Raw genomic sequence first — 72,089 nt, 5'->3', positions numbered from 1 at the left:
TTACTGCCCTGCCATTACTGCATGGCCAGCTACTCATTGAGAAATTGCTCATTATTAGCCACTAAGAAGACATGCATCGCAACAGAGCATTTTAAGAAAAATGAAACTGGCGTCTTAAAACACTGTTCTGCAAACTGCAGCGGTACAGGATTGACAGATAACTGTCACACAGTACAAGCATGGCAAAAGTTCTTCAGTTTCTCATCAGAGATCCTAAGACACTACTAAAAAATTGTCTAAGGTCTGCTAGTTTATACGACTGAAAAAAAAAAAATCTTTAAAACACCTTTTAAAAAGGCTGTTTTTTTAACAATTACACTTCAAAGACACACTGAATTAAGTTTCCTAAAAGCAATGATTAATTTTGCTTTTACAGCCAAGCAAGTCAACATTTTCCTTACTTTTTGAGCCACTGGATGACTAGCAACCTTCAAAGTTTCTCAGAAGCTGCTCTGCAACTTTAGGAAACAGTTAAGAGCACTATGAAGATAGCATGAGTGGTATACTATGTGAAACAGCGCCATTAAACAGTATTCATCTTGTTCTGACAGGCTGCAAAAGCAAGCAAGGAGAATTACAATTTAGAATGCTTTACTTCTAGAAAGATCAGAAATGTCTTCTGCATACCTAAAAAGACATAATTAACATATATTATGTACCTATAAAATACAAGAAGCAAAAGAGAAGGGCTATTTCCTTCAAATAAAGATAGCATTTCTGGCACTAATGTGTTTATCATCAATACCTGTTTGCAACAGAAACATAGAATTCATGCCATATCGTATCAGAGCCTCGCCTCACTACTGAAAAAGGGTGAATCTACCACAGGGAGGTTTAGCTTCCGAGAATCAATAGAAACTAATATATACCACAGAATACCCTCATAAATATAAACTCTACTAACTATAACTATAAATATTCTCCTATTAAAAAATACAAGATGCTTTTTAGTGTATTAATAACTTGTCTGATATCATGTGCCTCCTAGCTGTATAAGTAATTTTTTAATCAATTTTAAATGGTTTTGCTTTTCATTTAACACGATGCCCCCATTGTCCTCCTCATAAAACACACAAGACTCCAGTCTGTTCTTGTGTGTCATGCTCTGTTATTCAGCTTCTGAAAACCTCAAGCATTTATTCTCTCTCAAAATGTTCTCCTCTGCCTCGTATAGCAAGCGTAAGCAAGCTTCATATTGATCTTAATTTTCTTCATTTTCAACGTTAGGATATTTCAAAATAAGGTTTCTCTGACTGAAATCCTCAATTCTAATCTTGTCACAACAACATGTGAGCAATGTTGACACAGGACTCAGGAGGACAACATTATATAGGTGGTAGAGAATCAAGGTGAAAAAACAAAAGAAATCTAAACCAGAGAGACAGAACTGCTTTTCCTACTTCAACTGTATTGTGGAGAAAAGAAGGGGAATGACAGCTTCTGAAATAACAAATCACCTAATGAATATTCTATACAAGAAGCTGGAAAAGAGAAAAAGAAGCATAATTAGTTATCAATATATTCAATATACATAATTTAAAAGTGATAATTTGACATTACTGAAATTATTATTATTGGAAATGTCACTATCTAGACAGGTATTTTTCTTATGAACAACAGTCATAGATCAATTCAAATGGCTACCGTGACCATCATAGAGCTTGCAATTCCCCTTCCTCCTCCATTTTCATAGCCAGGATAATTCAGTTTTGCCCCCTCAATTTATAATTACATTCAATAGGCATTGAATAAAAAGCAACATTGTTTCTCCTACTGTAAAACATAAGAAATTCTTCCCTCAAATAACACAAACTTTCTGTAATTGTCCATATTCAGTACACATGGCCCTTCTTCCTCCCTAGGACAGACAAAGCTTAGCACTCGAAAATAATTTAGATAGGCATCACTAATTTTCCTATTTCCTATCACATCACAGCCCTGAGGTTTGTTATGAAAGAATGTTTACAGTTGTCTGTTCTAGTGCTGGAAATGATAATATGTGTAAGTAGAAACATCCAAAATGAAAAACACTCATCTTCTATTTTCACAGTGTCATTGCCAGTAGACTACAATAGCATGTGGAGCCAGTAAGACAAGAGACACCGTTTTTGCTGGCAAATAATTTTTGCTTTGAATCTATTTATATTTGTCAGATCCTTGATTTATCAGGACATTCCCTATTTGGACCTTGAGAACTAAAACTGTCTACTGTAAAATTACAGTATTATTATTATTATAAGGATTATTGTATTGTGGTTTTAATTTACTTATCTTGAAGAAAACTATGCGTTTCTACTGCCATCTGATTGGAGAGAGTGAACAATGGGCAGTATACATCATGAAGGATTTTTGATACCACAAAGTGTAGTGTTGACCCTTTTTGTTGTCTTAGCTTTCCAGATCTAGACTTCAGTAGATTATTATAAGGACAACTACATACCACAAATGAGCGAATGCAACAGTTATGGAGCACTTCAGCCAATCTTGTTTTTCTTCCTCCATCTGTTCAAGGATGTGGTCTCTCTACTATTTTAAATTCATGTACTGTTTTAAGAAATACCCAGATAGGTTATAATGATTATCATCCTGAAGGACAAGTACTATATGTTCAATAAACACCAGAAGGAAAGTTTAGAGAAATCGGAGCTAATGACAAAATAGGATAGATAAGAAGAGCTTTCCAGAACACACAAAAAATCTGAATGTGAATGGCAGAGAGGGTTCTACATTAGCATGTAGAATTTCTTTAGGCAATCCTGTCCTACCCCACCCCAAGACCCCTACCCAACAATCTAAAACCAGTTTTAAACTGTACTGGAAATAAAGCAGACTCTTCTAAAAAGACTGCTGAGTAAATATCTGGGTCTGCTGCTTCAGTAGAAATCCCTAAGGAAAGCTACCGTTTACTGTCCCCGTGGCCTGAGAAGAATTCAGCTTACAAGAGAAGCTAGGAACAACCTAGAACAACCCAGAAACATTTATGAGCAACAGCTGCGTGGATAATGCAACCTACAGAGATTACAAATGCATGAAGTCCTTTCAGCTATAGAAGGCAATCTCTGTATTTACCGCATTTTCAAGAAAGTGCGGGAGGTGAAACACAACTCAGCAGGAGGTCTGCCTCACTGAGATCATGCCACTTTGTTCTATCTGAAAAACACCATGCTTTCTACATAGTTTTGTATGTTAAAAGGGAAAAAAAAGAAAAAAAGAAAAAAAAAAGATTTCTTAGCCACTGATTCCTGAACTCTAGCGCCAGAGAAACAAGACTCTGTGTGTGTACACATATGCTTAAGGGAATCAACATGTCTGCAGCTTACAATTTTTTGCATCTATTCATCTTGCTACATCCTGATGGCATGTAAGAGAACTTACAAAAATTATGATACTGGCAGGGAAGATGAGAGAATGAATACATTGATTTTTTTTTTTTTTTACTGTCTTTTAAGAAGTTGCTGCTATAAACCAGCTCGAAGGCTAGAGCAAAACTGGACCTGAAAATTGGTTGAAAGTGTTTTGAGGACACCTAGATCTGATCAATGTATTTTCTAAGAAAAGTTATGTTTCCATATCTAACACAGCTCTTCAAAGAGGGATTTACATTCCAGAAACCCAACCCACTAGAGGACCAAGAGTTCACTCATCACTGGAGATCTGCAACAAGGATGCAGACAGGACAGCTTTGAGGTGAACCTATTGAGGAAGAAGCAGAGAAAAGGCTGCTTATTTCATCCCTTGATGAAACACTTGGACTGCAAATAGTAAGTTTCATCACCAACTGAAATAGAAATAAAAGCAGAGAAGATAGAGATACAATAGTAATGTTTTAAAAACAAAAATGTAAGTTCCAACTACTACAAGTCTACTCTTTTTCAGCATCATTTGTGCCAACATGAGTTAGATGATTTAGGAGGAAGTGGCGAGCTTTAACACTAGATGCCAGAGTCCAGCTCACCATACAACTCCATGATCAAAGCCAGTAGACTGAGGGGAAATAAGCCAGCAGAAATTTGAAGCACACAATAGACGTACTGATGAGTTTTGGAATATAAAGTAATTTTCCAAATTGAGAGGTTGTGCTCTAGAATTTTCTCTAAATCATCTTTCCCTCCTTCAGTAAAACATGACAAGAGGAACTGCTTACTCTAGACAACAGATAGATGAACTTCACCTTGGCATGAACTTCTTTTTAAATTTCTCATTCACAGTTTGGAAATCTTGGTGGAGGGAGAAAATTCTAAAAGGGCAGCTCCAAAGCAGCAGATCACAATTCACCCCTGAGGAAACCAGGCAGATATAACCAACCTCAAAAGCTACTCTGAATAAACACACAGAATAAAACAGTATAGAACTCTATTTGTTTTCAGTTTGCGACTGCTCATTTAATGCTTTTTGGTTACAAAATGCACTGACAGTATCCCAGATATCCCTCTTTCTGGCCATTTTCATTAAAAGTAAAGGTTAAACTAGTGATTTTCTCACGATCAGCAGTTAGCTCTTTATAATAGTCTTCAATAACACTCCCTCCAAGCAGGATACTTTGAAGTCATAGGATTTACAAATCTGGTGAAGTTTGTGTTTCTTTATCTTGAGAGTCAGTGTTCATTTTTTGCCAGTTTCCCACCCTACCACTAGCACATGCAGTAATATTTTTAGAGATCACCAATTTCTAATGCTAAAAGGCACGTACACCCAATGTTACTACAACGCAATCATGCAACTGTTCAAGAGAAGCCTTTCAGATAGAGACATTTAAATGACACTTCAGATGTAGAGTTCACAAATGATTCTTAGTTTCCAGCAGTTGTTACTCATTCTTTCCTTTAGAAGAGCATTTATTCCGTTTCACTGTGATAGGCAATATGATTTGCAGCCTCAGTGCAGCTCCAACGTGAAGGCAGACGAACTGCCATGAAAGGCACAATGAGAAACAGACAGGACGCACACAGGCGCAGGGAGGACAGAACAAAGAATCACAGGGAGTGGGGAAAAATAAACTGTAGAATAGCTGCTGCTTGGGAACACTAGCTGGAACAAACAGGGAGGCCACCAACTATCATTACAAGCGCATGCTTCTTTTGCAGTTGCAAGGAGAATTGCACACAAGAGGGGGCAGGGGATCTGCTATTAATCATATTATATTCATTGTTCCCTCGATGCTGCTGGCAATGCTTTGGGAGACTCTCTCGCTTCCCAGATAAAACTGCAGCGAGAACGGCAGCACTCTTGAGAGCAGCCAACGCCGAACCTTCACGATCTTGTCCTACTATACTAATGCTACTGTAAACTAAATGGTTCTTAACTACCGCTCTCTTATTGAACTAAATTTTTACACAAATCCAAATCACAGCAGTTGAGGGTTCCTCCCCACCCTAATCTCTCATTAGGAAAATGAATACGCTGTAAAAATCTGATTAAACTATTTGCAAGAGCGAGCCACTGGAGAGGTGAAAACATCAGGTTGAAGTAGTCAGGAATCAAGTTTCTTTGTTGAGGAAGAGTTTTGAATGTTATCTCTAAGGTGCTGAGTGACTCCTTGATTAAGTGGCACTTAACATTCAGTAAGTTTAATGTTCCAGCAAGAACAGCAGGCCGATACCTGTGCCTGGGAGTGGGGGAGGGAGAAAATGGCAGCTGATGCATTAAAGTAACCAAGTCAGCTATTCTTTTGTCAGGGAAAAGACAGAGAGGTTTAAGGGGAAAGAAACGTGGATTAACTAAATCTCGTATTCATACTTCATTGAAAACGTAATGCTGCTTTAATTTGTCTGGTTTGGCAAAGCTACAGAGGGAAGGTGAATTTTCTCGACCACAGATATTTTCGATTTTTTTTGTGACAAACTCCGCATAGCATGTAAGTGACACACACACTCTAATTAGGTCCAGAATTTGTTAGTCACCCTACCCAAATGAAAATTCATAACATCGGCTACCATGGGCCCCTGACACTTGGCAAGTTGGCAATGAAGTTCAGCTGGCAGTACTTGTCTCCCACGCCAAACATTATATATTCTTTTGTTTAAAGAAGATACAGAAGAATAGAGAAACAGTTACAGTTAGGTAAATATGTATTTAATACACCAACATACGAAGTAGTAATAATGAGACATTTCTACCTCGGATTTCAGTACGGAGAAACCACTTCAATCTTTACAAAACCACCACGTTTATTAAGCAGCAGAGCTCACTGCAGCCAGCGTGCCTGATGACTCATCCTCCCTTCCCCACTTTCTAATTAGCCATGATAGTCAGCATCAATTTGGCGGTTGCTTTTTGTTGGTTTGTTGTTTTTTTTTTTAACCACACAAAAGCCATCTTGGAAGTTGAAAAATGGACTCATACTTGTTTACTGATCAGAGTTTTAGAAGATAGCTGGCACTAGCAGTTAAGACATATTCCAGCTTTACCGTTAGCTGGACACGCAAACTACTTGCTTGTGCTTGTCCTCCCCCTCCCTTGGAGGGGCTGCATGCGGCACGGCACGATCACAGAGAATAAATACAGGAAAAGGGGGGGAAAAAGCCCTCTGCTCTTGGCAAGGGGAAGGCGTTCCACAAGAACTGCTACAGGGTCAAAAGTTTACCGTGGTTTCAATTTCACCTTTTCGCAACCAATGAGAACGCGGCGGCTCCAGACAGAACCGCGGGCGGCAGCACGGTCCTTAACTCCTTGCGGCCCGGCCAGGCCGGCAGCGGGGCAGCCGGGCAGCCAGCGCGGCTCCCACCGCACCCACCGGAGGAGCCGGCTGAGGCAGAAAAGGCCCTCTCCCCGCCTTCCCTTCGAGCAACGTACATAACAGAGCCACCCCCAGCAGCCTCCCGCGAGTTGAGCGTTTCTTTTAGCATGGATGTAAGAAGGAGCAGGAGCTGTGCAGAAGCAGTATGTCAGTGAGTCAGAAGAGCTGCAGAAGTGGGTGCCCTTAACCCCCATTTCAGTTGAAAACCAGTTCAGTAATCTAAGGGGTAAGGCTGATACTAGGCAGTATCAAAGCAGCACTGAACTATGGAGCCGTGACAGCAGCGAGATCGTGCTGGCAAACAGGAAAGACTGACCTTGCGAAAAGAGAGGGAGGGAGAACACCAGCACAGAATTGTCGGAAAGGATTCCGAATGCGCACTCCAGAGCTGCAGTGATTTGATTTGCTTCTTGTCAAACACGGAATGGCATTGCTCTGGTATAAGGCTGGGCAGCCCAAGGAGTACTGCTGCACACTGTCCCCACAGTACCATTAATAATACTCTGCTTCAAGATGTTGACTTCAAAACAAGTCATTCTCCATCTACCCCAAGACGGATGGGCACTGAATTTTTGGTACAAATTAGGTACAAAAATGCTCAGCTCTTCACAGGCTTGCACAGGAAAACAAATAATACCTAGCCACAGAAGTAGAAAATGGTCTGGACATGAGACATTCATAAATTGTCTTGCTTTGGCATGGAAAAAGACAAGACGCATCTTAGTCTTCACTCATTTTAAGATTACAGAACTAGGGGAAGAACATAGAACAGACTTCTTGTTCTACTGTATGCCTCAGTTCTCCATCAGTGGTTCCAGGTTCTGTTGTTTCCTAATCGTTAGTTCTGGTTTAAAATTTTAATGGCGAGAATTACTACAAGTTCTCCAGACTCAAAATATCATCCCTAGCAATATAGTTTCATCTTGTGGACTACTGACTCAGTGAATCAGTCCATGGTGGGGTATCCCAAAATCTGTGCTGAGACCAGTTTTATTTTCTGGGAGATTAATGAAAATGCTGATGACAGCAAATACTGAATGACACAATCTATGATTGTCATTTGGTATCCACTTGATCTTGGAAAGTCAGTGTCAACTACACTTAAGCACAGAGAGCAACAGATTTATCACCTCTCCATTGGCCCTGCAGACTACAAGGAAAGAGGACCAAAGCACTCTAAGTGAAGATGTGGATGAACAGTTCTCAGTTTGGTGCAATAACATACAATCTAATATGAGGCAGCATGAAGAAAAGTGTATAAAACATGTATGCAGTTAAGGCAAATTCATTAGCAAAGTAACCTAAGAGTATGTTCAACACAGCAGAAAGGGGTAGGGTTACACTGGGATCTTGAAGTGAATGATTAACAACTCTGACTTGATACCAAGTAGAATGGCAAGTCATTGCATACATTTGCAAGGTAAACAACATAGAATTAAATCATTCCAAAACAGACAGCAGCCAAGTCAGGAAACACTGGAGAACATGTATGTTAGCATACTCAGATCTCCCACACATGGCAGAAAGAATGACAAGAGTCTGAATATAATTGTGAAGAGGTAAAATGACTAAAATATGCCATCGACACGCAGAAGAAATTTATGCTGAAGATGCCAGTTAAAGTACAACTCAGTTTTCCAAACTCTGAAATCAACCAGATGGTAGATTGTTCAAGATAATGCACATGATGACAACCTAAGGGGAAAAAACAGTCAGGTGGCAGCTATTACTAATTCTCCAGAAAGATGCAGTTTGAAAATTGGCAAGTTATCTTACACAGAACCTTAAAGGCTTTCACAGCACTTTGTAATGATAAAAGACATTCTGGTCTCAGCTCTCTCTGTAGGTCCCAAGGAAGGAGAAAGACAGATACTCTTACAAACAGCTATGCCAGCTGAAAGTACTGCCAACAATCTTTTTGTTAACTCAATTCACAAAATAGTTTGGGCAAGAAGATAGTCATGCAAAACTCTTAAAACCTGCTTTAGGAATAGTCAACTACTCAATTTAAGAGAAGCCAATGAAAAACAATTTCCAGCTGGTGGGCAAGGTCAAACAGATTTCTTGAACAAGCACAGGTAGATTCCTTTCTCAATCTACGCAAATAGGCATAGCAGCTCAGTACAGCTACTATGAGGTTAAGTTTAATGCCCTGAGAGCTGCTAACAAAAGATGCAGTAAGAGATTAAAATACATCAAGTCAGAAGGTTAAAGACATCATGAGAATCTTTGCTGATTGAAATTACGCCCTACTACCAAGCTTTTCTACTCTAGTTCAAACATGGTAAGACACCAGTGAAAATGCTATCAAGTAACACTGTATTTTCATAGTTTAGCTAGGCTAAAATAGTTTTGCCAGTAGTAACTTAAGATTTAATTACATATATAAAAAGCTATTTTCCTCTCAGTAAAAAGAGAGTTTGGTTTTGTTGTTTTACCTTTTCTAAATACCATATCATTTTAGAGAAATTCCTTTAAATTGAGATATCATAAATAAATTCCCTTTTTATAAGATGGCCTCATTTTAAAAGAAAATGGATGCTATAAAATTTTACATCAAGTCAGCATGTTACCAAGAAGCTTTTCTGTGTGTTCTGAATTTGATTAATACAAGCCAAGGTCACTTCCTGAAAGATGCCTACCACTGCAGCTGCAAGCAAACTAGACTCCTCTGAGCTCAAAAGCTGGGGGATGGGAAGACGACATTAGCAATTTCTAACACTGTCTCCAAAAATACACTAATTACAAAACTTGAGTAATATTTAGAAGTGTTTACTAGATCACCACATAAGTAACCATTAACTAAAGCCTGAATTTGTATAATCATGTTTTCAAGCAAAAGAGATTCACAATGATGCACCAGCATGTCTGTAAAAAATTAATAATTTTGAGGACCCTTTACTAAACTTTATGCAATTTGCTGAAAATGTACTTTTTTTTTTTTTACTATATTTTATTATGCAGCTCATGAAGCTAATAAGAGACTGCCCTTGAATTAACAGCATGTCTCAGTCCTACTGAGACTCTGAGGCTCCACCCAATCTACACTGTGTCCTATTCTGCAGCCCTTTAGGAAAAAACCTATTTCAGGAAAGTATGCAAGCTCTTTCTGCATGCAAGTCTACAGCATGCATTTTTCCAGTTTCTGGAGACTATATTGTTTACAAAACCAATTAGAAATTAGCTGTGTTCACCTGTAATTCTAAGGATATTTTAAAAGTTATTTTTAAAACCTGCCACATTTGCATTATGCATGAGGCCAAACAGATGTAGTTTCTTCCATTCCCAGGCACAGTTAAAGCTTACAGATCATGAAAATAAGACCCATACCAAATAAGAGAGCGCATTATTTTTTGTGGTTTGGGTGTACAAATAAAGATTCTACAATTTGGAGTACCTAACTGGGGGGGTAAGGGGAGCAGGAATGGATTGCTGAAAAACATTTAAAACCGCACACCAACAGACATTTCCACAAGGGCATCTATTAGTCTAGGAAAGGGGCCCCAGTGACTTTATTTGTGAACACACACACACACACACACAATTTAGTATACTTCATCTTTAAAACAGCCTTGACACACCCAACATTGCAACTAAAGTTTCATACTAGGCTAAAATTAGGAGGATCTACTGAATGAAAGTTAATTTTGACAAACCGGTGCACTAAAAAGAGCATTGCTGGTTTCAGGTGGGCATCTTTGCCTGAAATAGAAAAATACACTAAAGTATATCATTACCTATGCAGGCACAGCTACATCTGTGGTTAAGGATGCCTAACATTTTCCATCACAGAAGCCTGTTCTAATTCTTTAATGACTGTCTCTCACACCCCTCAGAACTACTTTTGGTGGAAGACTTGCATAAAATTGGTTCAGACATTTAAAAACAGAGTGGAGAATTCAGTTGAACAACATATAACCTTTTATTCAGTCTGAGAAGTTACAGCTTTAGAAGAGAAATGGATCAAATCTCTGACCAAGCTAAACTTCATCTTGCTGCTCCAATGAAGATTATGTGTACAGACAGTAAGTGCCTTTGAAGTCTTTGAACATGCTCAGTTTTGTTTTAAACCACTTGCCAAGACCCTCAAGTATTTTATCTAACCAAGTAAGCTTTGTCGCTGCACAGCTTCTCCATACTGACAGGATAGCACATGCTTTATCACTGTATCATAAAGACCAAGAGCAGCTTCTCTATAAACCTGACAGCTACGAAGCAGTTAAAGTGCCTGGCAATACAGTAGGTGAAGAGGGACGTTTTTCTAGGTTATACTGCCCCACCCATACACAGCATCCACAAAACATGAGGCAGCAGTAGGATCAAGGACTTAGCAAATGCCTCCCTTCCCGCCCCCCCAGTTCAAGATCCTGGTTGAAACCGCAGATGGAGTTCTGGGCTAGTGGTGCTAAAAGACAATGAACGCTTCTGCCCCTCTAGTGGCTAGCCCGTGTAGGAAGCATACTCAGTCCAGTGACCAAAGTGGTGTCGATTTGCTTTGTGGGATTCCAGATGACAACCTTGCTGGCAAATAGAGCAGAAATTTCCTTATGGCAAATTGCACTCTTTTTCCATATGCTTTTTAAAGGCATGCAAAAAGTTACACTGAAAATACTAAGGTTGTGAGGTCATTCAAAAAATCTTAAAATAGTATTGTCAACTCCAACTCTCAGCACTTCTTTAACCCTTGTTGCACATAATGAAGAACATCGCTGTGTAACTGCTTATTAGACTATGTGGGACTGGCACCCATCAGTTCACAGAAAAGACTGCTATAGACTTACTCTTGTCTGTTGTATCAACTCCAAAGTGCATTATTATTTCAGCAACCATGTTTGCTTTACATACTGTAATAGATAACAGTCTCATAAATGGAGAACTGAACCCTCAAGGACTGTATCCTAACTTGGCCTTTGCCCAATGTGAGTATGTAGGGAGTTTCAGTGACATTCAAATTAGGACACAGGGGCTTTTTCCTAGGAAGGGTAAATACCACCAATACATACTGTCTTGATTATGACAGATAGCAGCTTCCCATTAAGAGTATTCATTTAGAGCAGACTTTAAACTGGCATTTAAATCACTGATTTAACTGCTGGAAATATTTACACCTATCAATAAGGAGGAACACATGAGCGGGAAAGAAATCTAATCCATAAATCCCGTCGACTTGCCTTAGGCACATTTTGCTAGTCAGCAGATGCTGTACTTACAGACATTTATTCATGTGTTTGCACAAGAACTAAGCTATAGGATTAATGTCAATAAATATATTATTTTAGACTGTAAAACAACTAATTTTAATCAAAGCTTTAGATACATTACCATTTTAAAAACGTAGATTCATATTCTGAAAAAGTGTTTGAGTGCTATGGGGAGAGGGCAGAGGGGAAGGCAGCTACCCATTAGGGGCTTCCATATTACATGTGCACAGACTCACACACATTGGCTTCAATGGGAGTTAAGTGCCTGGTGTGTCAGGGTGCTTTTGAGAATTCTATTTGGTGTCTCTTTATCAGGCTACTAAAATAGATTATTTTTTTAAATTTATTGACAAGCACACATCCTCTTTGCTTTTAAAATTAGACCTTGTTATCCTCTGATCTAATAATCATTAACAGGCCTTTTATTAAGTTTCTTGAGGTTTTGACATAACTAGACTCTCAAATTTGAGCGTACAAGATCAGAGACTAAAACCAAAGGAAGTTACTGAAGAAAGGAAATCAAAATAGTTTGTTTTCCACGCATAGTATCACTGCTTATATACAATTTACTTCATTGTAAGGAATAAGGTATAGCTACTTAACACAAAAGTGACATTGCTAAAACACAGTTTGACCTTGAAATACAGAAAGGTTCCTAGCTCAATGCTGTAATTAAAATCTGATTAAGTTTGAGAGTGTACACAGGTACACTTAAGTATGGCTGCAAGAGGTGTTCAACACAAATGCTTACCATTCAAAATTTGAAGTGACAGTTGTCTATCTATAGTATACCAATAAATCTGACCATTTCATTAGTTAAAAATCCCCCTTCCTCTATTTTTTTCATATACCTTACTATATTCCATATTCATAGCGACCAGAGCTTAGTAGAGTACCTTCAGTTAAACTGCAAAATAAAGGCAGAATAGAATCACTCCCAAATCAGGTTAATTTGTCTCTCCACAGTACAGTCAGGTTATCTTGTTATATTTCAGATGTTGTCCATTCACTGTGTACCAATGGTTATAACGCAGAGCATCTGCTAAAATTTACTGCAGAAAACTGAAAGCTATAATGTTATTTTGTACATCACTGGTAGACTCAAATCTTAGATTTCAAGGGTCAATTATTTAAAAATTAAGCTAAAATGGAGGAGGAAAAAACCCAAAGATTTGTGTATTTGTTCAACGCTACACCAAAAACCAAAAGAACCTAGAGAGATATTATAGACTGGAGAGTCACAGAATTTCCTCTGAGGCCTACAACAAAAGGGCAAGAGGCAAGCTTTACTACCTGCAACAAGTTAAACTTCAGTTTTCAGGTAGTGGTTGAACACAGGAACTAGTTCCAGACAGCCTGTGGAATCTCTTATCCTGAGACCTTCAAGACTTGACTGAATAAAACCCGCTCTAACTTTATTTGCAGTGTTTGGATTGATGCTAGCATCACTTCTCTGTGATTTTCAGTAAAACACTGTCATCAGAGAACTATGTACTGCAGCCCAATGATAAACTGGTACCATTATAACAATGGGCTGAGACAAGAGAGTACTTTACAATTGATCCTACTTTGTCTTAATTTTAAGATGTATTACCACATTCTTTTTGGTACTGATTTAAGCAGGTATGTTTTATTAATCTCACATACTCTTTACATTTTGCATACATCCATTAATACTCCCATGTTTACTGGTCACAAAGGACGTTTTCCTGACCACAACATTAATTCCTGTCATCAAGGATGATTCTTCCCCTGCCCCTAATGTATGAGAAAAAGCAGTGTGCTTTTGAATAATGCCCTCTAGATTTTTTTTTTGTCCAAACTTTTCTGTTCTTTACAAAGAATTTCCATTGCATAGAAACCTTATGCTTTTAGTTTTTCTAATGTTCTATTAAAGAAGCATTACCTTCGCTTTCATTAAAAAGACATTTTTCAACAAGTCTCACACTAAGCTCCCTAAGATTTCTGCAACAGGCAGAAAAATCAGTTTTGCTCATGAAAGTTTTTATACAAATGGCTTCTCAAACACTGATGTTTATCTGCAGAAGTCTCCAAAATGACACTATCATCATTAGCATAGAAATTCCAAGTAATTTTAGGAAGATTTGCAGCCATTCTGGAAGTTAGTACAAGAGGTCAGTGACTGCCAAAAACAGAAGAAGGGATCACATCCTTCCCCTTCAAGTGCCAAAACCATTTGTAATGTTTTGTTTCAGATCCAGTTGCTTCCTTGTTTGCAGATAAATGGCTAAGTACTTGTGTAGTTTCACAACATTAGGAAGCAATTTTATGTATTTTTATATAGTGCACTGGAAGAAATGCCAGGATAGAGCTGTTGAATTTTTTATTATTATTTATTTTTTCTTACATGCATTGTATTTTTAGTTCCCATACAAGGAGACCAACTGAATTGTATCTTACATTCAATAAAACCCTGAGCTGGGGAACCATTGTTTGAGCATTTGTTGTCAATGCAACATCCAAGATGCATCCACCATGATTTAAACAACTCACATTCTCTTACCAGACTCTCAGGTCATTCTGTGGTTTAATTCAAAGTTTAACTTGATGCTAAGCTTTAAAGTTAGTATCCAGCCACACCTCTGCACTGGGAGGTTTTTCTATTAGCATCTGGTAAGCATATCAAACATGGTAACTAACTGATTAGCACCAGTCATGCATTTCTGTATATATATATTTCTGGAGTATATGAGCTATACAGCATATTTGATTCAATGTGTTTTCTTGTCAGTAAACACCACACTGCATTTGTCCAGTTAAGTGACCTTCTATTACAGTACATCACACTTACACAGAACTTTTAGAAGAAAGGGAAGTTATGTTTAGGTACACCGCAGTCAGAATCTTATATTCTTGGGCCTTGTCAAAATTATTAGGAGAAAAGTTACTAATACTGTCTCTAGGCATGGCATAGCTTTAATATTTTCTTTTCGAAGCCTGCTAAGCATTTCTAGTGTACCTAACAGTACATTAGAAGTTCTGAAAGCTACAAAACCTTACCTGCACTTGAGCTTTCACCAGTAGGAATCTTACTTTATTAGATTCTCATATAGATGAGGCCTATAAATAACAGTGTATGCACAATAACAGGATAAACACAGCATAGCATGGAGGGAGCACAAGGAAAGAGCATACAAAACAAGTCTGATGTCATTAATTCTGTCTTACAGAATAAAAATGCTGTGATTTAGCTTTTTTTTTTCATTGCAAGTAGATTTATGACAGAAAATATGCTTAGATGACTGTCTCCATCCAGTCAAGAGCAAAAGTTATTTCTCCCACATATTATTTATCTCAGCATATCATCTGTCTGCAAATCACTGCTTAGGAATTGTAACATTTTAATGAACACAGCTATCTGAAACAAAATACAATCTCTTCTGTGCTTTGAAGAGATCATTCTCCAAAGGTTTTCCTTCCACACTCTCATTTTCTTCATTTTCCTTTAACCTTACCTTATTCTAACCAAGCCAGCTCACTTGAATTTTGTTTCAGGGCACCTGCTAAACTGCAAAGCAAAGAGGTTGATCTTATCACAAGAGATTATTCTGAAGAAGGTGCTTCCTTTCTTGAGACCAAAATCCCACTGAATGGAACATCGAGACAAGTTATCGGTTTCACTACTCTGCAGCAACAGGTAGAGAGCTTAACACATTAATCTGAGTATTGAAGACTAAATTGGTTACCCCAGAAGTTATGAAAAAAACCCTAACAAAACAAAACCCCACCAGTGCTTAACATCATATCCACTTTGGGCCCAAAACAGCTTTAGCTAAGAAATCTCATTTCATCACCAGTGTTTCAAAAGAACCGTTCTAAGCAAAGTATTCACATCATCTGTTATTGCAGAAAGAAGAAACCTCTAAAGGCAGACAGGCAGCAGGATGCTACCACTCCATCCCACAACTTAAGAGCTCCATCCTTTAATGGCCTAATGATCCGCCAAAAGCCTATTATCATTAGAAACTATCATAAATACCAAGGCCAGGTTACACCATGTATTTCCTCAAGCTTAAGGGAGTTGGAGGAGAGCAAACTATATACAATATTAATAGAGAACGTACAAAAATACCTTTATTTTTCTAAGGGAATTGAAATTATTTTTGCCCTTTTCCTAATCCCCTAAATATCAATGTTTTCTCTGGATAAGTTCTCATAAATCAAAGTAGTCCTGGACAGTTATATGAAACAGAAGACTTACCTAGCACAGTGTTCTTTCTCCAACAGAAGCCAGTAGAATGCCTAGAAAGAAAAAAGTAAGCATATGAATGTGTTTCAGCATACTCTCAAACTTCACAGCTCAGGAATTTCCTGGTTCAAAAGGACTGGTTTTCCCAGCTGCTGGATTTCTCTTCTCTACAAGTTTCTTTTTGAACCCATGAAAGTTAATACAGCTAAAATATTCTGTGGCAGTCAGGTCTGTAGTTAAGTTCTACATTATGTGAAAGTATCAGTTTTTTATTTTTAACTCTGCCACCTGATAATAAGGAGGAGGAGAATAAATGAAATGACTGAAGAGGAAAACACTTTCTTCCTGTTGATTTTCCATGACACTTGTGGTTATTTTGTGTAGATCTGCCTTGTACTCTCAAGCCAAAGAAAGAAAAGAAAAAGATAGCAGAGAAGTGCTGGCAAATTCTGCTCTCAAAAAAAAAAATTAGCTTTGACCTTTAAAAAAAAATACAGAGAAAGATAAAGCCCACCATACTCTTTTTGATCCAGCATAGACCAGAACTACTTACATTCGAGAGGAAGGTATAACATGGCTGTATAATGATACAGTATTTTCAATTTTGTCATCGTTTTCTTCAGTGACAACTCACTACACTCAACTTTTTGAACACTGCTTAGCACCAGTCTATCATCTTGACAGAATAATTAATTCAGATTTATTTATTTTTTGAAGGAGTAGAAGAAAATTGGGGAAAAAAATCTATTGGTTATAACAGACCTACTTCTCCCTTAAGTATATCACTAGGTATAAAAACAAAAGCATCACCTGGATCAAGGACAAGTCTCCTAAATCAAATGCTAGGGATACATATGGCCGCTCATCACCCTGACAGTGACTGTAAGTATAACCTGTACTTACAAAGTCTACTTTCTTAGAGGACAAGAATAAAAGATCAGAGGTAATCAAGCCACTATTAGGACCTACTTCCAGAACAAGAAGCATTAAAAAGAAGCATTTTCTTTAAGAGTTTACTAAATCTTCATGCAATAAGCTTTGCAGAATTGTTTTAGTCAAGATCTGTCTTATATCTATAAAGTAATTAGCAAACTTACCAGCTAAGTCAATAAATTAATTTACAATAAGCAGAGTAAAGAAAGATCAATGTAAAACCAAGCTCAAAGAACACTGGAAAGTTCTGTAAGGCTGTAGTAACAAACTCCATATAATGAAATATTTGATCTGCCACACTGGCTTTATCCACAGCCCAAGTAAGCAAAACAAATTTGTTTTAGGCATTGACAAGAAACACATTTCAGTTATCTTATGTCTTCAGCAATATATTTTGCCTTTACTGAAAAAAAAAATCTTAGTAAGACTTAGGAATCTCATCTCCAAGATTGAACTTTGCATCAAATTTGTAAAGTAACATTTAGATAAGATATCCAAATGTAAACAAAGCAATGACAGCAGCTTTATTTCACAATACTTAGTTTATTTCAATACTTTTAATCAGTGAGAAACTAACTAAACAATACACAATTCACAATACAATCCTTGTAAAAGCTGGAAAAGATATTAAGGTTCATGTCAAGTTCAATGTGCTCTATTTTTAACTTCAGTCAAGTCCCTTCTCATTAGTAGTAACTTAATATTTGAGAAAGGATTAGGAGCAGCTAGGAAGTTAGTTTGATATAGAAATTTATGTGTTTAAGAAATAAATATTTAGCCCAACAGATGATTCAGTTAAAGTTACTTAGACCTAGCCAACTAACATAATCTCCCATTGTCACAATATATCAAATCAAGGCTTACAGATTGCTTTAGAAAGTAGTAACTAATTGCTTGCTATTATATTTTTCATAATCATTGTGTGCTTCATAACCGTAAGTTTAATTCCAAAATTAAAAAAAAAAAAAAAAACACCAAAAAACCCACACCACACAAACTCTGGACTCCCCCTTTGCCCTAGCTCGCAGAGAAATGTAGTCTTTGCATCGATATAGTTTGACACTAATGGAACAATTTCTTTATCATACCTTTTGAACAGTGAAATTTAGGACACTGCTGTTAAGACCTGCTGAAGATACTTTTTAACCATTTGACAAGATCAAACTAACCCCAACAATCTCATGATTGATATACTAGGAAAAAGCAGAGAATTTACATAATAGTGAAGTGAAAGAAAAACAACACCTACCTTTGAAAACAAGCCCAATGCTTCTGTATTTCAAGGATGCTAACAAGTAGGGAAGAGGCACAAGCATCCGCTTGTCTTTAAGAGATAACAAACTGGTTTTGAGCACTCCTGTATGTGCGAGCACCCGTATCACATGACAGATAGCCTTGTTTGGAGACCAGAACTCTTTCAAGCAGTCTAGGGCATAAGAACTACCTGTTTTTCCCAGAGATAGTGTTAGCACTAGCAGAGACCGTGACACATTTATATGGATGTGGCAGATATTGAAATCTTTCAGATGACTGCTAGCAAAACAGCTAATTACTGGCCATCTCTGTTATTTTATTGCACATAAACAATAACTTACTCTCTCCGAGAGGATTAAACTAATTTCTGCCAATTCTGACATCAAACTTCTGCTCTGTCGTAGTAAATTGTAAATAATGTGGAACTTAACATTTCTGAGATGACAATAATATGTTTGTACCTAGACCAATAGAAAAGTGTTGTTGTAAACTTTTGCCTGGAGACAGTTCAGTCACATCTGGATATATGGCAGCAAAACCAAGATAAACAAATTGCCCCAAATGGAAAACAACCAAAACATCTTAATTCTAGAAGCTCTATTTTCTGCTTATCTAAAATTATTAAAGCACTTAAGTATTCTTTGTTTTATCTGACTCTTGATCTGTGCTATGTCCTTCTGTTTCTTTAGCTTTTTGACAGAGATAAGATCTAGGACTGCAAGCATTTAGTGCTTAGAGTGAAGCAGGTTCAAGATAATGCCAAACTGGATAACACTAGCAGACTTTGTCAAGAAATTCTTCTTGCACTTTGAGGAAAGAACTGCTAAGATAGCTGCCAATGAAGGAATTTAAGTTGATTAGAAATGCAGGTAAAGAGCTTTACACCTTAGGCTTATTCCAGACTTCCTTCAAATAAAAGTGCCAGTGGTACAATTTTTCTGGAAAACTAGCCATTTTGGCCAAGTCTACTTGGTGTATCCTTGGGGGGGGGTCAATAAAGTTTTAATATTAAAGCTGCTTCATCTGTTCTGCAAAATATGTTTACAATATTGTTCTATGTAACAAATCTTAATGGAAACTCATTCAGTTATGACATACCAGCTATAAACTAACTGATGGTGGCCAATCTTCTATTAAGAACTCAAGCAATTGCTTAATTGTGCTCCATGCCCACTCAGGTTCTTGAAAGTAATATCCTATGAAAGTACACAGAAAAAAGTCAGAGCAGTTTCCCTGGTTTGGAGGTGGGGCCTTTAATTTAGCATGAATATGCTAAAAATGCTACCTTAATATACTAGGCAAGTTAGAACAAGCCACTTTTCAGCTGTATTCTTTTGTGGTGTTTTGTGGGTGGGGTTTTGTTTGGTTTAGACTAACCAATAGCCCTAGCTGTATCCTTATTTCAACTGATATAGCTGAAGTCTCTCCAGGGCTGTTACTCCCCCCCCCCCCCCCCCCAGTTGATGCTATGGAGCCGGTGTAACTCTAGAAGAGAAACATTCCATTTCACACACAGGTTTTTTTTGTTGGCGAGGTGGGGGTTTTTGTTGTTTTTAACAATAAAAGTGAAAATCTTTTCTAAATTAATCAATCTGTGGTGAAGTGCCTTGCTAACTTTTCTTTCTCCCTAAATAAAGCCTGGAAGATTTGCAAGTTTTTTATTATTCCAGAAAAAAAACAAGTCTAGACCGGATTGGAATTACTAAATAGCAAGGCTCTGTAATAGAAGAAACTTTCAGGGGAGTGAGCACAACTGTAGGAAAGCATCCAACCTTTTGTTCAAAATATTGCATTAGAAAGTTGAAGCCGCCTTGCTACTGCAAAGACAAAAACTTTTGAAGTGGCTGATGCAATTAGTGTAGCTAAACTTGAGTCTTTTTTTGCTATAGTCAATACAAATACTTGGAATAAAACATTGCCACTGTCTAGGATCTCAGCTCACCTACTTTTGTTAAAAGATATCAATTAGCAGTATCTTCCAGAAATCTGTAACAGCTGTGGAAGATCAGACTGTTTCTATCATGAACATTTTGAGAGTTCTTAAATAGGAATAATATACTTTAAAATATGATGAAAAACACAGGGTAAGGCTGACCCACAAGTCTAGCCTGTTCACTTTCAGAAAACCCTCTTGGAGTGCACATAAAGTGAAATACAAACCTGATTTTTCTCTTAAGTGGATAATAATGATATCTGCTCTACAATGATTTCTTTTAATGAAATTTGGATGAATATGCTTTAGGTAGCTTTGAAGTTACCTTTACCATCAATGTAGCCAAGATGTTGCATTCAGCAAGAATTTAGTTTACAGCCTGGATAAACTTGCCATGGAGCTCAGCACAGGTTCAGACCAGTGCAACAAGATAGCCATCCTGTGGTGGTACAGCTAGGGCACTGCACTGACAGCTTTGGGGTGATAAGCCCTCAGACTGCAAGCATGTCTCTAGTAATTAGTGATGCAGATACCAGCCCTGTGGCTCAAATTATCTCTCAGTAAATACTTCGCCATGTGTAATTTCTTAGTTGCCTGTGTAAAACTATTTTGTAGACAAGGAAGTGCTTGTATATGGCACTACTTCATATCATGTGGAAATGACTGATGTATCATGGGAAACCTTTGTTCTGTGACACAGGTGAAAGTTGTTCTTCTCTTGCTGTGACCTCACACCGCAGCAATGGATACACTACTATTTTCATGCTACAATGTGTGTGAAAATTTGAACAGACTGCTTGCTTTGGAGAAAAAAAGATACAGATACTTAACATTAATGCCTCAAAGACCAACCTTAAAGTAGAGATTTTTCTTAATCTAGAAATAGAAGTACCAGCTCACCTATCAACTCTGTGTAGTACTAGTAGTACTCCAAGGATGGAGCTCCTTGTTCTGTGGAAACTACTACTGAGCCCACTTGTATAAAAATTCCAGTCAGTCCCAACTCTTAAAGGCCTCAAAGACAAGACTTAAATCTTGGTTATGTTTATTAAAAATAGACATCTCCAAATCCAGTTCTAAAGAATGGCACCAAATCTAGACCACGCTATAGGAAGTGACTCCTGGCGCACAGCTCCAGATATTGTAACAGAAATGATTCTGGGGACAGCTCTGTGTAGTATTTCTTAGTACAAGACATACAAATGTCAAGTTGTGGAGGCCCCATCCCTGGAAGTGTTTAAGGCCACGTTGGACAAGGCTTTAGGCAACCTGGTCTAGTGGAGGGTGTCCCTGCCCGTAGCAGGGGGGTTGGAACTAGATGGCCTTTGAGGTCCCTTCCAACCCAAACCATTCTATGATTCTAGGAAATCAGGCACTTGGGAAATAACAATATTCCCCAAACCTACAAACTAATCAGAAGTTAAAAAACAACAGGTGTGTGTGGGAGACCAGCTAATACATGTTTTTCAGAGGAAGCTAGAAGAACTTGGTCTGTTCAGCCTAAAAAGCAAAAGGAGGGATTAAATTGCTGTCTGAATACATTAAGTTCTCAAAACAAAAGCTTACCACTTTGTGAAAGGTTTAAGATGTAGTCAGCCATAATATCAATTGCTGAATCTAATGGCTCCCTCTGTTGCTATCATACTACTATTTTAATTTGTGAAATGATGCAAGAGAAAAGTGGAAAAGCAAGTTTAAATCCAAAAAGGAAGCCAACCAACCAAACGGCCATATAAACCATGATAGCTTTTTACTAGTCAGGTAACTATCCAAACCAAGGAAACAACACTGTTGTTCTCATCAAGACTTAGTCTAGTGGAGTCAATTTTATGCAGGATATAGTATAATAGAATCTCTTGTAACCTCAGACATAAGATCAACTTTATGAACAACCCCTTCTCTAGCCTTCTCTCTGAATCACTGTGCATTAGACTGAAAGCACTGCTAAGTGTATTTGACATTCTCTAACTACATCCACAAGGATTTAGATGCAAGAATGCATCTGGATGTCTCATAAAAAAGCCCTTAAGTATAAGCAGCTCTGAATTCTCAAGTCAGCACAAGTTTTCACCATCTTGTCTAAATTTTCACCAGTGTAGGCAGTCATTTTTGTACCATAAAAACCTGACTTCAGGATTAGTCACCATTTTCTATTTTCTATTCAAGTTCTTCAGCTTCTACAGGTTCTATTTTTTGTTTTGCCTTTAAATAAAACAATATTCATGTCATTGATACTAGATTAGTTATGATTTAGTTTTCAACTAAAATCTGCCCTTCAATGATTCTAAGAGTCTTTAAATATCTGACAGACAAATATACAGAGTAATTAAAAAGAACCTCCTTTCCCTCAACCCAAAAATAAAATACTGCTTTGCATCCCTATTGTTGCTTTCTCAAAGCAGAATGATCATTTCCTAAATTGTTTGGTGTAGATATTTTGCTTAAGCAGCAAGCACTCCAGGCTACAACTGAGGAGTGACCTTGAGACAGCTCTTCGAAGACAGTTGCCATAGTAACACCACCACAAATGTGGTACATCCTCAGCTGACACCACCAATCTGGTGCAACAGATCCATAATAAGTACCTCTATCCTGTATTAGCGTCTCAATATTTAAGGAGGAAGTTACTAGATTTTGGGGTTTTTTTTTAGAATTATTTCAAAAACCTCTTGTACTGTGGGAGACACTGGATACTCTGTATGAATACAAGTGACTAAGGCTATACAAGTCCACATAGTGGAAGAGTTAAATAAAGTACCCTAAAATAATGCACTACTGAAAGTTAAAGGTACTCAGTGTGTTAATCTAGAGAGCAGTCCTTGGTCCAGGAAATGAGTCTACTGAAGAAATCTTGCAATAGCACATAACTTTAAGAAAGTTTTTTTTGCTTTTCTCAAATTTTCTAATACAAATAAGCTTTATGGAGCCCTGCTGTGTCAGACAATGCAAAATGGGAGCACAATGGATTATTTTTGCATGCCAGAATATTCTCAGTCTCACCTGTGCAACCTCATCATATTGAATAAACTTTCAAACCAACTCGGCACTAATAAAGAGTGTTGCCCCAAAGGGTTTTTCTCTGCATAGCACACTACTAGCTCTGGTGAGGTCTGGAAGAGGAAGGTAAATCATTACTGAAATGTCAATAAAAATGAAACATCTAGAATTGAAGAGTGCTAGATAACAGAAGTGTTCAGCAGAACCATTTCTGTTTAAAGACAGAGGATTAATGACAGATTAAGACAGTTAATTGTAACAACCTAGCAGTCAGGCATTAAAACTTACTTTAAAACTAAACTGCAATTTCAAGACCCATCTTTTTCTTAAACTCAAACCAGCAGAAAAAGCCAATCAGGTAAGTTTCATAGTTTGTTGATGTTCCAGAGATTCTATGATAGGTAAAACATTTGTGTATTCTAATTAGAAACAAGAATTAGGACTGCTCTGCCTCTGATAAAGTCAACTCACTTCATGTGTTTGTCCTTATCATAAAGGAAAAATATTTGCTGAACCTCCATACCAGTGGAATCTGCATATCAGCTAAGAGTTAATTCCAGTTAGAAGTGAAGTCATACACTTTAAAACAGGCTTTTGGACACTCCATTCTAAAGAGTCTGGTCCATAGTTAATTCAGTTAGTTGAGTACCTGCCTTGAAACCTGGCTGAAGACCTCCTGCATCCATAACTGTAACCTGAAGGTAGACAGAAAACAGGAAAGAAAGGTCCCAGACAATACTAAGCTAACATTCAACAGGGTCCTAAATTAAAAAAAAAAAAAAACAAAACTCACAAACAAACAAAAAACCCCACCTCAATTATTTTGACAACTGTGCATATTCTGCAATTATCAAAAGAGTTCAGCTGTGTTGCTTCTGGAGGTCTGGAAACACTGCTACCTTGTCTTAAAAAAGTCTTATTTGAGATTTGTGATCCTGTCAATTACTGTTATGTGCCACTCTTTCCACTTTCATCACTTCTGTCAAGTTGCAGGTAAGATGGCTATATTCTAAACTGACCTGTATCCTATCAATCTGTGTACAGGCATTAACAGATTCCTTTTGAACAAGTGTTCATATAAGCATTGAATATGTTTCTATTTAGCAATAGCTCCCTACAGTAAATATACTTTTATCAGAGTACAATAATTTGTCTTCAGCTTTGCACGTAATTGTTTATTTTGGCCCAGCTATACAGGTTAGCTTTGGAAACAATCTAGACCTAGACATGAAAGGCACTTTTTGTATAGAGTAAGATATAGCTGTACACAAAACTTGTTCTGTATGTCCTCCCCTCCCCTTTTGTTTTTGTCTCCATAAAAAATAAAAATCTTCGGACAAGAAAAAAGTTTAACCTTGATTTTGTAGAAGTGAAAGCTAGAAGTTAAGTGACTGTTCCACTAGAGATTATTAAGCACTGATTCTATAAATGCTGCCAAGTATATCAATCTACTCTGCAAGTTCATTTAGAAACAAGTATCACCAACTAGTAAAGATCTTTATTGTTCACAGTCCTTAACTTCAACCTAGAAACCATGAAGTCCCTTACCATCTATGAACAGCCACTAATTACAATGGCATAGGAGAAAAAAAAACAATAAAAAAGTTTTTCATAACAAATATATTCTAATCCTACAGTCCTCTTAAAAATCCTTCCACTCTAGATCAAATAGCACAGGATTACTGATCTTCTGAGCCTCTACAGAAGTGATCCATTTTATAGACTCATTTACTGCAAAATAGAATTATTGCAGTACTTACCCCTTTCAGTAGGTTATTCTGCTCAGCAATATGTATATGTGCTATACTAGTAACAAATACACATTAAATGTTTGCAGGCTTCACAACAGCACTCAATATATCTACTTAATCCCTGTTGACTTAAGCGAAGTTAGTTTTCCAATGCTGATATTCATTATGTATTATTACTGGTAGTTGCTTACCTGTTGTAACACCACCAACTCTTTCTAGTTACAGCCCCAGGGTAGACAAAAGGTGAATTTCTCCTACACCCAAGTACCACCTGAGTCTCTCTTCTATAATACATTTGTTTCAGGAACAGAGTCTTACAGGAACTCCATCCAGTTTAAATTTTGATAGACTCTGACTTCTCTAGTCCCACTCCACCCATTCCCTTGCACTGCTACTGGTATTTGTGCAACTAGGGGTAAGCTAACAGACAGAAGTTATGTGGGTGCTTTTGTTTGGTTTGGGGGTTCAGGTTTTTTGTTGGGGGGAGGGAGGGAATGGACAATTTTGAATTAAATCTGTTTGCTGACTGCAAGGGCCTCAGCCCCAGAGCAAGAGGAGGAGAGGTTACAGAAAGGAAGCACAATAGCCCTGACTTGGCTTGAGCAGCTGTGGAAGTGCACCACACTGCCCTGAAACAACAGCATTCCATGGGAATGCATTTAAAGTGTTCTGGGTTTACATTTTCAATTAATACTGGAAATGAATCAGTTTGGTGTGATGTTGCTTGCTTTCTGCACAATATACCACCATAGACACCACCCCAGCATTTAAGCAAAAAATCCCTCAACCCATTATATAAAGGATTCTTTAGGTCCTAACCCAAAAGAGCATAGGTCAACAATAAATATCTGTAGTGACAGAAAGACAAGGCACATTCAAAGTACAGAGTCCTCTAGATCTTGGAGAAAGGTCAGGGAGCCTTTTGGTAAACAAGAGCAACTTAAACAGAAAAGAGCTTCAAGGTAGACAAATGAGGTTGAACCTGTAGATCCCTTTCAGTTTGATTTTCACCAATGTATCTGAAGCTACAATAATTTTATAAATAACCATCAAATAGTTTTTAAAGTTAACTGTTTCACAAAAGAATGATTAGAACAGGATATGTTTCCTAATGTCTTTCTTCCTTTAGTATATCAAAGATACGACAATTAAGATTTCTAGTTTAGAAACATACAGTCCTTATTTGAAATTAGTCTAGAATTACTATCAGAAGCAAGAAGAGATGGATTGTCACCTGGCAGTGATCATTTAGTAATAGTAACAGTTAACGCAAACTGTAAAACAAGAAATTGAAGGCAAGATTAATATAATCAATAGTTGATATCCAGCATGGGAGTCGTTTATGCATGTTCTTACAAGTGAGAACTTTTTTTCTTGACAATTCATTTTCAGGGAGCATTTGCTCACCAAGTAGCTTAAAGTTCCAGTCAGAATGAGACTTCCAACTGAAATTCCAGCAGTATAAGCATGCCTGCATGTTATTAAGGAAATAGTGGAAAATTTCACAGGCTGACATCCAGAATGTCTGCGGTTCCTTTTCATATTTCTCTCTTCTTGCGACGCAGTTATTAGACCAGAACTTCAATATTATTTTTTTAAATTTTTTTTTCTTTTTGGTGAAGCCTGGAAATTTCCACTGCTTTAAAAAGGTTTTTTTAAAGTTTTCTCAAATGTACAGCTCAACCAACCTTACAGTTCTGCCTAGATGGAATCTTTAATTTAAGCAAAAGTTTCATCAACATAAAGCAGTGCTAACATTGCGGGGGCAGGGGGAAGGAAAAAAAACTTTGCTTGTATACCAAAAGCCAATACTTGGCCAATCTGAAATATTATCTTACTACATATTAATCTCTTGATGGAGGTCATCTGAGGTCCAACTACAGACAGATGGGTAAGAGAAGATGATGCAGTTCAGGATAAAGCTACTTTGTAGCTGTACATTTGAACATAAAATACAGTAGATGACAATGCAAACTATCCTGTCCCTGTGAAGTGATGGCTCTCCTTGAATTTCCTCAAATACCCACTCATTTTACATCTCACTGGATCAACAGAAAACCCACAGGTGTAATACAAAAGTCTTCAAAAGCTACTCCAGCCAGCACAGATGTTTTCTTTTCTTAGTTTTCTGTGCACTGATCAAAAGAACTGCCTTCCTCTTAAACGGACATTACAGGTTAACAAAGGTGCTAGTTTTGTTCCATTTTAATCAAGAGAACAATTTGCAGATAAAGCACTCTCGCTTTTGTTGCCTTTAGAACTATCTATGACTAGATAACTACTTTAAATACTGATTAAGAAGGGATTCTATCAATTGCTGCCCCAAAATATTATTTCCCATTCAGAGATTTTAATGGGAAATTAAAACTTTCAAATAAGGAAACATAAGTTATTTACAAAGAACAATGCACATGCCAGCTTATGGCATTGAACTGGTATGCAACCAAGTAAGATACCTTTAAAATGTCTTTAATCTATTTGTTCTTTTATATTTTCTTGTTTAAAAGGCTACTACAAAATTACACTTAAATGAGAGGTACAGCAGAGTATGACTTAGAGCAAATATTTTTGAACTTCCTTAAGAAGTTAAGACATAAGGATTCTCTCTTATAGCACTTAATTTATATCTAAGCCAAGTATTTCATAAGTACTGGTTAAAAGGATTAAAACACCATGCATGCCTGACAACATTACCTGAAGTATGGTTCTCTAGTAGGCCATATGCTGAGGTCTGTCCATTGAGCCAGAAATCCCCACTCTGAACATCAAAAAAGCTTCCATAGAAGCTAAAACCAAGAGAGTACTACAACAAAAGATGCTGCTATTGCTGCTGCAATGAGCTAAAGCAGACAAGACGGACAGAGCACAAAAGGAAGTGCAACATGAGCCAGAATTCCCTATTTCCATCTAACCTCTTTAGCCCAGCCTTTATGAAGAAAAGCGTTACTATAGGGGAAGAGGTCTGAAAAATCTGTCCAAGTCACTGGCAAAAAAGAAGTTGCAAATTTTTGTTTTAAATCACCTCCTTAAAATTTAAGCTGCTAAGAACAGATAGCCATTTTAAAGTCATCATTGTGAATAAGAGGAAGAAATTGCTTTTTGAACCTTTACCACTTCTTCCATAAGCTTCCAAGAAACAATACAACACTTCCACATACTGAGTGATTGTGTGCACACACACACACGTATACACTCTCAACAGTTGTCTAAAAACTTTGAGAAAAAGTTTATCCAAGTAGACTATATTAGCTGCTATCCACTCACACATATAGTAGCAAAAAGCATGCAGCACAGAAGTTTCCCTTTTTCTAGGGCTCACTAACTTGGGTATTGGACAAAACCAGCAACGTTAAGTTGTTAATACACTCTATGGTGATCAGTGAGGTGTTAGAACTACAACTGGAATGCACAAGGCAAAAACAGGGGAATGCTACCTTTGCTTTAGGTTCTACTTCCACAGACTGGTACAGAAAGAACACAAAACAGTCCTCTTGATTGACTGTTCTGAGCAATAAAAAGTTTTCTCAAAATATTGGAGTAGAGAATATGCATTTAGCTGGTTGGTTGTTTTTAAAAGTAAAAACTTACTTAGGCCTTCTGCTTAACCCTTTCCACTAATAGACACAACAACAAAAGCCACCCAACCCACTCCCTGCTCCGTTACCTGTTCTATCACTTTGGGATGTTTCAGTGAGGCAGAGCATTCTGTTACAGACATAAGGTAACCATAGAGAAAATAAAGGATGTGGAGAAACAACAAAATTGTTCTATTTTGTATTCTTAGGTGTGCATGTATAACAATTTCTATTAGCATTTTATTAGAGACTTCTCAGAAGAATAATTTCCTCAGATTCATGCTAACTAAGAAAGCACTCAAAAGACAATTATGATTTCCAGGATCATTCATGTAAGAGTTAGCTAGAAGCTGATTGTTGTACTTTGAACAAGTCCGTTCATAAGTGGTTTTATAACCAAAATTTTCATGCTGAATCTGCACCAGAAGTTGGATTTTACTTCACACCATCATCTGTATGTAAATGACTCGGCTCATCAATATTTGGCCAATGGGAACTAACAACAAAACATTAAACCCATGCAGTCTAGAAAGGTTCCCTTCTAGACCTACAGCAATATTTAAAAGTCTTAAAAAGACCAATAAGAATTCTAAAAGGAAAAAGTGAACTATTGCTTATGCAAGTTAAGAAAGCAGCTCATCTATGTATCAGAGATTTTGTCCTCACAAGATTTTTAACATTACATTTCACTTATTTACATATAAATAGTAAAATAGCATCCTTAGAGCTTACTAATTTGCCAAGATAGAAATAGCTGCTTAGTCTTATTATGCTACAACACTTCCTATCTTGTGCTCTAGCTAGAGCTGAGAGCAGTAACATACCTGTTTAAGACTTAGAAAAACAAAAATTCAGAGGCTTTGAGATGAGCAAAATGGAAAAAAAAATGTATATCACTACTGTAAGCTTCCATTGCTTAGTCATTTTTTGGCATAGTGAAACATCAGAAACATTTAAACTATTTTTCACATTCCTTCTCAAGATTATGCTCTTGTTCTTTTAAGTCTTTTTAATAAAGATGAGCCTCCAAAACAGTGCCTAAGAGAACTACAACAGTAGTTTTCAAGTGGCTGGTGCTAATGAGCCAGCTTTACATTGTCCTTGCCAAACAAGTATATATATTTACCTACTCACTTTGTGCAGTTCAGAAAAGCATGGGATAAGAAACAGTCTGCTTGATTTTACCATGTAGCCCATTGCTTACAGATTTCAATACTGCACCATCTGGTAGACTGGGAACATTATCAGCAAGTTACAGCTTTTAAAATATATATATATACACACACACACACACTAATCCTCAAGTTTATCACAACAGTTATGAAAGTTCAGGTTTCTAGAAAAACAAGAGTTAAAAACCTCCACATTGGTTTTAAAAGAATCAATAACTGGGGTGGCGGTTGTTTGTTTGTTTTTAAAATCTCCACTAACTCCTCAGAGGCTTGATGTCTCATGACTTAATATTATGAAAGCCTAGAAGGGACAGCACAGTTTGCATTTTAATGCATTACCTGAAAGCATTGAGTTATGATGCAGCCAACATATTTAACACAAAGCTTTCATTGTGAAGAAAAGCCACTAACAATCACTTTTAAAAGCTTCCCATTAAGCATTATAACAGATCCTTTGACTTAAAGCTCTTATCCTTCCTCTTCATTAGGTAAAGATGACAAGCTTTTGATACTATTTAAATTGTTTCTGAAAGCATACTATATGATCTGGAATAAAGAGATATTTTTCCTTCAAATTTCAAAATCACCTGTTAATCAGAATAGAGAAGGAAGGACATTTAGCACATCTATGGTCATATAGAGGTGATCTCTTGGAGGTAAGAGTGTTGTCCCTCCAAGAAAACATTCATTTAATACAGTATCACTTGATATCATCACAACTGTACCTGACTTGGTTCAGTAACAGCAAGAGATGTTTCCCTAGACACAGCATGGTGACACTGAAGTCTTGTCTAGCTTGTGATCAACTACGTAAACGAGTGCTCTAACACACTTGGAAAGAGCGCAATATATCGGTTAACAGTTTTGCTACAGTTGCCTTAGGAAAAAAAGGGTACTGCATTACAGTTCTGTTGCACACATGACCCAGAAACACTGGCATTGAAAAGAAATGCTTAACATTAAATAAACTGGGTAAGCTTTCAAGAAAATCTTTGACAATTGTTTTGAACACACAGGCTGATCTGCTTTATTCTACACTGGTACACAGAAAGTGGCAGGCAAACACCTAATCTGCCAGTTGTTTTCTTCAGCAAAGACAACTGGCAAATAGTCTTTAGACAACAGATTTTGGCTTGCTTTTTCCTAGTCTGATTCCCTAAGAATCACTTTCTTCCATTTCCCACATTCACCAACTGCTCTTCTGCATGTATTTCTAACTACAGTAAAACTCAGATTGAAGAAGACAGTAGAAAGGATTTCCATTAGAAACAGTTTAAGAACTAACTGTATTTGTTGAAGGGAATACAGTCTATTCTTAAGTCTTTGATATTGGTAGTGTCATTCAAAAACATGTTTGTATGGCCTAATAATAAAATACTCTAGAAAATTTCATTTTTACCATTTGTGTTTGATGAGAGAAAGCTATTAGAATCACAAGAGACAATGTATTCCATCCTATTGCCTCACCTAAAAGTTTGCAAGAAAAAGCACATGTGTAGCCCTGTGGAGATTCTAGGCAAAGTAAATCCCAAAGACCAAATTTCATCCATACATTAAATAGCCTTACCATCTCTGTGGCCAAGGAGATAAAGGGTACTTCTGCCTTTTCTCTCTGCCCTATTCCACTCAGTCCCCCTCCTACCACTGCCAAGAAGGAGGGGAAAAAAAACCCCAAACAGTGCTAGGCTACAAGTATCTAAGAGAAAGGCATTATATTGATAACATTTTTAGCTATGCAACCTGTTTCAGTGTTACCTTTGAAAAAGCAGACAGCTCATTTTCTCACTTCCATGCAGCAGAGAACAGAAGGGGGGGGGGGGGGGGGGGCGGAATCTTCATAACTCAAGTCACATACAGAATATTCCATGCAACTATATATACACACCTTGAAAATGTGCCTATAAAAGGTTTTCTGGGTATACCTGTGATACTAGATTATCTTATTCCATAGCTCTGACACATTTGACATGCAGGGAAGTGTGGAAACAGTAAAGGGTTCAGGCTTTGTGACAAACTCTCAAACTCAGCCAAGGCTAGTGCAGGTGCTAGTCATTATGGCTAGCAGCATAACAGTTATATTGTTCTGCAGCCTTCCTCTTCTCCCTCCTCCCTCATTTTCAGGTGCATCTGATAAATCAGGGGAAAACTGCTATGTAGTTTAGCCACATGTGTAACAACTTTGATGAAGAATTGCTTGCCCTGACCTAACAATTACAATGCTTTCTGGAGAGATTACAGTGTTTTCAGATTTCTAGAGCAATCTTGTCCATAAAATGCAGTTATGATGGTTTTAGACTTGAAGTCATGACACTACCCATGTTCGTAATCTTAAAAAAAGAAGGTAACTTGATGGGAAGAAAGCCTTTGAAATAAAGTTTCCAACAGGGCAATGATTCATAACCTAACAAAGAACGTTTGACAAACAGTTTAACTGCACCTGACCTGGCTCACATTTAACACTGGCAGCAACAAGGCAGGGGTGGTGGTGATGACCAAAACACCCCCACCCCCCCACCCCCCCCCCACACACACAAAGCACAAACTCAGGGAATACTTAAAGTTAGGTAGATACCTGTAGAGCTGACCTTATCACCTCCACTCTTCTAGTATATAAGCTGTCACAATCTCAGAAGCAAGCAACTTACACCATATCCTGAGCTTATCAACAGCAGTAATAAGCCTGACTTTTCAGCATATAAGCAAAATAAGCAGTAAAACCAGTGGTGCTCCCCCTGTCCTCTTCTCCCTCTCATTTAAATAGCATGCTGTCTTAAGTAACTGCCTTTTTCTTACCTCTGTAGAGTGTTAGAAAGAGGGCTGGCTCTAGACAACGTAAGAAAAAATGTTTATCTACATCTAAAAGCATAAAACCTCACCAACCATAATTCCACACACTGCACACAAAAGACTAAAAATCCCTCATGAGATTGAGTTTGGAGGCAAGTTAATTTTGTTCCACTTCAGAGACAATCAGCTTATTGATAACTGTCAACTAAAAATAAAACTCACCAATTAAATTTAAAGTATTATTAAAGTAACAGGGTCCATCTGAAGTATGCCTCCTATTTACATGGGGTAAAAAAGGATTTGATGTACCTTCTCTTAACTAAATGCAGCATATAAAATCAGAGTGGAAATATATTCCATGGCAGATTTAAGTCACTAGCAGTTAAATTTTTTCACAATTTCTTCTTCCCTAATATGCTACATTTAGAAACATCAATAGATTTAGCCAGAGAAAAGAAGCACATGGGCATGCTGCCCCAGCATTCAGGTTTGGGTATTCTTCACCACCCTCTCATATCCTTGGCATAAAGAATACTATTCCTCCCTTCCCCCTGCCCCCTCCATTTCTTAGTATAAAAACAAGTCAGAAGAATATTCAAGATATTTCTAAATACTCATAATCAAAAAGCTTCCATGAACATAATGCAGAATATCCTGTATCATACAGTCATTCAAGATCACCTCTTTGAGGGAGGCTCATTTAAATGCAGGAGTTGAAGCAACCTCCAGTGTCAGACTGTAGCGTCCAATATCATTTTACATGCTACCAATGGCTTGATTTTGCAGACAAATATAACCGAGATACCCTTTCTTCCTCAGGGTTCTTAAAAAAACGCCAAAAACTGACAACCAAAAAAACCTGCCAACCCCCCTCCCAACAAAACACCCTCCTTTTCTATGCAACTGTAACATAGAAATTCATCTTGAAGGTTTTGGCTATGATTTTTTGTTCATTATTAATGGGGGGGGAAAAAAGCCCATGATCAAAAGATAACATTATATTGTAAAATAGATTTCCTTCTCCTTCTTACTCTGCATATTGTCTCAACTGTACATTAGTCTCAGTGATACTATGCAAAAAATTGATAAGTAGACAACAAAAACTTCCAGGTTAATAAATCTAAAGCCAAGATGAACAGGGGTTTCAAATGAAGAATAAAAAACAAAAAAAAGCAACACAAAACCCACCAAAACAACCCCAAATCTGGTACAACTCACATGCCAAATAAAAGCAGACTGGAAACAGCACACTGTCATCAGGAAAGCGCCTTAAAACAGGGCTAAATGTTGGATTTATCCTGTCTGCTATCACTTCCCCTATCCCCCAACCTCTAGCTTCATATCACAGTAGCAAATCCATTAGTATTAATAAAAAAATAGTAGTAGTAATAGAGTTGAATGAAATTCTGAACAACAGTCAGTTAAACAGCCCATTACAACAACAGTAAATACAACTACTGTATGTTATCATGCACAATCTAGTTAAAAAGCAAACAACAAAAACACCCAACAAACAACTCACAATTTTGTCTATTTCCTCTAAACCCAAGATCTTATGCTGGGGCTTTTACTCAGATACTACTTATTACTATGAAGCTATCCTGTATTTATACTTAAAATACACACACCTTTGTCTCATGCACAGAAGCTCGTTATAAGTCAGAAATATTTCACGAGAAAAATATTTCTTTTTACAATAGTGATGACAGATTTTTAAGCTTATTTTAAGTGTCCTTTTTAATTATATTATAGGTATTACATAGCTAGGCATTACTGTCTCTCACACTTCCAGATTTGCTTCAATTTTGTCTTGCTATTCTGGATAGAATCCAACATAATATTTTCTGTTAAGTTTTAGATAAAAGATTTAAAGGCAGAATCTGATTTTTTTTTCTTAACAGGTTAAAGAGGAAGGACATACTGCCTGAATAAAAGAGACTGATTTAAAACTGTGCTCACTGGATGAGCTGACAAAGTGGGAAGCTTCTCTTTTAAAAGAAAACCTGACTGTGCGTAAGAGTAGGAGCAGAAACCACAAACAGAACCAACTTTAGAACTAAACAAAGAGGCCTCTGGGAATTATGTCAATCTCAGACAACACCCACACCCATATTCACCCCATTTATACCCCAGAATCACTAACACCTACAGTGGTATGTGACCTCAGGGAAAAGAAAAATAAAAATTCTCATCTCCATCCCTCAACAGCCCAGTTTCGTTGCAGCTACAAGGCAGAAATGGTTGAGAGGCACAGAAATCAACCTTTTATTTGCAGTATTTCTCCTCCCTTTCCTTACTAGCAGAGACAAGGAGACAGGAGAAGTCACCTCTGAAACTTACCGAGGCTACAGGATGATCAGAAGGAGAATGCAGATAACAAGGTCTTTGGAACCGCCTCGGTATCAGATAAACCCAGATGAATGGCAGATGGGGCCATTCTAGCCCAGGTATTTCACCCACACACACCCTCTACTCAGGCTGAGAAACAGAGGGTCAGACGATTCTAAACACAAATCCATAGCGACCCCAAGTCTCTCACTGTTACATGAGGAACCTCCACCCAAACTCACCCTACTTAGATATGCATCACACAGCGGTACGGGAAGCCTTCAGCTCAACACACTAGTCCCCCATCACTGCCTCAGGAACTACGCTCAGCGCTAAAGTTACAACGGTTAGCAAGAGGTAAAGGCATTTACACGCTGCCCTAGGAATCTCCTCATGCCCAGCCCTGGGATTACTCCTGACACACAGCCCGTCTACGCTCCCCTTCCTCCTCCCAGCAGGGAAACACATCCATATTGGGGAGGGGGGCGAGAGGGAGAGAAGAGAGCCGCCCCTTAGGGCCAGCCCCAGGCTGCTTGCTTCCCCGGCAAGGGGCAGCCCGCCCTCCCTCATCCCAATCCCACCCCAGCGCTAGAAGCTGGGGAACAAGAACTAGAACTCTCCTCCCTCCACTCGTTACTCCCTCCCTCCAAACCCCACTCACCTGGGAAAGGAGCCAAAGCTCAGCTACGTCTCCTTCTCCCCGTCTCCCCCACACTCAGCCTCTCGCCGCCATTTTCCTCGCTGCCTAGATTTAAATAGGAACCAACCTCCCCGAGAGGAGCCACCAGGTGGCGCGAGGCATTGTGGGACCTGTAGTGCGGGCGCTCACAAGCCCCGCCCCCTCCGCGCGGGGCATCACGGTACTTGTAGTACCCCCTTGGGCCCGACCGTTTCTGAGCCACCGCTCCCAGCAGCCCCTGCGGCCGCCGCCCGTTTTCTCCAGCCGCGGCCCGGTCGTCGGGGCTCAGCCCGGCGCCGGCCCTTCGGTACCTCCGCTGCTTTCCAGCGCTGTCCCCGAAGGGCACTGCCGAATGGGGTGGAGGAAGCGGTCCTCCGGGAAGGTCCCTGTACCAGGCGCGCACCTTGGCAGTGCATCCAGCCCTGCCGCTCGTAGATGTCCGTGGGTTAACGTCAGGCTGGCGCTCACCCTTCCCAGTATCGAGCACTGCAGCTGTGAGTGGTCCACGGAGAGCCACAGCAATACGATGTTTAAGAAAGAGCGTTTTACACGCACGAAGGATTAAAATACAATAAGGTACCAGCCCTGCACACAGCACTCAATCACAGCAGTAAGGTAAAAGTTGCACTTAAATAGTGTTTGTGGAGCATTTACTACACCAAGCACTGTCTTTTTTTTCCATTTCAATAAAGAAAAAAGTCTATTGAAGTGAATGTTTAATAAAATGCAAATAGGTTGGGATAAAAGTTAAGAAGAACATAAATAGCTTCAGTTACTCCCTACTTCAGGTACATGTTGAAGATTGTTTTTAAAGTAACTCCCCATAGCAGCTCACTTGCCATCTGTGAAGCAGCAAGGCAAGGAGATGGAGGACTGGGGCCTCACACGGCGGAAGCTTTTTACGCCACAGTTTGCTTGCATAATACTATTTTCATAAACTTTTTTTAGAATGAGTATTTAAAACTTTGCAGACTAAAATGAGGTGTGTGGAGAACATGGTATACCTCAGTTCTTTTTTATTTTGAAAATTTATGAGGTGTGAAATAATGAAAATGCATGGACTTAAGTCCTGCCAAGCTCTTGAAACAGAGCTTATTTTAGTATAAACAAAAGTCAGAAGAATATTTAAAATATTTCTAAATACTCATAATCTAAAAGCTTCCATGAATATAATGCAGAATATCCTGTAGCATACAGTCAGTCAAGATCACCTCTTGGAGGAGGCTCATTTAAATGCAGGAGTTGAAGCAGCCTCCAGTGGCAGACCATAGGACCATAGCCACAATTAGTATTCAAGATAGACAGACAAGGAAAGCCATTAAGTACACCTTCCAGGAATTCCCAAATAAAAAAAAATATATTAAACTAGTGTTGAGCACTGATGAGCAAGTAGCTGATACAATGTGAGCCCCTAGCTAACTCTGAAACAAGCATTACAAACAAAAAAATCCAGAGATAAAGGAAATGGAATACGTCAAATTCTGGAAAAACAAGCTCCACCTTGCAGTTATACTACACAAGAACTTACCAATTATAAATGTCTGTTTGTACTTATGAACTCAAATTTAACCAACTGGTAGAGACAGATTCCCTATCATGTTATCACGACAGAAAAGAGTTCATGTTGTTAGGGTACCTGAAAAGGGATGAGCTCCTGTTGCACTTTCTGAAAGTGTGGGGTCTGCTGTTTAACAATTCTACTTCTTCCTTTCCAGGTAATCCTTTTCTGCAGGTTGTTCTCTTCTTCCACTATGAATTGTGACAGAGCATTTACTGGCAAAACCAACAGAGGTATGCAGGGAGGAATAGGTTAATAATAGGCAGTGGTAACACTGGAGTTTAGTTACATTGTGGATTTTTTTTATTTGGGCAAACTGTGTGTTATTCATAGTTCTTCCATTTAGACCATAAGGTCTTTGAATTGTACTTACATTGCATTTATGACACCTTAGACTCAAGAATGATACAGAACTTCAGATGTCAATAGAGTACAAATATTGTGTATCTTTTTTTTTCCTTTTAACCTCTGTTTTCCATTATAGCAATCATAAACAGATAACTTCAGTTGGCTCTGACTTTATATAATGAAGGATACAGTAATAAAGTGCTTTCATATTTCATTGATATGTGATGCTCTGTAAAAGTTAATAAGACCCCCCCCAAATTTTTGTACTTGTCTTAAAAGCTGATCATAGTAAACATAGCTGTAGAACCATAAGACTTAACATTCTTATCTATTTGCTCCACCTGCTGGTGCATATTTCTTTTAGAGCAATCTTTAGGAGCCTAAATGTACTAGAAATTTGGCCAAATATGTACACAAGAGACATATTTGACTTTAAGCTGTATTTATGTAACATACTAATGAAATCCAATGTGATCTCGACATTTTGTCAGTCAAAAAAGAGGCCAATGGAAGCACATACTTGGGGAAATGTGATCCATAGCTTACTTTTTGGACACTGCCATTGATATTTATTGTGACAATAACCCAGTCAGTCATCATCTTCCATCATCTATTATTCTTCTCAAAAAAAAATGTTTTCTCTTCCACATGGGCATCTCTCTACATAACTGATGCAATCTCCTGACTCTTCCAAGATCAATTTGTGTTTGGACAAGTAGTGCAAGAGAAATATCCCATTTCTTCGGCCCATGTAAATTGTTCTCTGATCAGAGACAGGAAAACACCCCACTATGATCAACAAGCATAGAGTTAAGAAGCAAAGAAAACCGACGCTGATGGGAATGGTTAAGAGTGTTGAAGAACTGGAGTATATTTTGATTTATTTTTTTAAAAAGTAAATCCAAAATACATACATACCTTCTTCCTAGACTAGCAATCCAGTTTGTGTGGCTAATCTGCCTGACCAGAATATCAAGAGTAATCGGTTTAGCATAATAATAAACCAGCTTATTTAATGGCAACACAGGAAATGAAACAAAACTATAGAGTAAAATGAGATGCATCAGAAATACATCATTAGAGAATAACTTTTTTTTTTTTTAAATGGAGAAATTTTCTTTAGCTTATTCACTTATCAAGTGAATAATCAGAACCTTATATACACTGAAAACATGGGTCTTGTGCTATGGATTATTGATTATACATTAAACAATCAACAAATCCCCACATAAAACAGTGTAAACTTGCTTAAAACTCCATCTCCCAGACAACATCCTGCATTTTTAGAACCTACTCTGAATGATTACTGATTTTAGTGGACTTGAACAGGAGCAGGCAGGAGCACCACTCCTGTCCACATCACTATGCCACCACACAACCTCCACTTTATTCCACTTCCTATGGCCAACTCAAAACCTCAGTAAGAAGAGAACATAAACTATATCAGCTAAAGAAGGTTTCTTGTAACTCTGCTTTTAAAACCAAGACAATCTGTTCATTCTTATTACACACTTCAAAAACAGAGATACAGATTTGTAACATAAGCTTTTCTGCACTGCCTAGAAGATGCCCTTCCTTTTATCTTTAAAAGAATATTTAGGAGATACACCACCTCTTACATACTCACTAGGAGGAAAGAAAGGTTAAAAGTAAGAGGACCTAATTTCAATTTCCCAAAGCAGACGCACAATAATTTTTTTATATTTTGATGTGCACATGACTACTTGCAAAGGACTTCTGACAGATGAATTAACTTTAGATGAATTGGATTGTGACAAGAAACAACATACAGTTGCTCTGACAGTCTTATGATTTACATAAATTAAAATCTTAAAATAAATGTAGAACAAGCTTAATAGGATCATTTGTTACAATATTTCATCAGTAGGGAACATGCCTCAATGTCGGTGCTGACAGATTTTATGCAACTTCAGCAAAAGCTGCATGGCTGAAACAGGAAGAAATCAGTGTCCAATTTGATTGTTACTCTACGTGACATTCATAATATTGAAAAAAGTGAATACAATCAGCTTATTTCTCAAAAAACTGACAAAGCAATATCTAAATAACAACAAAAAATTCCCAACCAACAACAGCAACAAAAAAAAAAAATCCAGAAAATAAACCCCACCAAACATAACCCTAACGTGCTGCAGTCTTTATCCTAGACCTCAAGCGTCAGCTTGCTGACTTGCCTGTTTCATGGCACTTAGGACCTGTGTTTCCAAGACTTTTGAAGATCCTTTGTGACATAAACATGACTTTGCAATACTCATTAACCCTTGGCTTAGATTTGGCTTTAATTAGGTGTCATTCAGCTGAGCACTTCTGTATGAAAATTCTACTGTGCATTTTGTGTTACTGACTTCATAACGAGATGCCTGGATTGGCCTCAGATCTTGCTATGACATGAGGGGTTTGGAATTGGTTTAAGTATTTGGTTAGAGAAAAGTTGGTTCAAAGACATTAGACGTTTTGGGCAATGAATGGTTCTGAAAGCTACAATTTAAAGAGGATTGTCAAGCACTTGGGACTTCATAGTTGATGACCTATGTCTCATACCTTCCCTATAAAATACTGTGCTTAACACATGGGAACAATTCCTGAACATGTCAGGTTTTTCTAACCATGGAAGAAACCAACAAATTTTAATTTAAACAGTGTAAAAGGAGTTTAAAAAGTAATTGCAGAGATAAGCTCAGAATCATCTTAGTCTTGTAAATTTAAAAAGCCAAAAGTTGTTGCTTAAAACACCAAGCAAGTACTCCTGTGAATTTATCATTTTCACCTGAGTTCATTCTACTTTCCTGACGACTCATTCCCACTCGGCCAGAAAGAAAAAAATATGACATTTAAAGAAAAAGAAACCATGTTCATCATCTGACTTAACGACCACTTTGCATTTCAGCTTTCACAGACTATTAGCAAGCCAATGAAAAACAAAAGTCATAAGAACTACTGCCTCAATTCAGTTTACTTCTAAAAGCATATACCTTGTTTTTTTTGTTAATGAACTACTTGTTACACCAACCTGCTAATTTTCTTTATTTGTAAATTCAATGGAACTATCTTCATATCTGTAATTACACTGTGAAATTTCTAGGAGCAGTATTTTAAATAAAACAGACTTATTGTTGCAAACAGTTTTCTGAAACATCTTCCTAATAACAAGCCTAGAATTAATTTAATGTATTTGGTGTTACTGTAAGTATGTATCCAAATATTTAATATATAGTGATTTTCGATTTAAAAAAATCATGTTGTAAGGAGGAGATTCTTACATCAAATATATGTGTACATGGAATACAACAGTAACTATACATATACTTGCTTTGTATTTCTAAAATAATAATTTAAATAAAATAAACAATCTTTAAAGAAAAGAATCAATCTTTGAAATTACCATCATGAGCGTCATGCAATAAAAATGTTTAAGAGTGTAATCAATTTATTCAAGTGGCAGTATTAGGAACATATTTTCTGATAATACTGAAACAAAAACCCCTTTAAAGTTCAAAATTATCTGCTTTTTATGTGCATAGAATTGGATACTGGCACCTAAACCGCTGTCTAGATTCACTTTGAAAGCCTGGTAACTTTAGGTGTGCACAAATTGCAATTTACAGGGACTCTAAGTTTACAGTTACGGTATATATAAAAAAAAACATTGTCTTGTGAGCAGCATACTGAGAAATACTCAAAGGCCAAGCAAATCTCATCCAAACTGCTCAAAAGATGATACTTTTATCAAGCAAGGCATTCATTATTATACAAGTTTATTAAAAATATTAGCAAGTGTATTCTGGTTCCATGGCAAATATTTTCAGTAGATATTTATCGGCTTACGTGAACTAATGTAATATTCCTACAATCCATTTGACAGTGAGAAAGTTATAGCAAGTAAGAAAGTGAGTTCATGAAGCTTATCCAACATTGAGATGCCAGCCTCAGATCTATGAGGGTTACTTACAAAAATACCATTAATCTCTTTATAATATACTCAAATTAATATTGAAATCATATCCAGATAAATTGTTCACATAAGGAGCAAATTAATACTTCCATAGACGTAAAACCCTTGAGTTAAACTAAACTAAATTATTATCTACCAGAAAGAAAAAAGCCTTTAGGATATGTTTGGTGAACATTCATTGCAATATTGTTTGAGCACCTCCCTTAACATCTTCTAGGTAGACTCAGAAGTTTAAGATGTATCAGTTATAAATTAAAGGAAAAAAACAGTTAAGGAAAAAAATCTGGCACATGTGATTGCAAGCATGAAATATTGGCTCTTTAGAAATATTTGGAAGCTTTGTCTTTTATTTCAGAAGGCCTAAGATTATACTACAAATTAGCTACTTTTCTCCCACCCCCCACTCCTGCCCCATACAAGACAGTCCAATCCATTGCAAAAATCCAACAGGTAGTCTAACATTTTTCCCAAGGCACAGAATTTGCATCTTTACTAAACATTAGTCTCACCTTTATACTGAAGGAAGATTAGTGATGTCCTGTCAGAATTTTCCCTCTCTCTAAATCTGTAATTTTTAAAGAGAAATCAGGTATAGAACATTTTTGCTTTTTTACCAGGCTACCTTACTCCATGTAAGATGAATAAAGAAAAAAATTGAGGGAGGGAAGAGGTGGGGGACAGACAGACATGGTAAGATCTTTTTGGTACAGAAATTTGATTTTGTAAAAACAAATGAGCAGACAGATAACTTAGATTTAGACAGCCTTCTGAAGTGTCTGTAATGCAAATATTACAGAAATGTAGTAACTTCTGATCACAGAACCAGAAGTTCAAACTGATTCATCTATTTTCATTGCTAAAGCTAAGTGAAATTTGGAGCTGACTACTGTGTTAAGGTAGATCAAGGGCAATCTTGTCATAAATGTAGGGTTATTAACAAAAACATTTTAAAAATATAACCTGATAGTCCATTGACATAATAAGACATACAAATAATAGCTCTGCAGTGTCAATTTTTTAAGTCACAGTCCTCTGTCAAATGTTGTCTTCTGATACTAGCTTGTATCTCATACTGGTTTTGATTTTCTTATTCTTGGAGATGTTCCACCTTCTGATTTCGCTGCTCCATTGACAAAGTTAGCTGTAATTTTAAATTAAGGTCAGTAAAGAAACACACAATTTTGCTTCACATAAAAAAAATAGAAACTAGAGCAGGAAAATTAAAAAATATCAAAAAGCTTAAGTATTTGCTGCAGTTGAAATTAGGTATGTCAAATGTTTAAGAACTTTGACTGTACAAAGTTGATATGAACAGGAATTAGACAAAAGTTGCTTCTAAATCTAGTCTCCTATCTCTCTGATGAATGACAGATGGTTCATGAGGAGTGTTAAAAATAGGGCAAATACAGCGTGATCCTACCAACATAATTTCTTTCAGGTTCCACAGGAACCTTAGTGACTTCCTGAGGTCTAACTTGTATTTAGACCATTGTTCTATTAGCCACAGAGAGACTGAGCCCCCAGGAATTAAATCTCAATCCATACTTTTGCAGAAATTACTTCTACAAGTTCTCTGTATTTCATGTCCTTCTTGTGTTCATTTTAAACATGCTACCACATGAAAATTGTCTATTCTTATGTTATGAGAAATAGCAAGCAACAAATTGCTATTTACCTGCTCAAAATCACTTAAGATTTTAGAACTTTATAGTATTCCTATCAGACATTTTTTGAGCTAGGTGGTAGTTAGCCTCTCCCCTTACTGTCATCTTTTTCTGTATCTTTCTGGTAATCTTTTCAGACAGGGTCATCGACATGGCATACAATTTTGGGGATGTAGATACACAGATTTATACAATGGATGGTACATTCTAGCTGAGGGGGGTTTGAGTGGGGTTTTTTTTTTTAATTGTAACAAGGAATTTACCTGATGTTTGCAAGAAAAACACCACCACAAAAAAACCCACCAAACCAAAAACCAAAAAAAAACCCCATACATTGATTTAAAATCTTTCCTGAGACAAATGCTAGTTTGAAGTCCATTGCTGTGTATGTACAAACTATGTTTCCTTTTCCCTCCCTCCATAATATGCGTTACTTTGAGTAGCTTAGAAATTTAGGAATTGCATTGCAAATTAGGAATTTGCCATTTTTTTTTTTACTTATTCCATGTTTGCAAGATCTTTCTACAACTCTCTGCTGTAAGAAATTCAGAATAATTTTGTTTGTAGACTTTGTTGCCTCAACAGTTTATTTATGCATATGTCAGCACAGAAACTTGTTGGGTCCTGTTGGTAAGCTCTCTTCAGCATGCCAATTGACCATTCTTATATTTTGAATAATTACTAATTAACTAAGTATTAACCAGTGTGTCTTCTTCTGTGACATCTTACTTTAACCAGGATCTTAGTTTAGTTCTCTATTATTTCTTAAATCATTTTTACTGATTCCTTAGGATTTTTTTTCCTATTATACAGCATTCTTAGTATTACATTAGTAAGGCATGTGCTATCCTAGACTGCCTGCCATTTCACGCTTACTAGCTTCGTCTGTCAATAGCTTAAGAAGCTCAGGCCACAGCCCGAGGAGAAGCTGCAACAGGACAGATGGAACAAAGCAGTGTATGAAGGATTTATGGTACACTTAACTTCTAGTCCTTCTTTTGCCAATTAAATCTGAAGTTGATTATTTTGGCTACGTAACTCTTCACACCTAACAACCTCAAATATATATTCTTTTCCTATATTGTGGAGATCCTATGCAAATCATGCCTAACCACTATACAGACACATTAACTGCAAACAAGTTTGAAGTCTCATCTTAAAAGCTGGGGGACAAAAGGAGTCTATTTACCTTCAGGTAGGCTAAAGAAATGACTTGCAGCTAATGCCCACAACTAAACTACTGGCTTCAGCCGAACCCAAGCTTTCCTTCTACAAGTGTGAATACTTCTGCAATTAGAAATAAGATAAACTGATAAACAACGCACAACATCTTTCCACACATGCAGTCAGAGAGCTATAATGCCTGTGCTATTCTTTGTTTTGCTCAATTGAAGCAAACATGAAGTCAAACTACAGTATCACTTCTGCTATTCCAAACTGTAATCGTCTTGGGAACTTCAGAATTACACTAATTTCATAAAACAACATAGAAAAGCAATTAAGTTATTCATCTGGAAAGAAGGATCTGCAAGACTGGAGACAGAAAAAAGAAAAAAGTATCTGCACCTACATTCAGAGAGGAAAGGCTGCTCTGGAATGATAAATAAAAGCAATGTTATGAGCACCATTATGGTCTAAAATCTTCCTATTGGTTTCAGCTAATGCTGACTCAGCTAGTAATCTCTGAATGTGAAGAGCTTCAACCCCTCTTAATAGAAACTAATCCATAAAGAACAACTTCAGTAAGAGAGTCAGCCTGTGGTAAAATTCCTAAGAAACTGCATTTTTCAAAGCTCTGCCCAAATTTCAGAAGTGATTCCTAATCTTTCATACATAACTCTATCCAATGTTTTAAATATATACTAACAAGAATATGAAATTTCACTCTACCAAATCTTTGTAACTCCCATTTAACTCTTTTAGCTGATACAACATTAGAATTTGGAAGTTATACAACATCACTTAATTAAAAGCTTTTCTGCATTAGTTGTCCTTTGCCAGCTACTATGTGTTCCTTTGGAGTTCTTTTTCAGTAGGTTTGATGTTCTTTGCATGATGTATCTTTATATAGAAGAACAAACAAACTTAATTTTAATGATCTGGAACATAATAAAAGCAGAATTTATGAAATATAGTCGGAATTTCGGATGATACTTTTTTTTTTCTGCTACTAAAAAAAAAAGTTAGCAGCATTGTAAAAGGCTGATTTAAAATGGAAAGAAAACCCTGGAAGCATTAAACCCAGTTTCATGAAATATTCCTTGCTTTTAGATTAACATAGAGTTCAGTGAATAATCCTGAAGATTACCCAGGGCTAACACTTAACACAGTTAGCATTCTGTGTGCTGTCCTGTTAGCAATATGGAAGTAGAAAAGAACAGCCTAATATTTAAATAAACTATAATATTATTTATATTCTCTGCATGTCAAAAGACAGATGTTTTTGCTCTTTTACAGGAAGGAAAGATATAAGATGATACATCTGGTATAAAAACATTTGGCCTAGAAACAATTTAAAAAAAAAATATTACTCCACTGACCTCTGTTTGGTTCCTTTTTTGTTCGTTTGTTCTTTGTGTTATTTTTTTCTTTGGAATCCGGTTCTTAGCATGCTCTCTCCATTTCTTCAGCTGAAAATTTGTAAATTTCCACATCATCCAGGGCTGTGTTAGACAGACAGCACACAGGCAGCCAATCCTAGCAACATTTGAGATTTTGGAGACAGTTAGTTTTAGTTAACCATTAATAGACTGCAAATCTGTACCTATTTTATTTCTTCTCCAAAAGTCTACCATCGAAACAATTAAAATCTACATACCATGGGAAACCAGATGTAACAGAAGGCTGTACCCAAGACAAGGTGTGTCACACAAGTGAATGGAAATTGTATGTAAGTATATTGCTAGAAGCAATCAGGTTTTTCAAGGAGTTATGACCATAGCTTTCAATGGCTGATAGGAAATTGTGTCATTGAGGGCCCTTTTGCTGAGCAATCAATGAATGAGAAATCGTGTAGATTCAGAATCCCTCCCACACACTTGATTACAGGCATTAAGCTATAAGGGTGAATGTTAAAGTGATGAGCTTATGCTGAAAAAGTAATAAAATTTTAAAATTAACAACCAAGAATAAAAGATATAAAAAAATACTTTAGGAAGGCACCAAACAAATAATTAGTCAAAAAAAAAAAAAAAGAGTATTAATATTGCCAAATGATACTTTTTGTCTGTTATAAAACAAAAAACCCAAACAAAAAGCAAACAACAAATTTTAATGAGATGATTATCCCACCCATTTTGGATAAGTGTTAACAAGTAATTAAAAAAAGGTTTCTTTTTTCTTTCTATTTCCCATAAATTCTGTTCTACTACTTTTGTGAAAAGAAGATAGAAAAAAGAATTTCCCTTCCCTTCAAACTCAAGAGGAAAACATCACCTGGGGAAATTCTTCAAAACACATTATCATCCTGGATTGTTTTATTAAAAGATATTCTGAAATGCGACACTATACAAACATGAATGTCTACTAGCCTTGTTATACCTCACAGGGAGTACACTGAAGTTTCCATCTGCTGTGGCAAAACCTTGACTCTCTACTCTTGCCAGACCAAATCCAAATGTGAGGACAGATACAGTTAGGGTCAAAAGATGCACCATTACAAAAAGTAAAGCCCAAATGGTAAATCTGAAAACAAAATAATGAAATTAAGTGTGCTTTCTCCTTTTAGTCCATTTCATCTCAATGAAGTCAAGCATACAAAGAACTTTTCATTAAAAATCTCTCAGCAACAATAGGGAGATGTCCATGGAGGAGATCAATAATTACAGAAAAACTTGGTCATCTGCAAACATTCAGTCCTGCCTCATTACATGATCTTTTGACTAGAAAGCATAATGAAGTAAAAAGATGCATCTCAAGTTGGCATTCATGCTGTAAGCCATTTATAAATAATGGTGATGCTATAACGCCAGAAAGGTGACCCAGAACGTATAATATACAATTATTAAACAGTTGGAAGATCAAGACAATATATGTAATTTTTAACAGCAGGACATTATACATACATATAATTATACATACTCAAGACATGTATAATTGAAGACATCTTACCAACTACACGCTTAGAGACAATACCTTCTCCGTTGTATAGTTACTTTCCTTTCTCACCAAAAGGAGAGACACCTACAAGAACTTACAGGGAATGGTGCTTTTATTACTGCTTCGATTAACTGTTTTTAAAAACAAGTGTCCCTGCATACAAACATTTATGAACATCTGTGCAAGCAGGCAACTTACAGAATCAGAAGCCAATACATAGATATTTGAGATGGAACTTTAGCAAAAGCTTCAGCAAAATCTTATGATGATGATGATGAAGTGGTGTATTTGCTTCCTTCACTCTATGTAATGACAATGACTTGCTTGTGAATTCAAAGCAGGTAATAGCGGACATTGAATAAGTCATGTTTGCTACCTGAGTACTTTTACATACATGCAAATTCTTTTATATGCAATTAGTAAGAAAATTGTGAATTTTAATTAAGACATGCAAGATTTACCCTTTTTGCTTGCTTTCATCACTGAAGCAGAAAAGAAGTGAGGCATGAAAAATGAGTTCCACTAAATAGTGAGGTACCATCAGAATTAGCCCCAAATGCTGCAAACTATAAAACAGAAAAGGTAGAAATTTTAATGAAATTGTGAAGAAAATAGATCTATCTATTCAAAGGAGACACGCAAATACTTACTTTAATATATAGGCACCAGAGATATGAGCGATATAAAGGCAAATATAACGTAGCTGCCTTGGAATATCTTCCTAAAATTAGGAAATTATAACAAATGCTGTTACAGTTTAACCATATTGTCCAAAGAAAAATCATATCAATCATTAGGTTTGATTATTTTTCACACTACTGTATAAATTTCTGGAAAGACTATCTGAATCAAAAACTACAGGCCACCTAGGCTAAATTAGATAGGAAATGCAAGCAAATACAATATATAAATAGCATACAAAAAACTGAATATACAAATATGAATACGTAGATGTTTATATAGGTAATATAAACAAAAAAAAATTGGAAAGAAGAGATATTTAATTAACTGGATTGACAACTTCTCTCCATACCTTTCATATCTTTTGGAAGTATAGCTCTGGCAGTGCATGAAGCCAATAGGCTATCTGGCAAATATAGAAGAATTTTACCTGAAAACTAAACAACAATTCAGGTTAAGAAAACACAAGGTAAGTTTTCAAGCTCTCAACATGAGATACAAGATTTTATTTCATTATCTAAATTAATTAATTCTGACTCATTATAGTTTATGATTTGTAAATCAAATGAACCACAAATACAAAACAACTCTGTGGTGATAGTTTTTTGAATTAGCACCCATAATCTTCTCAATAGCAAGTTCTGAACCATCTTTTGAGACAGTAGGAAAGAAAAAACACCAAAAACCCTAACACAGAAACAGTTTATCCTGTGAGCAGTGGAACTAACTCCCTTCCTAAAAAAACGTGTATTACCCCCCTTCCTTCTATTGCACTTGCTGGGGAAAAGTAGGGAAAGGGACGGGGGACAGACAAACAACACAATTTTGTAAGTCATCTTAATTTAAAAAAAAAAAAAATCACGCTATAAATCTCTGCTAATTTGAAAATTTAGTCTCCGACAAATGTGCTGCTTTAGTGTGAAACAGTTCAGCAGTCCTATTATATATGCCATCTTGCAAACACTTTCACTTTAACTCAGCTACCATGGTTAAGTTAAAGAAAGTTAAGAACACATGTAAGTATCTCTCGGATAATGTTCAATTCATCAAAAATTGCCTTTGGATAAAACAGCCGGCATTCTTCAAACAGAAGAAAGTATTTTCATCTAGCTGTCATTCTTGTAAGGTACCAGTGTCACTACCCTATTAATGGTTCCCTAAAATTTGGCATGGTTAAATATTCAGTGATTAGAAGTACCAGTTTTTTTCAAATTGAAAATAGAACACTTACAGCATACGAGGATGGAGATAATCTTTCCAAAGAAAGGTTGGGTTCTTCATTAATTCTTCCTAAAGAAAAAGGCCATTGATTTAAGGATCTTCTTTACACTTAAAGCCTATTTTTAAATAAAAACAGCAAATAGAGTGACTGACTTACTGCATTCAAAATACATGCTCCCCATATAAATGAAAACAAGTAGAAAAATGATAGCTGTCCCGATTCATTGAATTTGCTGTGCTTTGTTTTTGACAAATGCAGACGTTTATTAATTTTCTAGAAACAAAAAGCAGATCAATAAATGTAATTTTTAAAACAAGAAAGCTATTTGGGAATTAGTATTCACTCCTGAATTTTTTTTCTCCCCAAATCTCCCATTCCTCAATGAAAATACATAGCTCCCACCATTTAAGACCTTGATCAGCACTTTGTATACAATTAGGTTCAACAATACTTGCCATTATGGTAAAGTTCACATGGAAAAATATTCAGACAGTTTTTCCCCAACCCATAATCAGTCATATTGCTAATTTTTTCAAGTCTCTTTGCACACTTAAAAACCTTTTGAGCTTCTGTGGCTCAGATCACCTATTTGTGAAGACATTCTAAGACCATTCAATAATAGATGGTCTTCACAGTGTCTTTTAGTCATTTTACTTTGCAACTGAATTGGTGTATAAAAGCACACAATGAAGTTTGAGCTCCCTCTTTCAGGTGAAGCTCAACTGACAAACAGAAATCCACCACTGCAGTAATTTTAATTTTTGATCTTCTGAATATATCTTCTGAATCTAATGCTATAGAATGGATTCACAGATATTTTGAGTAGGACATGAACATTTAATGTCTGTTTTTACAGAAAAATATGCCATATTATTGAAATAAAGATTCAGTGGTTTATACCATTAATAAATTGAGGAAATAACAATATAAAAATATCATAGAATCATTTAGGTTGGAAAAGACCCTTAAGATCATCAAGTCCAACCGTTAACCTATCACTGCGAAGTCCACCACTAAACCAAGGTCTATTTGCAATTTGTCAAAGAACAAAAGGATTGATCATAACAGGGCTTTTAAATGCTAAGCCATTCCTTGTAGCATGGCTTACCCTTACCTTGAAGAAAAACTCTTAGCAAGTGATGGCTAAAAATAACATGTTTATAAAAGGAAATTGTATCCCAGTAATAAACTTACATCTAATATGTACTCCTGGATTACCGCATGCAGATTAATAGCTACGAGATGAGCATGTAGAAGAAGATTGTGGCAATGTCTTTTGGACCATAGTCATAAAAATGAAATTGCTCACTGTTGTCATCTAAAAAAAAAAAAAAAAAAAGGTGTATTTTTACGTTCTTATGAAGGAGTACTCTGTGCAACTGAAAAAGGGCAGCAGTGACTATTGATTTTGGATGTTTTGTTTAATTGATACAGAATATTAGTTACAAGTTTTATTTTTTTGAAAATTAATTTTTATGCCCGATTAGATAACTTAAAATTTCTTTTCCTTCAATACAATGATATAGTTATAAGCCTAGAACAAAGTATTGAGAGCAGTATACGCTGAGCTGAGGCTTCAATCCATTTTTTTCCATCTAGGCCATCAAAAAAGAAAGAGGGAGGGGAAGAAGAACACAAATAAACGCCCACACCAACACTCTATCCTCTATACTCGGGTAGAGACCAAATGAGATTCCATCTTAAGAAGCATGACTATATGTAGGGAAAAAAACCTATATAGTGAGGCTAGTACCCCTAGTAGTTCAACACATTGGTAAGTAACATCTTCCCCAGAATTAGTAATATGTTCCTATAAATCAAAATTGCAAAACAAAAAGAACATTCACATTGTTACAAAAATACTTCAAATGTTTGTATTTATCATGTTTAAGTGTGGGAGAATTTACAAATGAAATTCAATTTAAAAAAAACATGTATGAGGGGCAGTAGACCTAAGGAAGCCTTATTTTGTAGGGACATCTCTTTTTTAGCTCACAAACACCCATTACAACAACCTCACTTTTCTTTATGCATGAGACACTACAATGGAAAAGAAAGAACTTGTACTACAACTAATCAAGAGCCATGCTCATCCTGATTTATAGGCTAGCATGTCTAACATTTACATTTCTCTGCTTTCACTTAAGAGAAGGCATTAATTCGGATGTCTCTTATCTATACAGCCACCACTTTTCATAAACATCAAGAAAATTTGTTATCTTTAAGACTTCTATCCTTTTTCAAACTCTGTGTTATCCAAACGCAAAACAGCAGAAATACATACATACATACAGCATCAAACAACTTCCACACACACCCGCTAAAGGAAACTAGACTAGAAGGTGTCAAGGAAGCAATTATTGCCCCCTGTTACATGAATGGTAAGTTAAGGTCCTAATGCACAGGACATCCATATAACCGGAAGTGTCAGATGTCCTATTTCTATGTTTGAAAGCAGCTTGTGATATAATCAATGAACAAGTAACTGCATAGCAAATGCTATTTCTGCCTGGTCCCTAGCACTGTTTTTCAAAACAGACATTCACTAGTAATATATTCATGTTGTTTTCAGAGGGCCAGAGTTGAGACCTCAAAATTGCTTGTGCAGAGCTCATCCACACCTCCTATTAAAACTAAAGGAAGCTATACCGTGTTCATTCCATTGTATGTATATGTACACATACATACACGCGCATGCATGCAACAAATGCTATGAAGAAGTCACATCAAAGGCAGCTTGGTAACTGACACATGGATTTTACTTTGTCTCCGCTGCAAGAGATTTCTACTTGATGCTGCTTAACTATCAGTAAAACAGAAGTCCACTGACTGTGTACACGTCAAGTGTTCAGCATTAAATATTTCAGGAAACATTTGCAAAAAGTTATATATGTTACCACAAGCAAAGCTGATCAATGTATTATTTTGAACATATTAAATGCAGTCAGAGTGCTACATTGTTTGGAACAGTCACAACACAGAAGTCTCAAGTTTGGAAGTCAAGATTAGAACAAAATTCATAGATTTTGCTAATTTCTCTGGACCTTAGTTCCCCATCTGGAATAATTCTATCACAATATCTATTTTTTCCAAGACATTGTGCAGATTAATTCCTGGAAAGAATTGAAAGTTATGAATACTATTAAGAAAAATTAAGTTACCAAATAAAGAAATTCCACTAGCTGCTTACCACTCTTGTACATAGTATGACAGGTATAGAAGATTAAAAAAAGGAAATTTTTTTTTCTGGAAAAAAGAAAAAAAGAGAATCAGTACTTTTTCCCTTTGCTATTTAAAAGCATGACTGAATCAGCAACATCAGTAACTTCAGAATAATAATGTGATATTTTTGAACGATAAACCACAAATCCATTACTAATGACATAAGAAATCAAGAATAAGCAACAGATATATAGAAGATTACCAAAATATTCTGTCACTTGATAAGTCCTGTTGATTGTATCAAAAGAATCTGGAAAGAATGCATGCTTTTCACATTAAAATGCAAGTTAGTAGTAGTGTTAACTCAAGGAAAAATAACCCAGTATTATTCACAAGCAACAGAGAAAACACTAGAATGTTTCAGTGAATATAGTATTAGTAAATCCAAAAGCTGACAGACAAATATGAGCATTCCACTATATTATAAAAGTGAATTGAAATCTTGAAGGGAAAAAAAAAAAAAAAGAGTAATTTTTAATAACTGAGCTATTTCTTGCACTACAAGAAAATGGGGGGAAAAAATTGATTTAATCTCACCAGTATAGGTGACATTGTACTGCACAGCAATAAAGATAACGGCATACTTGGCTGAGTCCTGAAATTCAAAGAGAAACAAGGAAAAAATATCAGATTTTTCAAACAAGCTAGACTATAAACACCCAAACTTAAAAGATTATGCCATCAACAAATGTTCTCCCACACATGATTTAAATCAAAGAGGTCCTGAAAGTGTTACTCATCTCCCACAAATGTGGGGGCTCACCTTGTTGCAAATCCTTTAACATTTGCTGCATAGGGTCAGGACTTGAATTATGTCCTTTTAGCTAAGAATCATATTACTCACTGTTTTACTAAATAACATTGTCAAGTGTTTAGAAGTGTAAATGGCTTTCTTTTATTTCAAAAATTAAAAGACTCTAAATTAAATCAGACGGAAAGTTTCACTTAACTGCAAGATATTAAAAAAAGCGATGTTCTGGCTAAGTGTCCATATAAATAGAGTATTTAAAACATCATAGTAGAATTCTAAGATTCATCAATTTCTTGTATAATAAATCAGGCATCTTCTAAAAATTACAGTACAATCAAAGTAACCAATGGTATATTTTTATGTTACTTTTTCTCCAGTGGCAAAATTAGTTTTTAAAAACAAACAGACAAACCCCCAACACTTTCAGCCATCCCTACCTCTTCAAAATGTCTTCCCACTCCCATGCTTTGGTATATTTATCTCTTAGGTGTAACAATAGAACTGTTTATAACCTGGATCACTGTACGACCCTATAACTGAGATAACCGAGTAGTGACAAGAGGTAAACACGTTTGCTTAGTTTAGTTGAAAACATTTAATTACTTGGTTTGCACAACTTCAAAAACAAACAGTTGTGCTGATATAACTGAAAGAGTGGTAAGCTATAATATAGGGATATGAGGGGAAGAAAACCCACCAAGCTGGTTCCTTTGCTAAAAAAAAAAAAAAAAAAAAAAAAAAAAAAGCAGCAATATGGAATTACATCCTACACTGCCAATAGCAAATACATTTATTATGTTTGCAAGCACTGTTATCTAGTTTGTAGATCAGAGAAGTACAACAGGCATAATTAGAAAACTGATGTAAAAAACCCGTAACAACCAACATTCTTGTATCTTTTATGGTTTCTCTTAAACTGATCTTCATAGATACAACTTAAAACAAAGATACATAAACTTAAAGAAAGTTATTTTCCTCAGATGTTACACCATATAATTTCTGAAAGTGTAACTAAGAACATTCAGGAGCATGTAAAACAAGCATTAATTTATCTAGCTACAAAATAAGCAAGAGACACAACAATGTAAAAGATCTTCTGTAGCAAGAAAAGGGAGGAGAACTGCCTCAGTACACTGGGAATGCACCTGTGAAATTAAACAGTAGACGAGTCATAATGCTTAAGAGTGCTTTTAAGAGGAATTCTCATTAAGAAAAATGAAAGTATCAATTTTTCTGCAAGCAAAATTGACTTTCAGACACTGCAGTTCAAGGAAAAATTTAATCTTTTGTTAGCCAGCACTACCATCAAAAGAAGCAATCCTGCTTTTCTCTTTACTGCCAGTTACTTCTTGTCTCTGTCCCGTACGTGTGTCATCAAAAGTAGTGGCGTGGTGAATTGGACAGAAAAATTATACAAGTTAAAACTGACCCAGCAAAACAGAAGGGAGGAGAAAACCCTGTTGATCTTAACACAGATGAATTTCCTGATATGCTGCACTGCTCAGCTACAGAAGTTCTTTTGTGTGCTTGATGAGGTGAATAAGCAGCCAGAGCAACAATATCAACTTAAAATGTCCATGGAATAAGGGCATGAAAAATTCATTGCCAATTGCTCCTGGAAAGACAGGGAAAATACAGTTACATAGGTACTGATGTCATCAGCACCTAACTAAAACATGCTTGCTTTCAGTAAGTCATCACTCAGGACCCACAGCAACAGTCTCCCTTGTAGAAGGGCATTCAGACAGCACTACGTACCTTCAAGCAGATCCCTTCATTAGGGAGCTTTCCTGAGAATAAGCTTTTTTTTATGCTCTTGGTGGTAAAAATCTTTGCTAGAGCCCAGCAAGTTAGCTTTTCTTTTTGTCTGTGAGGCAAGCAATACTACAAGTGTTTCAGTCTGCTGGAAGTATAGGAGCCCCATTAAGTGGTATTCTGCGGTAAGATAGCCAGATACAAGGATGATGTAAATTGTTCTAGTAGGAAATAAATAGTATGAAACTTTCTGAGATGATACTAGAAGATTGAAAAGAACCATAAATACTAAAAGAAAGGTTTCTTTAGAAGATAAGGCCCACTTTGTTGTCAAGAAAAGGAGTAGGATTGAGCATATAAAAGACTAAATATTCTCAAAGAAGGAAGTAGAAAGAAAATAACAGTTAACACTAAATTTTAAACTGCCACTTTTCAGTATGTTATAGTCAGAGTGAATCTCCCTATAGACCTCATAATAATCAGCAAAGTTAAAGTATGGGAAAGCACAATTAAGATGGATAAACAACCTTACGTGTAAGAACAGGCTAGATTTGGAAATCTGTCATTGACAGATGCATCTGAAATCACGGTAAGCATAAAATGTTCTGAAAAGCACTGGTTAAAAAAAAAAATAAAAAAGAGCCCTTAGTGCTTCAAACTTAAAACCTAAAAATAATTTCACTTTAATACAGAGAAGAAATCATAACAGCTATGTAGGCAAGTTCAGTAACACTTATGAAGCACTCGGTGTAGAATCATGATAAATGTCATCAAGATTTACTGGAAAAACATCAGTAGTTTTGTTTGTCTGGCAGACTGGATTACTGATTATAAAGATGGTATAAGACCTAGACAGTGAACAACAGAAATATAGATTTCATTCAAATAACTCCAGTATGCTTTTCTGCAGTGAATGAGGCAGAGGTGTAATACAGAGGTCTAACCTGTTACATAGCACCACTGTTCCTCTGCGTACTAAATGAAAGGTGTCTCCATCAAAAAAAGTAATTTTTTGCATCAAAAATGAGATGCAGATATACAGTAAGTATAATAGTATATATTCAAACAAGTACAATAAAAGCATATCACAAGCTACACTAGAGTCTAATCTGCCTTTGAACTTTTAGAATTATGCTGACTAGAAATGAGATCACCTTCATCAAAATAATAACATTCACCCTGGGGGAGCTGCACAGTCCATTCCAATACCTGCAGAGTTACAGAAATACAACTTCCATGGTGTATACAAAGCCTAAGTTAAGACAAATGGAATTCAGAGATGGAACTCCAGAAAACATACTTGTTTTTAACAGCAAAAAGACACAGAGCAGTATCTTTTAAAAAGTACCATATATAAAGTTACATAAAAAGTTCCATTGGGGATACCAAACTGGGTTTACTTTATCCCAAGTGCAGACATTTATTTTCTTTCTTAAAGCCTTTATCACCTGACTTCTCAAGCCCCTAGCTATTTTTATTTTATCCCAAGATTGAGTTCTGCATTTAATATATTAACTTTTATGAAATACTCCTCCATAGATGACACAACTTATTATATCTCAACTCTACATTTGTCCACCATTTAGAAGGAAATTATCTGACCATCACAACTGCTTTCTCTATTTCTGTCCAGTATCTTTAATGTTTTCAGAAGTGGATCAAGATATATATATATATAAAGACAGAATGCCTACATTCAAGCATTTTGTCTCAGAATTTAACAGTAGTTTTATTTTTAAATTATCTGATTTTTAATCTTATCCAACTGATGGGAAATGTTGAAATATTTCAATAAAGTATTTAAGTTGTCTATCCAGAGTTTAAACTCCATTTACCAAACCTTATCCCATACTCAACACCCACATAACGTATTCATGTAGCAACACACACACAAGGCTTTTGTCCCAAAAGTGGGAAAAAAGATACCTGAGATGCCTAATTCATCACCCCAGAAACTAATAAGCAGCTTGCACATGGAAATAAATTTTACAACAACTTTCAAATACAAAGGCAAAGAGGAATTCAGAAATCAGGCTGAGACTGCCTAATCCCACATTTTTCTTCAGATTATCCATCGGTAGGGAGTTGAGCCAATGACAGCAATAGACTGAGCAGTCGTGCAAAAGGGTGACCAGCAGTTTCTACCTACCATCTGGTCAAGCATGCTCAAACCAGCAGAGACTGTCTGAAACCCTCTTTCTAACAGTGTTCCTAACTGCCTTTACCACGTGGACTTTTGAACTGAGGGGGCTGGAGGAAAAAAGAAAATAGACACAGAAACATAAACCGATTCTACTTTAAGCAAGGTGGCTTGAAGAGCTTTGTAACTCCGGAGACTGGAGCTGAGTAAAAGAAGGCTTATGGGAGGGTGGTAGGAATGAAACATATGCAAAGATGAAGGAAAACCGGACGAGAAAAGAAAAGAGCAGAACCTGACCAAAGAGGGTAAGAGAGAAGAGGGGGCGAGGGCTGGCAAAGACAACTCAGTAGAGAGGGCATTGTGGAGTATATGAGCTGGGGCAGAACAGAGAGAAGTGAAGCTTGCTGCACTCGGAAGACAGCCGAGACACGCAGAGGAGAATACACGAGCAGGGTGTCACGGAGTCAGGCCTCGGGACAGAGAAGAAACAGGGACATAACCCTGCAGGGAAGGGAAAAGGCAGGCCGAGCCGGACGGGGCGGGGCAGAGATGCCTGGCAGCGAGGCTGAAGCGAACGGGAGGGATGTCCTGAGGAAGCTCCAGAGCGGGAAGCCGAGGGCGCCGCGGCTGCCCTACAGCAGGACCAGGTGCTGCTCGACTCCGCAGCCACCGGCCTTCTCGCCCCCTTCACCTCGCCCGGTACCTCAAACACGAGCCCCAGCAAGAGGCCCACCACCAAGCAGGACGCGGTATCCGCATGGTTCTGAATGAAAAACTCGTGGCTTAGCACCGCCGGGCTCTTGTTTTTCCTGCGGAGCCCCATAGCGGGGACAGCTCCCAAGCCTGAGCAGCCCCACCGAAGGGAATAACACCACTCCTCAGCAGCCTTCACCTCACGCACGGTAAATGCCGCCAGACCAAAGGGCCCACCCCCTTCCCAGTTCGAGCCAATCAAACTTAAGAGCGCTTATGATTGGCAGTTCTCGCAACTAATCTTTAGGCGCCCTGGAAGAGCGGTTTTTGAGGAGGTGGTGCTTTGGGAGTAGTTGAGTACTTGCGGTGAGCAGACGGGGTCCGGTATGAGTGATATGGCCCCTGCCAATCCTATATGCAGGTGGGTGGGGATTGCTCAGAAGGCTACCGCGGACCTGAGTGGGCTGGGTACTGAGGAGGTTCACGCCAGCAGAGGCTCAGCGGAGCGAGCGCTTTTGGTTTGGTTCGGTTCGGTCTGGCCAGGCCAGGCCTGGCCTGGCCTCCCCTCGCCTCTGTGGAGGTTGTGCTCGCTGCGGCTCCAGCGATGGTCAGGTAGCTCCCTTCTTGTAAAGTCTTCAAGGTGTGTTGGTCGGTCTGCTGTCCTCATGACTCCCAGGATTGTGGCCTGCCTAGGTGGTGGGAAGTTCCTCTTCATCCCCCACTGGAGTTCAGCCATGTTCCCTCATCTATGGCTAGACAAAAAAGGAAAAGCTGTTGAGAAACACCCTTGATTTTTTTCCCCCATTAAAATGGAGAGAAAGGGGATTCAGAGAGTTTTGAAGTCCTAAAAATGTGGATATTTGGCTCTCTGCTGGCTCTAGCTGGAATTCAGGGGGAAACCACACCAATTTATCCAAAAAAATGTCAGTGAAGAAAAGGGTGAAGGCCAGAAGGTGGCATGGCATCCCAGAGAACAGGGCTGGAAGAGAAAATAAAAATAAGGTCCCATCTGGTGAATGGGTGTCTCCCCTGCTGTATTATGTGGCCTCAGCTGGTTCTAGTGAGAGCATCTGCCTGCACCCAGTTGCCAAATTGGACCTAAAATTCAGTTTGGCTGTAAAGTAGTTCTGCTACCTGTTATTAAATATTTAATGCTCACTGAAACTAATTTTTTTTAGCATGCCTGAATTTGCTTTCTGTTAAATGTTCTGATTAGTTGTAGAGTTTGGCTATGCTCATGCTCCATTTTGCACTCTTATTTTGAGTTCCAGGCTAATATATTCAGAAACTGTATTTTACATTTGAAATTAAGAATTACTACAGAGTATGGGTGCTATTTGGGACATTCATTTGGGAAGCAACTGCCATACATCTTCTTTTTCTCAGCTGAAAAGAGAAATTAAAAAAAACCAAACCTGTAAGTTGTTTACAAATCATGGCTGATTTTTTTAATGAAAATGAAACAATAAAATTGAAAGAATTTCCTAATTGTTTAGCGTAATTGCTGTTTTTCTTTTCTTTTTTTAAATCTACAGCAATAATCCTGGCTGAGAACTAACTGTGATTCACAACAGTTTCATTTCTCCCTGGAACACACTAGAGAAAGGGGCAAGTAATGTTGAATAGGAATGGAAACCAAGAAACAGGAACTTGAATGTCAATTTTTAACTCAAAATATACTAATCAGATACAATTTATACCACTCTTTTTGTACCATATCAGAGTGAGCAAGCTAGTTTAGATTTTTATAGGCTGGGAATATGGTTTTCTAGAAGATCCCTAGTGTAGGGCTTTACAAATTGTTCTGTTCTATATTTGTATAGCTTCTACATTTGTAGCTTTGTAGATACTTTTACTTTCAGCATAAATTTTATTTTTCTTATACTTGCTTAAGTTCCAAACAAAACTAAAACAGTCTAGGAGCAGATAACTTCTATGATTTGTTACTTGCTTATATAGATGCATGCTTTCTTTAGGACAAGGTAAGATTTAATACATTACTCAAATTTAAGATTCATAATTAATCTAGTAATTACATTATTTTAGTTAAATGAATCTCAAGGCAGATTTGCTACCTATAAGACTTGAAGATTTAGACCATGAGATACAATGAGACAATCAAATACTATAATTTATAGTAATATTAAACTAGTGTTCAAGTGCATTCTTCAAGAGATATCCAGTGATTTCTGCTCTTATATATATACTAGCTTAATTTTTTAGTATAGACACATGCTGTATGCTCAAGAGGAGATCGCAGTTGTCTAAACTGATTATTTCAATTGACAAAAGGCTTGAACCTATTTTTGCAGTAAAACATTGTGTGTAGGAGGCAAGGGGAAAAAAAAGGGTGTGATGTTGCAGACCACAATTTTACTCTTTAGAACCCTGTGGTCAGGTTCTGTTTTTCCTCATCTGGCAGTTGATGACAGCATCATGCTAAGGTAGTGAAGTGTCCCTTTTTACTTACTATGCGTATGATAGAGTTTTTTGATAAATCTCTAATGTGCTGAACTCTCTTTGGAAAGTAAGTAAACTATTTCTTAAAGCAGTCCTTGTGTATAAAAAGAGATCAGTGAAACCCCATACTTTTTTTATTTAGTTTTCTCATGCATCTCTTCAGAATTCAGATTAACTAATGTTTGGAAACTGAGATAACTGGATGGACCTACATAAGGACAACCCATTTATTTTTCTGGCCACCTACTTTCCTGCCTGTTTTATAATTCTGTGTCTATGTTATTTAAGCTTGTCTATGTTATTTAAGCTCTAAGTTCCAGGTTTAAAGACCTATGGGTTTTTTTATCTCTTTGATTCCACAATTTCTATGTTATATATGGGCCCATTTCACACACAGTCCACTGTGTCATTTCCGTTGTCCTACCCTTTAAGCAAACACACTCAGCAAACATCGCTATTCTTATTTTATAGTTGTTTTTTCTGGTAAAAAAAGTAGATGAAACAAAGAAACATAGCCTCCAGTTAAGAACAGATTTTTGTTTTTCTGTTGGTTTATCATTTTAAATATTTAGTCAAGGAATTAAACAGAAAATTAGAAAGTTATGTCCCACCAGCCACCTAGGTTGAAAACAACTGCGTAGGATTTAATACTTAGTCTGCTATTAAGTTTTGATGATTTGTTGTTCTACTATCTAGAAAGCAAAATGAAATTAATGTCTTTTGCAGAGTTGTAGATATCAATCGGAGATCTACTTGACCACACAGAAACAGCTAAGAATGACTCCTTTATTTTATGCTTCAGTTAAACATGGTGAACTAATTCAGAATTTGAGTAAATTCAGAGAAGAAAAAAGATCCAGTCATTCCTATGGGGTAAGTAAACCCAGTTTAAAAATCACAAGGCAAACACACTCAAATCAGCTATATGATTTCCTTTTGTGTGGTAACAGACCACCCAAGACTGGGATTTATTTAGTTAGTTATTTGTTATTTAATTGATCATTGTATAAACACAGAATAGCATAGAGACTCTATCTAACAGAATTTAGGATCAAGTAGGCAAGATAGATGCACTGTGGGGAAGAATGATAACCCATAAGCTGTGCAGTGGTATCAAAACACATTCATTGTGTTCCTTTGGGACTGTGGGATGGCGGGGAGAGATGATGTAGGAAAGGATAGGCTGGGAAAAACAGAAGAGGGACACATGTACAGTAAAGCCTTAAAAAGTCAGATTGGGGCAAACAGCCATTGGAATGACAGAGTGTCAGGCATACTTGTAGGCAAATTTTGAACTGCCAGAGGTTCTTGCTTTGCTTTCTGCTAGATTTACAGGTTAGAAACTATAGGTGATTTCTCTCTGCAGTCTTCAGCAACAGTCATATGGCAACAGTAAAGGAAGTATCATCTCGGTGTCACTAAAGTGAGGATGATCTCACGACTATAGGCTGGGCGAGGAATGGATTGAAAGCAGCCCTGAGGAGAAGGACTTGGGGGTATTGATTGATGAAAAGCTCAACATGAGCTGACAGTGTGCGCTTGCAGCCCAGAAAGCCAACCGTGTCCTGGGCTGCATCAAAAGTGGCGTGACCAGCAGGTCGAGGGAGGTGATCCTGCCCCTCTGCTCCGCTCTTGTGAGACCCCACCTGGAGTACTGTGTCCAGCTCTGGGGGCCCCAGTACAGGAGAGACATGGAGCTGTTGGAGTGAGTCCAGAGGAGGCCACAAAGCTGATCAGAGGGCTGGAGCACCTCTCCTATGAGGACAGGCTGAGAGAGTTGGGGTTGTTCAGCCTGGAGAAAAGAAGGCTCTGGGGAGATCTAATTGTGGCTTATCAGTACCTGAAGGGGGCCTACAGGAAAGATGGCGAGGGACTATTTATGAGGGAGTGTAGTGACAGGACATTCTATGATTCTATGTTCTATGATTCTATGATTTGTTCTGGGCCCAGGAGTACTTGAGGGTCAGGGATTAAGGTGTTTGGGCCTGTTTTGCTGTCTGTTCTGAAGATACAGGTTTTACAAGGCAAAGTACAGAAAGTCCAGGATTTCATAGAATGGTTTGGGTTGGAAGGGACCTCAAAGATCATCTAGTTCCAACCCCCCCTGCTGCAGGCAGGGACACCCTCCACTAGACCACGTTGCCCAAAGCCTCATCCAACCTGGCCTTAAACACTTCCAGGGATGGAGCATCCACAACCTGTCTGGGCAACCTGTTCCAGTGCCTCACCACTCTAACAGTAAAGAATTTCTTTCTAACATCTAGTCTAAATTGACCCCCCTTCAGCTTAAACCCATTCCCCCTTGTCCTGTCACTACACTCCCTGATAAACAGTCCCTCACCATCTTTCCTATAGGCCCCCTTCAGGTACTGGTAAGCCACAATTAGATCTCCCCAGAGCCTTCTTTTCTCCAGGCTGAACAACCCCAACTCTCTCAGCCTGTCCTCATAGGAGAGGTGCTCCAGCCCTCCAATCAGCTTCGTGGCCCTCCTCTGGACTCACTCCAGCAGCTCCATGTCTCTCCTGTACTGGGGCCCCCAGAGCTGGACACAGTACTCCAGGTGGGGTCTCACAAGAGCAGAGCAGAGGGGCAGGATCACCTCCCTCGACCTGCTGGTCACGCTTCTTTTGATGCGCCCCAGGACACGGTTGGCTTTCTGGGCTGCAAGCGCACACTGCCGGCTCATGTTGAGCTTTTCATCAATCAATACCCCCAAGTCCTTCTCCTCAGGGCTGCTTTCAATCCATTCCTTGCCGAGCCTGTAGTTGTGCTTGGGATTGCGCCGACCCACGTGCAGGACCTTGACTTGGCCTTGTTGAACTTCATGCGGTTCACAGGGGCCCACCTCTCCAGCCTGTCAAGGTCCCTCTGGATGGCATCTCTTCCTTCCAGCATGTCAACCACACCACACAGCTTGGTGTTGTTGGCAAAGTTGCTGAGGGTGCACTCGATCCCACTGCCCATGTTGCCGACAAAGATGTTGAACAGTTCCGGTTTCCAGTGTATATGTTTGTAAAATATTCTCTTTATTCTAAGCATTTTGCCTGTGCAGAATCTTCCTACAGTTAATGGAATTCCGGTTTATGAGGCATAAAGGTTACTACCTTAATTTGAGAAGGATAGTGACAAATAGAAGTAAAACAAAGTGCAAGATATGTATATCAGATGTTTCTTTACCTAAAAAAATCTTAAGCACAACAGATCAAACAACTGGCATTTAATGACAAGCAAAATAAGATCCACTAACACCAAAATATATATAAGAAACCAACTCAAAACAACCACCCCCAACAATGTTTAGTGAAACAATAACTGAGATTAAAATTACAAGATCTTATTAATCATTGTCCATTTGGGAACAAAGGATTATCATATGAGCCAAGAAGGGAGTTTTTCTGTCACACTATAATTTTTTATACCAAGAAATAGATTTAGGCTTTCCTCTAAAGTTTTTGCAGACAGGACTCTAGATGAATGATTGATAAGTTTCTGTGTGGTATTTCTTGCTTCTTTTTCCTCTTTATAAACCACTACAAAGTAGGCTTCTTTTTTGTAAGAATTAAAACTCGGGATTTAGTCTCTGCCTAAAAGTGTTTCCCAGTTTTACAAAAATGGAACTGTGCAAAAAGGGGATAACATTTGTAGCATCAAATGTACAATAGTGAATCCTTAAGATTCTGTGCTACAATTTGAGAACAATCTGCCTATTTTTTGACACTCTTCTATCTCTGGAAAAAAAAAAAAAGAAGAAAACTGTGTTAAGAACATACAGAGTAGGTCATGTAATTGGGACAGGGGAAGTGAAGCAAGTATGGATTTGTGCCTCTGCCCTGTAATTAAAATTCTCAATGGGAACTGTACATCAAAAAACCTTTTACAATTAAACAGCAGTTGAAGTTATTTTACTGTAATATGTAATTGAATGATAATTGCCTTAAGAAAGGCAGGAAAGGAACAGGTACTAGATTTTAGGTAGCATGTAAGAGTGAAAAGCTATCTTCTTGTTTTGTGGAAAAAAAAAAAGTAGAAATCCAGTTCAATGTCTGCATCTAGTAATCAATTACTGGCTGTTATGTAATGATGTGCAATTTCTCTGGTGACTGATTGCAGTTTTTATTTAGAATCTATTAAGCAAATAATATTCTACTTGCAGAGCAGGTGGAACAACTGCTGCATACATTAAAGCAGTAGTGCATTCTTAAGAGATCGTATGCTGAGTACAAGCTCCTACATCTCTACGGTTTTGTGAAATCTTTTGTTTTATTCTGAGACTGGTTCCTGCTTTCAGGCTGAAAATCTGGTTGCAGTCTAGTATCACTTCTTTGTTTTGAAGGGTGTCTATTAGGTGATGAAGTGATTACAAACTAGTTTGTAAGATTTTATTTAGAAAATCAAATGTAGTTAATTTTTTTGTCATGGCCTGAAATGTTTTCTAGAAGGGAAGGAGGGGTAGTGAATTAGAAGTAGAATGATCCAATAATTGATATTAGCTTGTGCATAACTTTTTTTTCCTCTATATTTCTGCCTCCCTTCAGATAAAGTGAATTCTTTATTGTATCATGTTCTTTCTGAATAACTAAAAAGTGCCACCAAAACGTAAATAGGAATGAAAGCACAGGCTAGAACTATTCTCTTACTTCATAGCTAGAAAAAAAAAAAGTATGTTCTAGGCTTACTTTACCTGAACTTTAAGAAAGTTTTAGACTGCATTAGTAGAGAAACACAAATGTATACTATTTTGCAAATCATAGAAACATTCAGGCTGAAAGGGGCCTCAGGAAGTCTCTAGGCCAACCTCCTACTCAAAGCATGATTAAGGTATGAAGTTAGACCAGGCTGCTCATGACTTTATCTAGTCTTTGAAAAACTTCTGTGTATCCAGTCTACACAAAAAAAAAAAAAAAAAAAGAAGGTAAGCCAGCAATGATGTTCGGCCTGGCCTTTATAAATCTAGTATAACAAGAACAATGAGCCCTGACCATTTATTAGTAATCGTCTCTATTCACCTTTGCCAGACCAAAGGCTTTGAAAGCTTGTGGGGCTTTTAACAGAACAAAAAAACCCACCATATGTTACTTTGTATTAAGACCTAAATTGAAACTTTGGCAGCAAAATCTGTGTGTATCACAAATAAGCACCATCCAACCTGGTTTGGGAAGATCTGTTGTTACAGATCACAGCCAAGCTGATAGACAGGGTTTCTAGAATGACTGCTGAACTCCCTGCTATTAATTAGCCTTATTTCCAAAGACGCCCTTGTCCCATCTTGGGGCAGTATTATTGTCGTGCCTACAGAGTTGTACGCCTGTATGCTCCAGTGCTAATAGCACTACCCAGAAGCAACATACGTTACTTGTTACAGAACAGACCTTGAAACTGAAATCCTCATTCTATCCCAGACCCCTCTCAAGCCCATTAGCTTCTAATAACTGATATTGTCTAACTTTTTTATTTTGGCTTGAAGGTAGCATATAGTTTTAACTGAGGAGTGAAAAGGTTTAGGTTTTAAGGCCTTTTCCCTTTATCTTATGATTCACCAAGGAATCATGAAAACAGAAATCAGCTGAATAAATACTGGACAATTTCCAGAGGCTTTCAGATATTTACACTCAAAAGGAAAAGAGAATGTACACCGTTTCCTTCAATCCAATGTTCCTTTCTTTTATATTCCAAGCTGATCACTCAAGTCATAATACTGAATTCACCTTGTCATTTACAGGGGGAGAAGTAATTTATTCTTCCTTCCATGTTTTTACCATTTATTAAATGGGCAGAGTAATGCTTTTATAAAGTATTTTGCATAAAACCCAAAGTATTGATAGTTGTAAAGTAGTAACAGTAATACAAGAAAACAAACTAATGAAAAATAAAATATGACACTACAGTTGGAAAAACTCTTCTAGTTCCCTTCAATATTTCTAGTAACTGTTATTGTTCACAGCTTCCTCAATAGACACAAGAAGGGCTTAGATACATTAATAATTTTTAATTTGCCTACAAAAGATTTTATTGTCCTTGAAAGGCTATAATTTCCATGCATTGGAAAAACAGATGAATGTCCTGGGTGAAACTCTGGACTCACTGGAGATAATAGGGCCTGGATTTCACCCTAGGGTTTTATGTAATAAGCTATTAAAGTGACGTTTAAATAGATGACCCTGCAATGCAAAGACTAATATTTCATTCATGCATTAATATGCTAAGTAGTCTGTCAAAGAAAAACTAATGACTAGAAATAATTGAAAATGAAAATAAACCTTTTTTTTAATCTGATGTTTCTTTATCTTTTACCTGGGTAGATAAACTCCCTTAATTTTTTTTTAGCATTCTAGGGGTTGTTCTACCTAAGTCAATATTTATAAATATTTATTATGCTTTCTTGGAAATTTGCTGAGCTAGTGTCTCTGTAATAGTGTGTCAACATATTACATTGGTATTGCTTAGATGTGGAATCACCTAGCAGCAAGTCTCCTAAAATGGGATCAAACAATTAAAAATAAATAAATAAATTAATCCATCGTTGGCCTTTATCAGTCCTAAAAGTGCAACAAAACAGGAATTTTAGAAGGGAATTGAGAAGAGATTTTTTTAAAAAAAATTCTGGATTTGTTGTCATGATTTACTACTATTTATATTACAAATTGAAAGTTTATGTGAGACTGCTGCAAACTATGAGACTGAGATCACAGATAAGCAATTTGCCAATTGAACCTAGGTAGCGCAGTAATAATAGCTAAGTGCCAGATGCATAGAAACCCTGATTTCCTTCTTTCAGCAACTTCCCCCTCCACCCCCCTGCCTTATTAGCTTTTAACTTATAACAGGGAATGTTCTGTCACAGCTGTTGACCAATAATATATTCTATGTAAGCATCTGTTCTTATTCTCCATAAATAATAGCATCATCTCTCTTCTGTACAATGGTTACACCAATTAAGCATTAAAGAAAAATTGAGAATTAGTAAGTAGAAACTATAGAGAGTTAGTGTTCTTATAAATATAACTTGTATAACCTAAACCCACAAAAGCAAATATCAAAAAAATACCAAAGAATCTATGTTCGTTACTTTTCTGTCCAAAATCAGATCTCTTGCCACTGTAACAATATCAGAGTGCAAGACTGAACCACATAAACTTAACCTTATGTCTGTTCTGTTGCTTTATTTTTCCCCAAAAATCTATTATTAAATTAGCTTCTCCCAGCTTAATCACTCACTTTGTTAAACAGCCAGTGAGGTATTAATGTTGGGAAGAAATGTTTTCTGATCATGTGCATGTACAAAACTGTGAAAGGTGTAGCCTACAGTATTGTAGTGGCTGGAATAACATAAGGTGTGTGCTTGAGATCATGAAAGGAGAATTTTTTGTAAGTACTGCTAAGTGACTTTATTTTGCACTTTTTAGTGATGTGTATATTTTAAATGTATTAATTAGTGGAGTATAGTACAAGATGTGTTCATCATGGCTTCAACTGTATGTATGTTAGAATTTTGTAACGAATTTTATAAGGGTTTTAGTCATGGAGAAATGCTCCATATCTGCTTTATCTTTCTTTCTTCCTTATGTTCATAAGATAAATCTCTTCTGAAAAACATTGTTATTTTCTGTTATATGGTAATCACATTAAACCATTTTACTAATGAGATTAATGAGGCATCAATAAAGACATCTCTCTGTAAGAAGTAGCATTGTATAGAACTTCACAAACCAGCTGTAGCAGTTTAAGCCAGGTGATCTAGCAATGAATTATGTAATTTTTTGTCTATCTGCCTGAATATATTAATTCTGACTGTTCTGTATAGCATCTCTCCAGAGTGAGTGAAAGACTTGAATCCTCAATGTTCCAAGTAGACATTAACCAGCACCCCAATGATGTCATATTGTCCAAGATTTTTTCAAAGAGTGGGATTTAGCTTCCTAAATAGAGGCATCTAGTGTAATTTTAATTGCTTTCTGGAAGCTGAGATGTCTTCATGGGGCTGACATATGACACAGGACTCGTGAGACACCTGGCCTTGGGGAGCAGAAGCTAGAGGCTACATGGGATATTCTAGGACATCTACAATATTGCTAGATGTCTCTCTAGTTGTCTGAATTATTCTGTTGACATAGGAAGATTTTTGGGGGAATGGGACTAAATGAAGTCCTTTGGCTTTTTAATTTCAAAACCGAGCAGTTCTCTTATGTTGCTGACAGGTGGAGAGGTTTATTTCTAAAGCACTATATCTTTCCTCTTAGAAAGATTGATTAAAACTGTTTGTAGTACAGCTCTTTTTCTATCAGTTTAGCTGGCAAAACAGTGTCATCAAGCCATCCAGAGGAGGTTGAATTTTAAATTGTTTATATGCTCAATGTTATCAAGGTGAGGTGGCTTCCTACCACTATCAGGAAAAAAAAATCTTAAAATGATGTCAAGACAACCAGACACAGGGAAAGAAAAATGTGTTTGACTGGAAATTATCCCATCTCTAAGCTCAAGGCATATTGTGCATGGCGTTTTTAGGTAAATTAGATCTCCAAGTCCATTGGGTGACTACAGAGAACACAGATACTCTGAATTAAGCTATTATGTCCTTTGTTAATTAACTCGTAAAACTGTAATAGCGTGATTGTCATACCACTGGAATGAAATATTTTTTCCCCCCATTTTCTAAGATATATGGGAATATATTCAGCTCAGAATGAATGACATTCTGTTTCTAACTGCTCACTTTTAATGTAAATAAAAATGTAGATAAAAAGCTCAGACACATCTGCCTGATTTTTATTTAGCTTTATAGGAAAACTGAATTTAAATCTGATGTATCAAAGCTCAAAAAATCACATGTACTTTGTGCAAGACTACTAATTCTGCGTATATTCCAGTGTTGACAGAACTTTGAAGAAGTCTGTGATTTGTGATGAAATTAGAGATGTGTTTTGAGGGCTCATATACTTTCCTTTTCTCCGGAAAGCGTTGTCACGGGTATGTTGAGCTCTTATGAATGTATTTTTCTTGGGGTTATCTGAGTGTCCCCTGGTGGTGGTTGCCTTATGCATTCTTATGCATAGTAGTGGAGTCTCATTGCCTCAGCATTTGCTGTCTGCTGGTGCACCATACAAGAACAGGTTTACTTCTAGCCTTTGTCATTTTATCCACGTTTACTAAGATTTGCTTACATAGTGCTAGATATTTAACTGTAACTTATATGGCAAAAACATGTCTGGACTGAAACTTAGCAATGATTTCAAATGCTTTGCATTTGCTTGTTTGTCATCTTAGAATTAAATTTACACATGAGGCATTTGATGTGGCTAGAGGAAGATTATGCCCTGGCATAATGAGAGGTATGTGAGCTCTTCTTTTCCATCAAAGTGCAGGACAGATTGTCCCATGGTTACCTCACTAACAAGGCATCGAACACTGCTGGCTAGTGTTCTTCTGAGGCCCAGAATAGTGACTGCTGATGTAAGATCCACGCAGGTCAGTATAGGATGGCTCATCCATAGTCTTGGTTTTGAAGTGTCTCTGCTAAAAGACACTTGACGTGAAAATGAATATTAAATCCTATGGCAAAAAAGTGTTGTGAATAGCATTTTCTAGATTTAAGTGATTATTTGCCCGCATATTTTTTTCCAGTGTAATAACCTGTAAATGAACGCTAGGGGATGCTACACTTCTACCGATGTTAGAGAACTATGTATGGAAAAACCCCGCCAAATCTGTGAAATTGTTACCATTCCTTTCCACACAAAAAGTAAGGAAGACAGCTTTTGGTCATTTGATGTAATAGGAGTATTTTATTGGAACGTATCTGAGTGAGTAGAAATAGATTTTTTTTTTAATTCTTTACTAAATGTCTGGGGAAAATGTCCTATTATGTATGTATAAATAAGTTTATTTTAAAATATCTATCCTCTAGAAATATCCAAATCAAGATCAGAATCCTATTTCAATAGATAACATGCAAAAGTAGGTGAAGAACAGCTCAGGTACAGTATATTCAAAGCTACAGAGTTGTTTAGTCTAGGGCTCAAATCTTAGAAGAACAGCTTGCAGATTTGAAATTTGTTACACGACAAGCCTGGTTGTTCTGCACTAGAACTTGTTTTTCCTGTAAATAATTTACATTGTTTTCAAGTGCTTATAAAAACTATACAAAATAGAAATATTTAAATGTCGGACAATTATGTAAACTTTCATCATATTTTAACATGAAGAACAAAATCATGTAAAAATATATGTAGATGACTTTTTTAATTAAAAAAAACCACAAACAACAAAAAAAACCCCTAAGAACAAGCAGGAATGACAACCTTACCTTTCAAATAAACTGCTATTTAGAAATTGCTTGTTATAGCATTTGCTTTACAAATGTTTGCAAATAGAAGCAATGTTAAAGAGAATTTTTAATTATTATACATGAGTTACATAGGACCAGTCTTTTAAATTATACAGACAGCTGCAATTCAAGTTTTCTGCTGATAGCTCTGCCTTATACAGCCATGCTGCTCGGTTCTTAAAAAGGGAGCATAGTATTTGTTCATCATACAGTCCCTTTGTTCTTTTCTAGGCTGTCAGAGAAAACAGCAATATCATTTTTTGGGTGCAATTTGAAATGCTGGTGATACTTTATACTATCTATCCATCAAGATCTAAGTTTTTGTAAACAAATGCATACACATGTAAATAAACCCAAGTGTTTGCTGCAAATATACTGTGGGGTTTGCGGTTTATGGTTTTGTTTTGGTTTTAAGATGATAGACTCTCACAGAGAAAAAAAGAACAGGCCAAGTGCTAAAAGGTTCATTTTGCTCTCAGGAATGCAAAGAACTAATCTTACCTGAAACACTGTAGATGAGTGAGAAGCACTGAGAAGTCAAAACACAGAAAGTCCAGAGGACTGGCCAGTATTTGTCTCTAATTTTCTTTTTGTAGCAGTGACTTTGGGGATGTACAGACAATTTGAACTGGTATAACTGACCCTAGCTGTTGAAAGAATAATGTCCCTTCACTCTTTGTGGCTGCAGAGTGTAACACCACCATTGCATCTAGTTTTCTGCTGCTTGAGCAAACTGACCTGGTTCACTGCTAATAAACCCAGTGCAATGGAAGGAGTGGGAATATGTGGCTGGGAATGGGATTGGTAATAATAGTACCTCTTTCAGTGGCAGTAAAGTCTTATATAATACTTAACTATCTAGTTTAATTAAATCCTAAGGCCTTATTTGGGAGCTGGATCTGAAATATATGTGCCGATAGTGTCTCTAGTTTGAAAAATTCACAGTTTAGAAAGCATATTCTTCGTCTTTGTGAATTAGTGTTTATCTCTATGTCAGGTTTACAAGCATGGGACAACAATAGTGGTCAAGGAGTTGATAATCTGTATCCACTTCAGATTATTTTGGTGAGGTGACTTGTAAGCATCTCTTTCATCAGGCTTAATTTAAGTAATGAAAATTATTTTTATTTGCATCCTAAAGTTAGAATTGTTGGTATGGTTTTTCATTTTGTATTTTAAGTATTGTTCTGCTATCATATAAAGATGAAGAAATATGCACTGCAAATCAGAATTATAACAACTAGCAAAACATTTTTTTTCTTTTTTTTCCCCCCCTTTGAATCGTGTTTTTCTTCTGTGTTAAAATCTTTGCACAGTGCTAATGTCCAGGACTGGTTGTTTTCCCAAAACATTCTCACATCTCTTGAAAGAACAAGCAGTTATCTGAATACACAGAAGAGATTAAAAATGTACGAATTGCAGGACTGGAATCTGAGTGATTTTAAGAGAAATACAGCTGAGCGATTGAGAGAAAGACAGTAAAACAAGGGTTGCAGTACTAATTTTATCCTCTGCCTGTGAATGAATGTTGCATACAATTGCTTAAGAAATATTTGCAGAATTCTTTTTCCTTGTCTGCGAAATACCTTGGTATTTCCTGAATTACTAATGACACTCTGAAATGTAGAGTAATATCAGAACTTGTT

At 37.0% G+C, this 72,089-nt stretch overlaps 1 protein-coding gene and 1 pseudogene across 13 annotated transcripts in view; both read right to left on the bottom strand.

The window, feature by feature from the left end:
• NCOA3 (nuclear receptor coactivator 3) overlaps window positions 1–35,658 on the bottom strand; it is an 84,691-nt gene extending 49,033 nt beyond the window's left edge. For 10 of the 13 annotated variants that reach the window (XR_008579614.1, XM_054845128.1, XM_054845127.1 and 7 more), the window contains exons 1-2: window positions 35,539–35,658; window positions 16,160–16,200 (exon numbers count right to left, since the gene is read on the bottom strand). The gene's annotated coding sequence lies outside the window, so the exon portion shown is untranslated. Of the gene's footprint in view, window positions 1–16,159; window positions 16,201–18,329; window positions 18,687–34,889; window positions 35,349–35,538 lie in introns of those variants that run through there. The other 3 variants (XM_054845132.1, XM_054845129.1, XM_054845130.1) reach the window with 3 other exon arrangements.
• A 6,247-nt stretch (window positions 35,659–41,905) lies between these two features.
• On the bottom strand, window positions 41,906–57,791 carry LOC129214013 (translocating chain-associated membrane protein 1-like; annotated as a pseudogene).
• Window positions 57,792–72,089: the final 14,298 nt, after the last annotated feature.

This window comes from Grus americana, chromosome 17 (genome assembly GCF_028858705.1).
Source record: "Grus americana isolate bGruAme1 chromosome 17, bGruAme1.mat, whole genome shotgun sequence".
Classification (NCBI taxonomy): domain Eukaryota; kingdom Metazoa; phylum Chordata; class Aves; order Gruiformes; family Gruidae; genus Grus; species Grus americana.
The sequence above is the reverse complement of the archived record's forward strand: the minus strand, read 5'-3'. Positions and strand labels throughout refer to the sequence as shown.